The 72,089-nt window shown below is 37.0% G+C and overlaps 3 protein-coding genes across 6 annotated transcripts; 2 read left to right on the plus strand and 1 right to left on the minus strand.

Annotated features, from left to right (window-relative positions):
* The first annotated feature begins 9,598 nt into the window (after window positions 1–9,598).
* ASG1 (nuclear factor 1 A-type protein (DUF1005)) lies at window positions 9,599–15,285 on the plus strand. 2 transcript variants are annotated; one of them, XM_089140228.1, is made up of 4 exons: window positions 9,599–9,688; window positions 11,870–12,539; window positions 13,226–13,919; window positions 14,843–15,285. In XM_089140228.1, exons 2-3 carry the CDS (start codon window positions 11,929–11,931, stop codon window positions 13,905–13,907), a joined length of 1,293 nt encoding a protein of 430 aa, XP_088996354.1. In that variant the 5' UTR covers window positions 9,599–9,688; window positions 11,870–11,928; the 3' UTR covers window positions 13,908–13,919; window positions 14,843–15,285. The 2 variants fall into 2 exon arrangements, with proteins under 2 accessions (XP_088996354.1, XP_088996355.1); XM_089140229.1 differs by lacking the exon at window positions 9,599–9,688 and adding an exon at window positions 10,576–10,661.
* On the minus strand, window positions 10,097–10,853 carry LOC148999512 (late embryogenesis abundant protein). Its single transcript, XM_089140230.1, has one exon. The coding sequence runs from the start codon at window positions 10,694–10,696 to the stop codon at window positions 10,097–10,099; it is 600 nt and encodes a 199-aa protein (XP_088996356.1). The 5' UTR covers window positions 10,697–10,853.
* A 16,899-nt stretch (window positions 15,286–32,184) lies between the features above and the next one.
* LOC148999513 (coiled-coil protein) lies at window positions 32,185–52,187 on the plus strand. 3 transcript variants are annotated; one of them, XM_089139871.1, is made up of 5 exons: window positions 32,185–32,908; window positions 39,049–39,127; window positions 39,220–39,578; window positions 50,051–50,230; window positions 51,276–52,187. In XM_089139871.1, exons 3-5 carry the CDS (start codon window positions 39,327–39,329, stop codon window positions 51,936–51,938), a joined length of 1,095 nt encoding a protein of 364 aa, XP_088995997.1. In that variant the 5' UTR covers window positions 32,185–32,908; window positions 39,049–39,127; window positions 39,220–39,326; the 3' UTR covers window positions 51,939–52,187. The 3 variants fall into 3 exon arrangements, with proteins under 3 accessions (XP_088995997.1, XP_088995998.1, XP_088995996.1); XM_089139870.1 differs by lacking the exon at window positions 32,185–32,908 and adding an exon at window positions 33,954–34,040; XM_089139872.1 differs by lacking the exons at window positions 32,185–32,908; window positions 39,049–39,127; window positions 39,220–39,578 and adding an exon at window positions 33,703–34,040.
* Window positions 52,188–72,089: the final 19,902 nt, after the last annotated feature.

The following is a 72,089-nucleotide window of genomic DNA, read 5'->3' on the forward strand; positions in this document are numbered from 1 at the left end:
GCAAAATGAATGAAAACCTAACAAATCCTATATTAGGTCTTCTTCGAAATCAATCCTGAACATTCATGGGTAAGCTAGAGTGAATGGGGATTCACTCTAGAGTAAAGAGAGTAGAAGGATTAGGTTGATAAAGTAACTAGAAGCCTTCAACTAGGTCTAGACAGTAGGAAAAATCAATCATAGAAGAGAATTAAAAAGAAGAAGATGAATACTAACCTTTAAGAAAGCAAATCGTCAATTGAAAACTATTTCGGATGACTTCCACACTGTCCTTCACCTTCTCGAAGAGTTATCTGACAAGCTCTTACGTTATATGACGACTTTGGATCATAATGAAACATTTTCAAAATGAAAACACCTTAAATAAGGCTTCAAGAACTAAAATTCCAACTCCCTTTTTTCACGGAACCAGGCTAATCGCCTGGGGCAATCAGGCCAATCGACCAACCCCTAAACACTTTTGTTCCAAGAGCAAAATCAAGACCTTGAAAGTCGTTGCTCTCCCCTAGTTCCCATTCTGTACTACAAAAAGGTCTTACCTGATTTTTGGGACCTTCCATACATGTCATCACAAAATACTTGACACATCTACCAAATCTGCCAATGTCTGAGTTAGATCTCCTTCCAAACTCTAATCGAATTCCCAACTCAGCATCATCTCCATCTACTTCCATTGGTTTGGATTCCAATCCAATGGTCTCTACTTGGATGGCCCACAGTTGCCTTCTTCCCACACTCCGGGTTTTTGGACCTACAATATGGAGTTTCGAGTTAGGATCTTAGGGGATTTCACACAATCACACACACATCCATCATTTGAATGAAATGAATATCAACAAAACTTAAATATAAATGAATGGTAACATAGACATAAACACCAATTTACCTATCATTTGTGCAAATAAAGTCTCACGCAATTCATAATAGAGTATTTGACATTTGAACTAATGGAAAGAAAATCAAGTTAACTACAACAACAAACAACAACAAAAAAGCCTTGTCCCAACTAAATGGGGTCTGCTACATGGATTCTTGTCTTCCAATCAGTAACCTTATGGAAATTAAAAACTCAAATAATAAGTAGTAACCTAGAAACTGCAAGCTCATTCCTTAGGCTCCACCGGATAGTCCTGAAACAAATCTTCAAACCAAAAACCCTTTTAAATTCCGACTTGTGCTATGATTGATAGACTTGAAAATGGGTTCTTGTTTTGTGAGAATGTTGATTTTATTTTCCCTTCTATGAAATCCGTCTCTTTTCTGGGTTGGTATTTAGTTGATATGCAGAAGAAATACTTCTCGATAAATATAATCATACTTAATCAACATTCTCATGCTTGATAAATATTTACTTAATTTAAACAAACTTTGCACATTCAATTGGACATTCATACTTAATCCTTCTAATTGTCTCTTATAAGTAGTAGAGTGACTATTTGATCTTTGAATTCATGCTCAATTTTGAAGATAGTCTAAACCAACTACCGAACTACCTAGTGGTAATATGATGATTCAAACAATAATTAATGTTAAACTATATAACGAGTTGTAAAACGGGTTATAACAAGTTGCGGTTTGGGTTCGGGTTGGTGCGGGCTCTACCACCCTCAGCCCAAACACAGCCCATTAAGGTTCGGTTTGGGCCGGTTCGGGCTATAATGGGCTGGGTCGGTTCGATTTTAACGGTTTGGGCTGCAAATTGACACTCCTTTCCACAATTAGGTACTCTTTCTCTTTCTCAATTTATTTATTGTTTGTCTTTTTTTCTTTTTCTTTTTTGTTATTCTTTATTTGATTTTATATTATTTGTTTCTTTATTTCTTCTGCAATTTTTGTTATTTGATTTTATATTGTAAATAAAATGTCTAAAGTTAATAAGATAACTAACTACCATTGGTTTGCATCTCTTACCTAAAATAAATTTGGTTTGAATCTAACTTTTTAGGGTTGAACTTACTTTTGTCAAATATGTGTGGGCCCCACAAAATATATGTGGGCCTATTCCTTAATATAATAAAATAATTGGTGGGACCTTCAATGGGTCTTATAAGGGCCCACACAATATGTGTGGCGAAAAAGCATTGGTGCTTCCCAATCTAGACTTCCATTCTTCGCCCCCCCCCCCCCGAATATTAAATCCTGGGTCCACCCCTGATGATTTCCAAGCTAGGCATATTTATCATTGATGACATTTTATAATTTACTATTGACTTAATCTATAAGAGATCGATATAGAAGAAATCCTCTTACAAATTCCAACAAAAAAAAAAAAAAAAAACTAACACAAACCATTAAAATATACTCTTGGGGACCATGTTCTGTTCAAACTCGGAAAGATATATTTAATGGGGTAGCAACTCAAAAGCAATGAATAACAAGAAGGCGTAGGATGTCCGGTGGGGATTGGCATGAATAATATAGTCAGAATAATAGCAAATGGAGCACTGAAGGATGGAGATGAAACACAGGCTACATTACTAGCAATTTGGAAGGGATTTCAAAACACTAAACAGTCACATCTTCGGATCCAAGAAATCTGGTGCAATCAACCAAGGGTAATCCAATTACTATCCGAACCAAAACAACATGCTTGGCCGATACAATACACTCCTCTTTTGGCCAAAATTCTACTTCAGACAGATCATTCAGCATTTTGTAACTTTAAATCCCTTACCCTAATGCAAACTTTTAATACTAAAGCTACTAAAGCCTTAAAGTCTAACTGTTATAACAATTTAGATAACTCCTACCAGGAGCGTAACTGTAACATTTTGATATCTTACTAGTAATGCAATTTTTTTTTTATGATAATCAAATAATAATAATAATAATAATAAAATAAAATAATATTTGTATACCCAAAAAAAAGTAGCATCTTCTCCTTTTTTTCTCCTTTTTTTTGGGTCTAAACAACTTCATAGTGTAGGTAATGATGTTTAAGATGTATATCCTCTTGCATTGAGAATATTATTTCTTTTTAATGTAGGTGTGCGCCATCTTAATTGGGACCCAACCACCCTATTCTATGATTTTATAACAGAGAATCATAGTTATGTAACCTGCCATTAATACTTTAATGAATAGTCTGGTTTCAATCCAGTGGTTGAGTACTATAACTCCCAAGTGTCGCAATGTCAAACCTCTTGTATATATTTGAATTATTTGAGGCACATATTTGGTGAGGTTAATAGGTTTTTGCTTTTATGCAATGTAAAAATTAATGTGGTGGTTTATTTTAAAATATGTGGATTTTAAAATTTATTATCCAGTTAAATTCTATAAATATGTATCTTATGTCTTGTTATGGAGTTATTGTGAAATTTGAGATTTCCGTCTTAAGGTGTTGAATGAGAATTTATATAATATTGTTTTTAATAATTGGTTCAGAGATCTCTGTTGTAATTCTTTTCCTACAAAGAAAAGTGTTGCTTCTTCACCATTACACATGACACGTTGCATTAGTATATGAGTATTAATATACGACTATTGGTGTTGATAACCAAGATCCTTGATTGCTTCTTTTATGTAATCAGAAGATAAACTTAAAATAAAAACTAGAGCAAATTGCACTAGCACCCCAAAATGGAGGCCTTAAAACACTGACACCTTACTTTATGTTTAAAAAGCACAGAGACCCCAAAATTGGATTTTCATTGAATATATTTGTCTAATTTCTCACTGAAAATGTTTCAGACACTATTTATTATAGGGATATTTTTGAAAATAAATAATAATTTAATTGTTTTCAGCGATAAAATTGATAAATATATCCAATGAAAATCAAATTTTGGGGGTCTCTGTGTTTTTAAACTTAAAGTGGAGTGTCAATGCTTTGAGGCCTCTATTTTGGGGTGCCAGTGCAATTTGCTCTAAAAACTATGCGCTATGTAACTATCCAATGTCTTTCAAGTGTGGTAACATGAAATACACTATAAGCACATGAAGAGTAGATTCTAAGTGACCAACCTAAGAGGGGAGGGTTGAAGATGGATTACCTATCCATCGGGAGAATAATGTGTTCCCCTAAGGGTTTTTAACTACATAATAGTGATGGATCCCACTTGTTAATTTCAAAGAAATAATAATAATAATAATAATAATAATAATAATAATAATAATAATAATAATAATAATAATAATAATAATAATAATAATAATAAGTGAAAACTTTAGTGGATTCTAATGGATTCTATCCTTTATTATGGGGTTAAAATTGTAAGAGGAACACGTACATTGTGTTCTCTCCTCACAAGAAGGTGATCGATCGTCATAGCATGAGGCAATGCCCGCTGAATTCACAAATTGATGGAAAATGTTCTGGAAACTCCCAATTCATCCTAAACTTAAACCTTCTTTTGGTGTCTACTGAATGTAGGGTTATCAGTTAAAGCTACACTTTCACAATGGACGGAAATGCACGACCTTTGTGAATTGTGCGGCGATAAGACAAAGACTCTCTGGCATATTTTCATCTCATGTGAATGGACCAAGAGAATCTGGGTAGCAGGACTGCTTGGACTACGAATGGAACATCTAACCCAAAGATCCATACTTCATCTATGCAATGACTTCCTAACTGGTTTCCAACAAGACTTGCATAAAAACTTTGGTTTTTCTCCGCTTTTGTGACTATATGCTACTTCATATGGAGAGAGAGAAACAATGCAATAATGGAAAAATTAAACCCAACCCCCTAAGCATAATGAAAAATATAAATTAGTGGCTCCTTGAAATGAATGTATCACCCGATAAGGAGAGTCACCTAGAAAACATAACACATACCCACCTAACTAATTGTACAATATCATATACTAACTCCCTTATTTTGCTTTGTGCAAGGGTATATAACAAACCATTAGATATAGCAGGATGGAGCATGAGACTTATGGAACAAGGCAAAAATTTTTATTGCAAAACCAAGATACTTGAAAAAGAGCAACTCCTTGGAAGCACTAGTAAGGGCAATAAAGGAAGGCATGAAGCACACAACTGGAATCCAGGAAGTGTGTGTGAATGAGGAGGAGGCAACTCCCTTATTCTACACCCCACAAAAAACAATGGCCTATCAACATTGTGCATCATTTGGTGGACATTAAGTCCAAACTAGTTAATGTAGTGTTTTGTAACTATAAGTCCCCAACCCTCCTTAACTCACTAAACAGTTTGGCTAGTAGCACTTAGTACCTATGATTTGAACAGTAAAAGTGAAATGAGCCTCATACAAACGGAGGAACTATGTCTTTTAATTAATCATAATGAAATAGTTTTTTTCTCTCATAAAAAAATAAAAATAAAAAAAGAAAAAGAAGGTGATTGATCGAGACACCAAAATAGTGAAATACCATGGATAATAGTGAATTATATAAAGACATAATTAATTGTATAAAACAATCTAAGTCTCTATGAGCCAAACAACCAACTAGCATATTTACAATTCATTTGTGTCAGTAAGCTAGAAATCATAGTCAAAGCATTTACATTACCAAAAAAAAATAGTCAAAGCATTTAAGTGGTCTCAAAACCGAAACCTTGACCATTTAATAAGTGTTTGGATTACATGGTTATATATAAGACCACTTTATCTAATCAGTTTAAGTTACATGATTTACCCCAAAAAAAGGAAAAAGAAAAATTACACTAAATGAATCACAAAGAAAAAAATTTACTTATTAAATATGGGTAATTTTCATTTGGACCCCTGAGGTTTGACCTATGTCATTTTTAGTCCAAATAAATGGACGCTTTGCATCTGCCTCCCCTGAGGTATCGAATAAGGTCAATTAAGGACAAATTGTGATTTTTATGACCAAAATACCCTCATATTAATTTGCATCACGTCTTCATAATTAAAAAGAATGAATTATTTGCATCTTATAAATTTATGAATTATTAAATCTTTGAATATAAAAATTTAACGATTTAAATTTGTTAATTTTCTTCTCAATTCCTACTTCTTCTTCATCCTGGACCCTTCATCTTCTTTGATCCATAGCCACAGATCTTTAAACCCTAAATGTTTCAATTTCAACCATGAACTTTACTCGCCTCCCCACCACTACAGCCACCGGCACCGTCACCTCCAAAGCCCAGGAAGCAGAATCAGAGTAAACACTGTTTTAAGCTAAGGTCTGATTCTAGAAATGCTAATGTACTTCAACCACGCCAAGAAAGGTTCACAGAGCTGAAAGCACAGGTTTGTGCGCAGTTGAAATACCTAAAGATCGAAGGAGACTGAAAGAAAGTGATTTCTTCGTGACTCTCATAGCGCCTTTAGAAAGAAAAAGGGATCACGAGTAATAAAGATTGAAGCAGAGTGCAGAGAGCTTACACACTTAATTTGAAGGCAATTTTTTCTCTTTTGCTTAACGAAGCTAAGTAGTTTAAGTGAACAGAAGAAGCATCACAGCGAACTCTCCATGAGCTCTCTGAAACTTGGCGTATGTGAAGTCTGAACTCTCCAAAGTGGAGGTGAAGAAGCTAGGGAGAAGCAGACGAAACTCCAAAATGGAAAAGCACAAAAGGCAAAGCGGTCTTTAATAAGTGCAGAGTAGAGTGACGTCTGAAGCTTAAAACAAGCTTGGTAGTTGGGTCAGCGGCGCCGGCAATGGCGGTGGTGTATATAACTGTTTCTGCTTCCTAGGCTTTGGAGGTGCCGGTGACGGCGAGTAAAGTTCATGGTTGAATTTGAAACATTTAGGGTTTAAAAATCTGTGGGTATGGAAACAGAGAGAAATAGAGATCAAAGAAGATGAAGGGTCAAGATGAAGAAAACGTAGGAATTGAAAAGAAAATTAACAAATTTTAAATATTTAAATTTTTATATTCAAAGATTTAATAATTCATAAATTTATAAGATGCAAATAACTCATTTTTTTTTAATTATGAAGACATGATGCAAATTAATATGAGGGTATTTTGGTCATAAAAATCACAATTTGTCCTTAATTGACCTTATTTGATACTTTAGGGGAGGCAGCTGCAAAGTGTCCATTTATTTGGACTAAAAATGACATAGGTCAAACCTCAGGGGGTCCAGATGAAAATTACCCATTAAATATTTATTGCTTTTCTTGGGTACCGACTACTAACTTCAGCCAAAATGATTTGGTTCGATTTGATTTTGAAACCAGGCTGCAAACTCATACAAACAAAGAAAACTGATCCGGTCAAAATTCAAAGATCCTGTATAAGGGTACTAGAATAGGTTCAACTTTAATGTTGCATATTTACATATAAGGATCGGATTCGGATCGAATAGTGATAATACCATATCCGCATCCTATTATATTGGAACGGATTCAGATAATATCATATTAGTTTTTGGACGGATTCAGTTGGATTTAGATGATAATCGAATAATTACTTTTTTAAGTAAATTTTTCTAAATGGACAGAAATATAGATTGAATACAAGTTTTCAACCATTGACCGAAATGTCGCCGGGTTGCCATGTCGGTGCCCGGCGACATAGGCGACACAGCGATTACAAGCAACATTTCGGTCGATTTTTTTGAAAAAAAATCGATGAGATCTGCAGCGGTGTGGGAGAGACCAAGATAGATCAAAGAAAAGAGAGCAGGAGAGAGTCATGAGAGAGATGCCATGGTTTCCGTCGACTTCCTTTCTGCAGAAAAAAGAGAAAGGAAAGAAATAGAAGAGATCGCTGGTCGTAGAGTCCGCCATGATTTCCGTTTCTGCAGATAAAGAGAAAGGAAAGAAATAGAAGAGATCGCTGGTCACAGAGTCCACCATGGTTTCCGTTTCTGCAAAGAAAGAGAAAGGAAAGAAATCGAAAGATTGCAGGTCGGAGAGATATTTTAATATTTTTAAATGAGAGAGAGAGTATTTAATGCGAGATTTTCAAATTTTGAATTTTAAATTTATTCGACATTTTGAGAATTTATCGCGATATACTAACTTTTTGCCGATATATCACGATATTCGTCAATATTTTGACGATTTCTCATCGATTTTTAGAAAAAATCGTATCGCTAGGGGGTTTCATGTCACCCCCTAGCGACACCTCGATTTATCGCCGTGTGTCTAGCGATATTTCGCCAACACACGGTACTATGTTTTCAACTACATATTTACCTCTTTACCATTTTATTTGTGAGGACTAGATTTGAAATTTAAGAATTTAACAACTTTAGTAACTATTTTAGTAGAAAATCTAGAAAAATAGTTATATATCACAGGTAAAAAATTTATAAAAATAAGAAAAATAATCTAAATAAATAACTTAATCGGATAATTTTATCAGACAAATAATAATCGGTAAGAAAGGGGTATATCATATCTGCATCCTATTAGTAATCAAACGAATTCGGATACCCCTAAACGGATGCAAATTCCAAATTTAGAAGCGGATTTCAGTTATTCATTTACACCCCTATTTGCATATGGTAATGATTGAATCGATCGAGTGGTTGAGGCTGAGATTTTGACCACTCATTTTGTAAAATATCTCAATCTATGTCAATGCAAGGTTGGTAGAGTGGTAAGATCCATACTTCTCAGTGGAGGGATCATGGGTTCAATCTTTCGGACGACAAAGCTTCCCCTAAAGATATAATCAATGTGTAAGACAAGCTGGCCCAAATAACCCCAAGTCAGTAACTTAATTTTTCTTTCGTTTTTGGTTGAAATCATGCAGTAACAAACTGCCTAAGTGGCAAGCAAGTCAAAAGCACAAGTCAGATTGGAAGGAAATCGCCCCCCCAAAAAAAAAAGAATAATAAGGAAAAGAAGACTTTCTCCGGGTTCTGGTTTTGATTTTAGGAAAAGGGAAAAAAATAGAATTTGGATTGAACACCCACGCCTCTCTAACAGCATAACATGGAAGCCTATTTCAATATGTTGGCAAGGTGCGTTGGATTGAAAGGGTTATGAAGTCATCAATTTGTCAGGTAGCAATCCCCATTGGAGTTCCATTACGGATTTACAGCTGTATTCAATTTCAGCAACTGTCCCTGTTCTTCCCTTCCCTTCTCTTTTCTTTATTATTATTGTTTCCAAATTTTGTTTCAATTCAGTTATTTTAAAATCACGAAACAAATAAGAAAAAAGCCAATCTTTAATTCAATTTTATCTTCTTCGTCATCGTTCTGCGTTCTATCGCATTCAAAGCTCTTTTCATCGACTCCCTCCAACGCTACACCCATTACCAACGCTACACCCATTACCATTACCCACCCATAACCCATTTGTGTTTTTGCTTCTCTTTATCGGATTTCTTTAATTTCTTCGCTTTTTCTTTTTTTCTGGGGTGGGTTCTTTCGAGCTTTTCCGGTGACCGGAGCTTAGTCGAAACACGAATTCTAGGGGTTTTCATGGTCAACCCATTGAGAGATCCCATCAATGGTTCTTGTTTCTGCAAGTATAGTTAATTTCAGGGAATGTTGTCGTTCTTTAACTTTGTCTGAAGGATTTCTGGCCCAGATTTTAAGGACCCATTAGCTGATTCGCAGGGAAAAGAAAGACTGTTTTTTATTTTGGGTTTCCTCTTATATTTTATCAAGATACTTTCTATTCGGTTTCGGAATCCAAAGAGGCGTTTCTTTTTCTTTCATTTTTGGGTTGTGGGTGGGGGATTTTCAGCTCCGTTCGTAAGGATTTCATCTCTTTCTCTGCTAATTCGCGCGGGTGGTTGGTGGTGGTGTTGGTTAGAGAGAAAGCTTCATATAAAGGTCCGCTCTCTGCTACTTGTCATTTCTAACTCTTTCATGTTATGATTTTCCACCCTTCTCTTTAGCCGATACTAGATTGAAAATTGGCTAAGAAATGAATGAATTCGGTTTCAGATATGCATACTCAGCTCTTATTTTCATAGAATCAAAGTTTCAAAGGTAACAAATATGTAGCAGGAGAAATAAAAGAGTTATCTTTCATTCTGCACTGTTTCTTTTCTTCTTATTACAGTTATTGTGCTCAGTAAGTTCGAATGATGATTCCCTAAACCCAAGCCTTAAATCGAATGGAAGCAAGTACATTGAAATGAACTAACCCAAAAAAGAAAAGAAAGGAAAAATGGAAAAATGTAAACTAAACTGACTTACATTTGTAGATAACAGAGAACATTTGCTAGAAAGATCTAATCAGTGTGACTTGGTGGTGCATTCCGAGGGTATGCTGCTTCGATTTTGAACGAAAAACTGGAGTTGGCAGTCTAAGTGGCTCCAGAACTTAACAGATCCAAGTATGCCTACCTTCCATTGGGTCCTGATACTCCCTTTCAAGTCGAAGCTTATCTTATTCTGCTGGATGGCTAGGGCTACTTCTTCTTCGCCTTGTGGGTCTAGTGGGATTGGTTCCGAGTCAACAACAAATTTAAAATCTGTAGACTGGTTCTTGGGTACATCAAAAGGGTCGATCTTTAAGTTGGCTATATCGATTCCATGGAAAGAGAGGAAGAGGTCGAAATCTGAGAAGGTAGCATGGGCTCTGGCGTTGTCGTTCTCTGCTCTGACGACGAGGGTCATCTGAATTTGCACTATCTCTGCCTGGGAGCTAGCAAGCTCATCAAGATTGGTATAGATAATGCTGATGAAGGGAATTCTTGGTCCGATGATCATGTAGCCGATGAATACAACTAATCCTGTAACTATCACTGCAATGGCAAAGATGGCACAAATGATGCCAAAACACCATACGAAGACACCGGTACGTTTTCCACTTAGCAGCCTTGGCTTTGCCATTGACAACAAATGGAGTGAGTACTGCAGAAGAAAACATTCTAGAATCGCTTGGGTTTCTCAAGTTTATGATGCTCTCTCTCTGTCTGATTTGGTACTTGGGAGCTTGGCGAGAGAGCTACCTTGGGTTCTTAATTCGAAATGGTAGGGAAGGTTTAGGTATCTTCCTTGCCTGATCTCAAAGAATACCTAAAAGTTAAAATTGTATTCTTTTTAACATTAAAGTTGTCCATCTTAGGAACGTAGTACTTTTTCCTTGGGTGGTAAAGAGAAATACCAAACTTAGCACTAATAAATATTAGTTATCTTTTTCCTTACAATTCAAAAATCTTTTCATAATCTGGAGTTGCCTTCCTTTCACCCCCTCATTATTAGTGGGCAATGGGTTCCTTCCAAGTTAAGGACTTGACTGCTTCAGAGATGGGTCTACTACCCCCACCACCTACTCCAGCTTGCTAATGTCTAGGAGTAAGCTGCTTGTATTCTGCTGTTTCCTAAGTTAAGAATGCAGAGACAATGAATCATCAAACAAAAGCAAAACGCTGCAATTTGTCTATGGAAAGTGCAATCAACTATAGGGGGAAAAGTAAAAAAGAAAAAGAATTTTTATCTTATTTTTATTTTGATAGATTTTCTCCTTTTGCATGCACAAGTTGGTTAAAGCTAAAGGTATCATGATTCATCTCTTGCAGCATTTGAGAGTTTCACACGTATACTTGGTTTTGTTTGATAGATTTTCTCTTTTTGCATACACAAATTGATTAAAGCTAAGGTATCATGATTCATTTTTTGCAGCCTTTGAGAGATTCCTACATCCAGTTTTATTATTCTGCAACTGGGCTTTACTGTTTCTTTCTACTTCTTTTGAAGCAACTCTTTCTTCATAATGCAGAGTATTCTTTATCCCTAATTAAAAATAAGCTTGAACAATTTGCTCACCTTCTCTCTCATCAAATGGGTATTTCCTTAAATGTACAGTGGCACCTGCTCTTAGTTTTTCTTCTCTAAAAGCGAAAACCATACATGAGATGAATTTTGTAGGCTGACCAAGTGAAAATACTCCTGTTTCAAAAAAAAATAAAAAAAATAGTGTGATATCAGTTGTATGCTCACTAGTGATGCACATCCAACTTACATAGAAGTTTACCTGATTATCAATTTGCTATTCTTTATCAGGGTCCTCAAGAAAATAAAGAGTCCAATTTTTGTACAATGTCGAAGGAGTTCTGACCTGAATGGACCCGCAGGTTTTTGTGAGGTTATCCATTGGATCATTGGGCTTGAGAATCCCAGTAGCAGCTTCGAAGAGAGCACGAGATAAAATCTGTGCATCATCTTCACCAGCTCTCTGTGAGATACGTCTTCGTGGCTTCCCTGTTCAAACGGCATCTGTTCCATTAATATCCTCCCCTGAAGCTACTCCAGAACTTAATAGCATTGCAACAAGCATCTATCTAGAAGAAACTGATGTTAAAGCATTGTTGGCCCCTAGCTGTTTCCATCCCTCTCATGCATATCTAGAGATTGCAATTTTCGTTGCTTCTCAGGGCTTCAACTGTGGTGTCGGCAGCAAGAAGCAGCCAATTGGGACTTTCAAGTTGCAGGTTGGTGCTGAATGGGGGGAAGGGAAGCCAGTGGTACTTCACAGTGGATGGATTGGCATTGGTAAAAGCAAGCAGGAAGGTAGTAAATCTAAAGCCGAGCTGCATCTAAGAGTAAAGTTGGATCCTGACCCAAGATATGTTTTCCAGTTTGAAGATGAGACGACATTAAGTCCTCAAATAGTCCAGTTGCAAGGCTCCATCAAACAGCCCATTTTCAGTTGCAAATTCAGTCGTGACCGACGGTAAGAGATGGTTTCCTTTTTGAACATTAAATGTTCATCAGCATATCAATGACACCTAATTTGCTTTGATAATATTGAGGGGTGTTCCATAACTGAAAAACTTACAGTGAGAGATTAACATATAAGGTTTGATAGTTTTAAACCACCCACTGAAGAAAACAAAGTTTAGTAGGGGATCCCCCCCCCCCCATCTGATAAGTCAATGTGTAGCTCAGTCTGTTGATGTTGTCTTTGTTATGCTGTCCAAATAATCCATCTATGGATTAATCTAGGACTTCTGACTAATCTGGACTGTATGCTAAAATCCAAAGCCAAGTAGTTAACGAGTGTCTTGGCTAATAACTCTTGGTGTATGGGGTATGAATCTCGCTTCAACTTCTAGCTCTAACATTGGATCTTTAAGAAGTTAAGATTACTTTGTTAGAATGGTTCAGTGCAGCATCTGATGCTGACCATAAAGTTTAGTGTAATTAGGAGCCTTATCAAGTTTGTGACAAAGGAACCCAATTTTTCAGTCTCTATCTCGTACTTATTAGTATTACTGCTATGCTAGTCATTGTTCAATTAGCATTTCATATTATTCTTGTGTTAGTATTCGGCTAGTTATTGTTTAGTTTTTGTATAACAAAGGTATCCCATGCTTTGGATATTGTTATGACTCTTTATGCATCTTGACAAACTTGCAGAGGATCACAGCGGGACCAAATGTGCAATTACCGGTCAAACTCAACTAATGGGTTTGACCTGGAGGCTGAGAGGAGGGAGAGGAAGGGCTGGAAGATAATGATTCATGATCTGTCTGGTTCAGCAGTTGCTGCCGCTTTCATGGTAACCCCGTTTGTCCCCTCTATGGGCTGTGATCGTGTAGCACGATCCAACCCTGGAGCCTGGCTCATTGTACGTCCAGATGCCTGTGGGCTTGAGAGTTGGCAACCTTGGGGCAAACTTGAGGCCTGGCGTGAACGTTGCGGCATCAAAGATTTAATCTGTTGTAGATTCCACCTCCTTTCTGAAGGCCAAGAGGGGGGAGATCTCCTTTTCTCAGAGGTGATGATCAGTGCTGACAAAGGTGGGGTATTCTTCATCGACACTGATAAGCAGACACAATCAGGGACACCTGTGCCAAGCCCACAGAGCAGTGGTGACTTTGCATCTCTGAGTCCCATTGTTGGGGGCTTTGTGATGAATTGTAGAGTGCAAGGGGAAGGTAAGAGTAGCAAGCCATTAGTTCATCTTGCAATGCGGCATGTGACCTGTGTGGAGGATGCAGCCATCTTTATGGCACTTGCTGCAGCTGTAGACCTGAGCATTGAGGCTTGCAGGCCATTCCGAAGTAAGGGCAGGTCGAGGTCACACCATTCCTTTTAACAAATATTGAAGGTGATTAATTTCTACCAACAAACTCTTGCCTTTCAATTATTTTAACTTCCACCTTATTACTTTTTTTTTTTCTCACACCTTTGCTTTATATTTCTTTGGCCTTGCCTTCTACCTTGGGTTTTGGTAATAGAATCTCCTGGTTTCCATTTGAACTTTTAGCAAATCACTTCATGGCTCACCTATTACGTTGTTTGGTTTGATAGTTAGGTAGTGCATGGAACAGTCACAGAAAGACTCCCAGAAGTCTAGTTTATTTGACACCCTAATTAGTACTTTTCCCTTCTTCAAAGATAAATCTACTTAGCTGGATAGAAAACACAAATAACCACCCCATGGGTCTTAGTCTTTTTAACTCAATCGAAATGCAACTGAATTAAAATGCCAGTGATGAAATTTTCTCTTCGGAGACTGCTCGGTGGGCAAGGGCAATAAGATTCATAAACACAGTTCTCTAGTAGAGGAAGTTGAAAATGATTCAAGGGGTGCATTTGTTTCAATTAGGCTGTTTTACAACTTAGAAATTAGAATCCCATTACAAGCCAATGTCATCCCTGGCTATTTGTTTGAAAGAGCAAAAGCTATTTTACTCGGTGCTAGTCTGTTTTTTTGAATCAATGAATTTGATCTATACAGATGTGGCTTCCTCTTCCTTTCTCTATCTCTCTCTCTCTTCCTGTTTCCTGCCTTTTTTTCTCATCTGGATCTGTAACTGGAAAATTTATTGAAAGTTGCCACTATGCATATTTACTCTTTTGTGGATTTTCAGGAATTCAGCCTTGTATTGACATGAATTCCCTTAGCATAATAGATGGTTTGACAGAGAACCCCCTACGTGTTGTTTTCGGCCAATTGGCCTTGTTGATGTATAACAGAATTTCCTGCACATATTAGCTCACAAAATGGGTCATGACTTATATTTGCAGCCAAGATCTGAGATGGTGAAGATGATGTGACAAAGACGCAAACAGAGAAAGCAAGTGAATTTTCTTTTCATGCTGTAGTGACTTGTGTGTACTTCTACCAAAAACCCAAAAAATGAAAAAATTAGAAAAAAAGAAAAAAGAAAGGGCTTGTGTGTTCCTCCTGTGTTGTTGTTGCAAGGGACACTGGATATATTTTCATAAAATGGTGGGGCATAGGTTGTAATATTGGAGACTTTTTTGTTGGTTAACCAAAGAGCATGTCATGTGAAACATACAATAAAGCAAACCAACTCGCTATACTTTTCTCATCATCAGGTGTACAAATTGTCAACAACCCTTAATGTTACTGTTCTTCTCACCAGATTTGTGGCTTAAAACTTGGCTTTTTCATATGTATATTGTCACAGGCAATTTTCAGTGTGTCATTGGATTTGTCTTCTTTCTCTCTCTCTCTCTCTCCCCCTCTCCCTTTTTCTTCCCCTTGAACTCCTCTCTTCCCTTTTTGTGTTGTGTTGTTTCAGTGATGTAGTTATAAAAAAACCCTTGCACAGTGTTGATCTTTCGGCATTCGCAGCTCAGTGTTGTGCAGTACTGAAGCTAAACGCCCTCCCTCGTCTTTGGCTGCGGACTCTAGGAATATGGTGAATTATTGGCGACCTTGTACTTTACTTTCCCATCAAAGAAAACACTTGTAAGAGTGAGATTTTTGAGATTCTTTTTTTTCTGCCTGTGAAAAACTGGTCCCTTTTTCTGTTCTTGTTAGGACTCTTAACAAGATTTTTCTAGCTTTAGGGCCTGTTTAGTTACATGAGTCTGAAAATTTCAAATATCTAGAGATTTCAAATCTATAGAATCATAATTTATAAAATTAAATGTTTGTTTGTGGAATAAAATATGTGAATTCATCCTAAAAAACTATTTGATCGACGTGATTTTTGTAAATGTGCAAATGTATAGCTTTTATGAAATCTCTAGATTTCACTCCTTACCCATAAATTTACAGATTCGGTATAATTTTCAGATTCATGTAACCAGACAGGCCCTTAGGTATTGTTTGGCCCTTAGGTATTGTTTGTAGGCCGTAGAAAAAAAGTGGGAAAAAGTAAATTTTGTCATAAAATTTTAAAACATATTTTGTTTAGTTTAGGTTTTTTTTATCAATTCTTATTTTTTATTGTCTTTTCAAAAGAAATAAGTTTAAAAATTCATTAGTAGTAAAAAATAAAAATGGTTTGATATGTGAAAATAAAAAATTATTAAAAAGTGATATGAATATAATAAAAGTAAAATTAGATAACATTTTTTATTTTTTTAATTATTCTTTTGGGTTGGAAAAATAAATAAATAAGGAAGAAAAAAATTAAAAAAAAAGATATTTTAAATGTAGGTTTTATTTAGTTGTTTTTTACAAAATAAATTACATTTAAAAAAATACAAGAATCAGAAAACAAACGGCGCCTGAGGGTGCGGCCGAGTGGCATTTTCGCAAATTTATGTGTTATGTCGGGACTGACGGGGCTTTTTGAGGCTGGTGACCGCCTTGAAAGTTGAAAACAGGAAGAAGTCAAGAACGGAGTTGGTAACAGCTGTAGAGCAGAGCACGAGAGTGGATGTGGGTCCCATTCCTGTCTCGTGGTTGAGGAAGGACATGCCGAATGACGTAAAGCTTATGATAGGATCCAGTGAGATTGACCCACGCTGGAAGCTCTGTTACCGACTTACCTCAATGGATGAGATCTCTCTGAAGTAAAATCGCTTGTCGTTTACGAAGAAGATAAAAATCATCACGTGAGACTGGTTCATATTTACTGCGGACGCCACGAGACTCAGACACTCAGCTAATCTGCGCCTTCGATAAGAGCGACGCCGACAATGTCCACGTGAGTGACTCAGTCATGGAAACCTACTACTCTTCCTTAGTCGTTAAGGCAAAACAAACAACTAGGCAAAAGAAAATATCAACAAAAACAAAAACAATCAATCAGCAACAGCAAAGTAAAAAAGTGGAATTCCCAAAGAGGGACGACAAAATCAGGCACAGATAAAATTGATAGATACGGCACATGCAAGTTTTACTGTTTATAAGATTCTGTGAATCTAACAAATAAAATAAAAAGGATTTTTGCTTATTTTTTTCTTTTAAGAAAATTTCCATTCCAAATAAAAAGCAGGGATAGAACTCCAACCGGCTAGAGGCCCATAGTAGAATACGTACCACTCAGTTTTTCTTGTCAAAGTATGGGCTTTCTGGGCTAGGGAATGAGCAATTTCATTAGCTTCCTTAGAGAAAAACAAGAAAGAGTAAGATTCAAAATTCTTGTACAGTACCAAAATATCATTCATAATGGAGGCAATTTTCATATAGCCTTCCATGTCGATGAGGAACCATGCTCCAATTCTAATGTTTCAAGGTGATTTGGCTTCATCTGCTATGTATAGTGTAGGAAGAGAGTTCTCCAAGGTTGTGATGTTTGATGCTTAGACATGCATATGTTTGGAGGGGGAGGGGAGAGGAGAAGTTTTAGATGAAAAGAATGCCCCACCCCTTAAAAGGTTGAAAACTTCCACCTTCTAAGACCTAATTAATGTGTATCATGTTCTATATTTAGCATCTAAGTGTTTAAATTTCAAGGCAATGTATGTCTCTAGGAGATCTAATCAAGTGGCAAATCGTCTAGCAAGGATGGCACTCACTTTGAGGGAGGGTAGAGATTGGCCTGTATCCACTGTGTGGCTATTAGAGCTCTGCTCGGCCTCACGTTTTTCCTCCGTTCAATAGAATGTTATTTACCAAAAATAATAATAATAATAATGAGTTTCATGTCATTGGCCCTTGCATGTAGGGCTGCAACTGGGCCGGGCTGGGCCGGGCTTTTGCAATCCCAAGCCCAGCCCTATATGGTATAATTTGAGCCCATTCCCGCCCTGGCCCTAGTTCAGGGCCAATAATTATTGTCCCTGGCCCTAAGCCTTACAGGGCCAAGCCAAGCCCATTCCTTCCCTAATTGGCCCTAATTGGGCCGGGTCGGGATGGGTTGGCCCTGATTGGCCCTGATTAGCCCTGATTGGCCCTAATTGGCCCTGTCCCTATCCCTGGCCCTAATTGGCCCTGTCCCTGGCCCTGATTGGCCCTGGCCCTGATTGGCCCCACGATTGCCCCCCTGTCTGGCCCCGGGCCCTAATTGGCCTTGTCCCTAGCTTTAATTGACCATATCTTTGGTCGTAAATATCAAATGTAAGACAGGTAGTAATTAAAATACATATTAAAGTAATTAAATACTTAAATTCCAAACTCAATTATGGAAAATAAAATATTAAAGATGTCAACAAATAATCCAAAACTTAGATTCAATATGTATTTAACTATTTATACCCATTTAGATTTTAGAGAAATAGAGAAATCCAAATTTCTAGGGTATTTTAATTCTCTCTCTCTCTCTCTCTCTCTCTCTCTCTTATTCTGTTTTTTCCTTTGGTTTTTCTCCAGCAGCAAAGAGTTAAAATTATTCATGAAATAGAATAAGTAGAGAGAAGAATTGTAATTAAATTTAGGCATATTTGAAAGTCAAGTCAATTACAGAGAATGTCACACAAACTCTTTTTGTAAACTTAGAAACATCAGAGATTCATAATTCAAAAGGAATCTGATAAATGAAAATTTTATCTTCAAAGTCAAGAATTTAAGCCGTAAGTAAGTATGTTTTCATTCACAACTGTTTAATAAATTGATATATTTATTCAATACAAAAAAAATCATATTCAAAACCTTGTTAACAAGTAAATCGACAATAATTTAGTATTCAACAAAAAAAAAAGTATTTTTTTCATAGTTAAAGAAAATGATGTTTTAGTTACAAACATAGCTATATGTTTTTAATAATTCTTTTTGAAATATCACAGTAGATTTGTTAGATATTCATGATGAGAAGTTAGGGTATAGATTTGTTAGATATTAATTCTTTATGTAATAGTTTTTATTATTTATAATATATTATCTCGCCTTAGTCAAAAAACAAAATCCATATTTTATTGAACTAAAAATGACTTTGTTGGAAAAATAAAAATTACCTTAAAAATAATATAAAAAGTGAATTTATAATCTAATATGATCAAAGTGACTAAATATCAAAATCAAGACTCATATCAATGTTAGTATGAAGATCAGGGTAAAAATCTAGTATTGTAGTACATGATCATCGTCAAATTAATATTAAGATTAGAGCCAAAATTAGGGTCAGGATCAGGGCCAAAATCAAATAGATGTTTATTACATTGGTAATGAGGTTATAGATTATTTTTATTAATTTTCTACAAAACATGATCATGTTTTTAAAATTTGACACGTGTCAAGTATCCACCTATATGTATTACAATTAATTCCTCTCAATGTGGGTGGAGGGTCCAGAATCTTTAGACTCAAATCAGGGCCAGAATCAGGGCCAAGATCAGGGCCAAAATCAGGGCTAGGATCAGGGCCTGGGTCAGGGCCAAAATCAAGGCCCGGGTCAAGGTCAAGATCGGGGCCAAAATCGGGGCTAAGATCGGGGCTAAGATCGGGGCCAAAATCGGGGCCTAGGTCGGGGCCAAAATCGGGGCACAGGTCGGGGTCAAGATCGGGGCCAAAATCGGGGCTAAGATCATTGCCAAAATCGGGGCTTGGGTCGGGGCTAAAAATCGGGGACGGGCCGGGATGGGGCTGGGCGGGCCGAGAGTAATCCCAGCCCGCCCTTGGCCCTGGTTCAGGGCCAGAATATTTTGGCCCTAACCCGCCCTTAGGGCCAAAATCTTTAGCCCAAGCCCTATTCAGGCTCAGGGCGGGCTTAGGGCGGGTCAGGGCCACCAGGGCCAAACTTGCACCCTACTTGCATGTAGGAGTCGTGCTCCCATCGCATAGAACATGAAACCCATAACTTAGTAAGGTTAGAAGAAAGTGTTGGAATATGGCTCTTTGAGCATGAGTGAATGAAAATTAGTCATTAAGGAGATTTTGTGGAAATAAGTGCATGGAATAATTATGGACAATTGAGTATTTCAAATCCCAAGGATAGTTCATGCATAATATGTTAATGAATATTGGGGCTTTTGATTTCCCAAGCATTGTTCATGAATGGAGGGTTATGGGACTTTCATTTCCCAATGAACTTTTCATTTTCCTAGCTTGGTTATAAATGACCAAAGCTCTTTATTTCCCAAACTTGATTCATTAAGAATCGAAACTCTTCGTTTCCAAGTTTGATGGTAAATCACAAAGACTTTTTGTGAAATCCCCGGATTTCTAACCCTTTAACCCATGGTTTCAAGACCTCAAATCCGAAACTCGAGATGGCAACAACTATGGGCCATTCGAGTCGAACTCGAAGGTTCTAAAGTTGACCCAATGTTGGTGGATGGCCCTAGCGATGACTCGACACCTCTCCTAGAATTTAAAAGGAGAGAGAATGTTAGTCATGAAGGAATTAAAAGGTGATGTTGGCACGTCTGTAGACTGACGATGGAGAGTCCGATCGACGATGTAAATATACCTAAACGAAAATAATCAAAAGACCTTTCATTCAAATAAAAAATCACTGGAATCGGAACATGGACTGGTTGAGTGGCCGATTGGGTGACTCAACCGCCCGCCCCTCCCTAGTGACGGGACATAATAAGGATTTCGAGTTTTAAAACCTTATTGTATGTTTCAACTCACCTCTAAACGCATTTTCTAATGCTAGAGTGGGGCTGAGGCATGGGGAAGAGGAGAAACCAAGGAGAAGAATAGATTCCATCCAACCAAAGGTGCTTTGTGACTCGGATCGTCGTGAGAACATTGAAAAAAGTGAGAATCCTGAAACCCTCTTCTTTAAACATAGTTTTGTAGGGTTTTCTTCACTTTGAATGTGGGATTTTGGTAGCTGAAGCTTATTTGGTATTTTGAATGCTCTTAAATAGTTGTTTTAATGCTTCCCTCTAGTATGTGAGTTGTTTGTGCGAATTATTGCAAAATATTTCGCGTTTTGACTCTCTAAGACTCCCACAGACGATTTAGAGAGCCAAATTTGGGCCTATTTGATTTAGAACCAATTGAGTCAAATTGATGGTACCCTTAGGACCCTATTGCTTCCAATTAAACTTTCTCAAAGTTTCGTTTTGATTTAACTTTGAATCGGTGGCGAAATAGTGACTTTTTGCAACACTAGGTTGAGAACAGCAAGTTTGAACCTAGTTGTCAAATTGGATTTTTGTGGAATGATTTTGGGATACCTTATGAAACCCAATTTACTTTTTATTTTTTTATTTTTTATTAATTCTCTTACATTATTAGGTTTATTTTAATATAAACACCGACTTGTGAGAGTGAAATTTGGGACTTTGGAGAACGGAATCGAATTGAAAGGTGATGAATATACTTAACCTTATATTGCATGTTTGATGATGTTAATTAATTTTCAGTATTGATATCTTGTCTTGCTTTAGTATTTATTATCTTGTGATTATGTGTGTGACTTTGCGAGGATGAAAGGTAAGAAAGTATGTTTGCTACTATTTTTCAGTATAATTTGGATGATGATATGAGAATGTGTGTGGGATTGGTTTTGAGACTTAGTTTCTCTTATGTCTATTTACCAACTAGGGTTGTAGGTTTGCCCGTTACCCTAGTGAACTTACATGAATGCTAGGTGTCTAGAAGTGTTTGGTTAGATAACCTCATGAGTACTACTACCCTTTCGGTAGAGGTATTGAAATTGGTTAACTCGTGATATCAGCGGATGGATCCTGTGAGGTCATGAGATGGTAGGGTTGCATATAATAGATAAGAGCTCATGGATGCTTAAAACCGGTAACCAACCCGTGAGAGGACATGAAGAGCATTTGTCCATCATATGTGGCTAAACATAGGGTTGAGAAATGGAATCCAACATATGCCTCCTGTTGAGGATCTCATTTCTAAGTGAAAAAGGATACTAAACCAAGTTTGTTGGTGCCATAGGGGTAGTATATGGACCATATGTAGTACGAGACCATATGACTTCAGCCTAGAGTAATGTTGGGCCTAAAGTAATCCTTGACTTGCGCTAGTTCTCGTGCCAAACAGTGATGTGAGAGAGTGGTGACTTATACTCCAGCCACAGTTTGATGTGACTTGACCCAACAACCGTTGAGAACCCAAAAGACGTGCATCAGAGCTGAAAGGGAAGAGTGACCGAGACCGCCCAGAGGAGACTGGTGTACGACTTAATGTGTGTCTACCATAGAGACTTCATGATAAATTAGGAACATAATATCATAATCATTCATATATCATATCATTATCATTAATTACATTATCTATATTAATGTTATATGTGTGGTATGACACTTTTTGTTTTCCCGAGCTTGTTAATGAGACATTAATGGTAATATGGTATGTTCATTGTACCAACAAAAGACCTCCACTATAAATTGGGATCCCCCCCCCTTGATGAAGATAAGTTTGTTGGGTTTTATTTTTTCTCTTTTGATTTAAGGGTCATGCTAAGAGTGCTTTGAGAGTCTTCTTAATATTTTGTGAGTCTTGTCAATGTTTTGAGAATTTTGTCGATTTGATTTTTACAGTGTTAAAAGGAAGGCACATATCAAGTTCGCCGTGGCGGTCTATTTTGTGCTATGTATACAGTTGTTCATTGTTGTATCTTGGGAAACAAACATCCATTAGATCCTCAAGCATACATCGGAGGGGATGAATCTATTTTAAGGGAAGCGTCTGACGTACCCCAAAGATTCTTCCTCTTTAATGTATTGCTTTCGGTTCAAGTCCCATTTAAAGTGTATTTCAATTTCCATGTTAAATAACTTTGACATATTCTTTTGATTGTCATCATCCGATTTCTCCTGATTTACTATGAGTTGGGCCAACAATCTTAAAACAGATTTGCATTTCAAATTTGTTAAGTTGAAATATGGGAAATGACATGAATGTGAAGGCTCCTACAACCTCAACTCAATCATAGGCAGTTTTGATTCCTATGAATCACAAAGAGAAACCTGAAAAGTTTGGAGGACTAAACTTTAAAACTTGGCCAAAAAAATGTTATTTTATTTAACAACTTTGAATCTTGCGAGATTCTTAAAAGAGGATCCTCCCACTGTTGGAGAGGATGGGTTAAATGCACAAACTGTTGACTCACGGAAACAATCTGATTTCCTATGTCGGAACTATGTTATGAACGGCTTGACTGATGCACTTTATAGCATGTATAGCACAAAGAGTTCTGCCAAGGAACTTTGGGAGTCCTTAGACCATTAATACAAATCAAGGATGCTTGTGCGAAAAAGTTCCTTGTGGATCAATTCTTAAATTTGAAGAGGATAGACTCAAAGACTGTGAGTAGTCAAGTTCAAGAAGTCCAAATGATCATCCATGAAATTCATGCTGAGGGAATGACCATGAGTGAGTCTTACCAAGTAGCTGCAATCATTGAGAAGCTACCCCGTGCGTGGAAAGACTTCAAGAACTATTTAAAGCACAAAAGGAAAGAGATGAATGTTGAAAACCTAATTGTTACACTTCGCATAGAAGAAGACAATAAAGGCTCGGAGAGGCAATTCTCCAACCTTGTTGCTGCCAAGGCCAATGTGGTGTAGCGTGGTGAAAGCTCCAAGAACAAGAAAGGCAAACACAAGTCGGGTTTCAATATGGAACCTAAAGGTGGAATCTCTAAGAATTCAATATTCCAAGGAAAATGTTTTAATTATGACAAGATGGGTCACAAATCGGAAAATTATAGATTGCCAAAGAGGAACAAGAAGAAAGAGTCCAACTAGGTTGACAATGCCACATATGAATTGTCTAATATGAGTCTCTCTGCAGTGATATCTGAAGTCAACTTGATAGACTCAAATCCAAAGGAATGGTGGTTGGACATTGGAGCCACACGCCATGTTTGCTATAATAGTTCTGCTTTCTCTAATTTCACACTAGTGAATAATGGAGAAAAGTTGTTTGTGGGCAACTCTGCAACTTTTAAAATCAAGGGTCAAGGAACTATATTCCTAAAGATGACATTAGGCAAGGAAGTGAAGTTGCGAAATGTCCTTTATGTGCCTGACATCCAGAAAAATTTGATCTCTGGAACACTTTTGAGTCAACATGGATTCAAAATGGTTTTTGAATCTGAAAAGTTTGTTTGACCAAACAAGGTGTTTATGTTGGGAAACGGTATGTAAAAGATGGGTGCTAAAAATAAATGTAATGTCTATCAAGCCAAAACCCATCAATGATAAAGGAAAGTCTTCCTCTTATATAATACTAGGTCATATTAATTTTGATACTCTACGTAGATTAATTAGCATGGACCACATGCCCTCATTTAACATTGATCCCAATCATAAATGTAAAACTTGTATAGAGGCAAAACTAACTAGATCATTGTTCCAAACGATTAAAAGGAATATTGAACCACTTGATTTAATTCATAGTGATATATGATTTGAAATTTGTTCAAACACAAGGTGGTAACAAATATTTTATCACCTTCATTGATGATAGCATGGAATATTGCTATGTGTATTTGCTTAAGAGCAAAGATGAAGCTAAGGGTGTTAATCGGTACGGTACCAACTTTGAATATAAAAACTAGAACCATACTGTACTAAATTTACATGGTACTATATAGTTTTGGTATTTGTAAAAAGGGTTCAGTACAATTTCGGTATTAAATCAGTACAGGAAAGCGGTTTAAACACGGTATCTGGTGCAGTAGAATTTTGGTACAAATAAACCCATGCCACTTTTGTTATTAGTTCATTAAGATCCTTATGAAATTGTGATCAAACAATCGATAGAATGTGATATTAACATAGACAAAGCAAGTAAATCTAAGAAGAGGAGTGAAGGACGAAACGAAAAACTGAAACAAGGAATTAGGGATAGGGTAAAGGTAAAGTGTTTTAATTATAAAATTACATTTATATCCCTTAATTTGGTACGGTACCAATTTAGTACGATTTCGGTACATACCGATGATACAAGTACTTGAAACTGGAACCATACCGAAGAAATTCGGCACAGTATGGTGGTGCAGTGCGGTGTGATTTTAGACAGTGTGGTTCGATACGGTTAAACGGTTTCGGTACACAATTAACACCCTTAGATGAGGCTATACATAAGTTTGTTTTATACAAGTTGAAAATCAACTTAATAAGAAGATTAATATGGTGAGAAGTGACCATGGTAGTGAATTTTGTGCACTACATGGTATTATTCATGAAGTCACATCTCCTTATACTCAATCAAATGGAGTGGTTGAATGCAAAAATCGTACATTGAAAGAAATGATGAATATAATTTTGATAAGTTATGGATTGCCACAAAACTTGTGGGGGGAAGCCATTTTAACGACTATCTTTTGAATAAGGTTCCTCATAAGAAAGAGGATAAAACACCTTATGAATTGTGAAAGGAATAAAGCCTTCCTACAACTCCTTGAAAGTGTGGGGGTGTCTTGCCAATGTATTGGCTCCAACACCTAAAAGAATGAAATAGATCCTAAAACGGTTGATTGCATTTTCATTGGCTATGCTTGAATAGAAATGCTTATCGATTTCTTGTGTAAGAGTCTAAAAACCCCGAGATTCACAAAAATACGATAGTGGAATCAAGGAATGCTTCCTTCTTTGAACATGTATTTCCTTGTAACTCCAAGGAAGATGATCCTAGTTTGTCCAAACAAACAATTGAGGATGATGAAAGTAATGATCCAGTTTAAGATCTTTAGTATGAATTAGAAGAGATAGAGGTAGAGCCTAGGAGAAGCAAAAGGGCAAGAATATAAAGATCTTTTGGCCCAGATTTTTTGACTTACTATATAAAGATCTTTTGGGCCATATTTTTTGACATACTTGTTAGAAGCTAAACGTTAAACATATAAAGAAGCTATGAGCTCAATTGAGGGTCCTTTATGGAAAGAAGCCATAAAGAGTGAGATCGGTTCCCTCGAGTTGTTCCATGTATATTTCCTCAAGGTCTCCATTGAGAAAAACAATATTTACGTCCATTTGTTGGACTTCTAGACCTCACAAAGCCGCAATTGCTAATATCATCCAAGAAAGTATATAAGTTGGTGAAGTCTTTGTATGGACTTACAATCACCAAAACAGTGGCACGAAAAATTTGACAATGTCATGATGTCAAATGGTTTCAAAATCAATGAGTGTGACAAGTGTGTCTATGTTAAGAACATGGATAACGGATATGTCATTCTTTGTCTATATGTCGATGACATATTAATTGCTGTAGCAATGAACAAATGATAAAATCTACCAAAAACATGTTGAATTCAAGATTTGATATGAAATATATGGGATTGGTTGATGTGATTTTTTGGAATTAAGATTCATCGAACATTGATGTCTCATATTGAGTCAGTCACACTATGTGGACAAGATGCTTGAAAATTTTAATAAGGGCGATTCTAGTGTGTCTAGAACTCCCATTGATTTGAATCAATATCTGTCCAAGAATCGAGGAGACATTATATCTCAAGTAGAATACGCTAGAATTATAACCAGTCTGATGTGCTTAATGAGTTGTACATGTCTTGATATTGCCTATGTTGTGAGTAGCCTAAGTAGATTCATGAGTAACCATGGAGATGATCATTTGGAAAGCTATTGTTAGGGTACTTAGATACTTTAGGCATACTCGTAATTATGGATTGCACCATACTAGAGAACTTGCAATATTATAAGGATACTTAGATGCAAGCTAGATATCTGATATACAAGATTCTAATGCTACTAGCGGGTATGTATTCACTTTAGGAGGAGCAACAATCTCATGAAAATCCTCAAAACAAATAGTAGTAACCAGATCCATGATGGAATCTGAGTTTGTAGCCCTCGATAAATGTGGCATAAAGGCCGAATGACTAAGGAACTTCTTGGAGGATATTTGAGAATAGCCAAAGCTTGTGCTTGTTGTATGTATACATTATGATAGCCAAACAACTATTGGGAGGGTACAAAATGTGATGTATAATGGTAAGTCAAGACACATGCGTTGTCGACATAATACTGTTAGACACTTGATCTTTGGAGTCATAACAATTGATTATGTAAGGTCAAAAGAAAATCTTGCGGATTCACTAACCAAAGGGTTGAATAAAGATCAAGTTGAACAATCATCGAAGGGAATGAGACTCAAGCCCATGAATGTATAGATTGACTACAAGAAAACCCAACCTAATTGACTAGAGATCCCAAGATTTAAGTTCAATAGGACAACTAAACTATAATTACCGAATGAAATCACTGTGGAGGTTATCCTCTACCCATTCCTATGGTGAAAATAGTGATACTCGTAAGGAATAGGTTAAGCTTATGCTTTTAATGATTCTTATGTTTTAGACAATGTTGGATCCAAGCAGAGTAGGGCGAGCTACTCTTAAATAAGAAATCACCTATGTGAGAGAGAAGACGGGCTGCTTCAAAGGAGAATTGTGAAGGCTCAATTTGCTAGAAACTCTCGTAGAATCAGGACTATGTCCACAGCCGAAACAAACATAACTATGAGAACTAAAATTGTGTCAAGGGAATGCCTATGTGGGGTATATCATCATTTACACAAACAACAAACCGTTCAAGGAAATCACGTCTATTGATCAGCCAGTAAAGTAAATATACTTTCACAAGGGAAGGTTTAAAGGCAAAACCTACCTATCATGGGTAGGCATTAACCGTAGAATTCTATCACAATGTCGGGTCTTTGTTTTATTTTAATTATTTGTTGTCTATTTTCATTCATGTGGGGGATTGTTGGAATATGCTCTTTGAGCATGAATGAATGAAAATCATTCATTAAGGAGATTTTGTGGAAATAAGTGCATAGAATAATTATGGACAATTGGGTGTTTCAAATCCTAATAATAGTTCGTGTATAATATGATAATGAACATTTGGGCTTTTGATTTCCCAAGCATTGGTCATGAATGGAGGGTTATAGGACTTTCATTTCCCAAGGAACTTTTTATTTACGTAGCTTGGTTATAAATGACCAAAGCTCTTCGTTTCCCAAACTTGATTCATTAAGAACCGAAACTTTTCATTTCCAAGTTTAGTTGTAAATGACAAGGACTTTTCGTTTTTCCAAGCTTGTTAATGAGACATTGATGGTAATATGGTATGTTCATTGTACCAACCAAAGACCTCCACTATAAATTGGGATCCCCCCTTCATGAAGATAAGTCTTTTGAGTTTTTTTTTTTCTTTCTCTCTTTTGATTTAAAGGTTGTGCTAAGAGTGCTTTGAGAGTCTTCTTAATATTTTGTGAGTATTGTCAATGTTTTGAGAATTTTGTCGATTTGGTTTTACGGTGATAGAAGGAAGACACATATCAAGTTCGCTGTAGCAGTCTATTTATGCTCTGTATACCGTTGTTTGTCATTGTATTCAAGGAGACAGACGTCTATTAGATCCTCAAGCACACATCGGAGGGGACAAATCTATTTTAAGGAAAGCATTTGACGTGCCTTGATGGTTCTTCTTCTTTATTCTATTGCTTCCAATTCAGGTTCCATTTTGGTGTATTTCAATTTCCATGTTAAATAGCTTTGATATATTCTTTTGATTGTTATCATCCAATTTCTCTTGATTTACTATCAATTTGGCCAATAGAATGTGATGCCCCGCATCTTCTTATATTATTATTTTATTATTGTATGTGAATGTGTCAGTCTTTAAGATTATTAAAGGATCCGATGATTGGTTTGATGGTTTAATCAAATGATTCGAGCTTAGTTAAAGAAGAGCTTAAATAAGGCTAGATGCCAATTGACATTTGGTCGAGGTCAGACATTGCTTGTGGGTCCCACAACAGTGGAATTAGACTGAACTGAAAACGAGGAAATGATCGGAATAATTTTCTGAACCTGGAGATACTGATATTAGCACCTCAGAGTAGACCATGTATAAGATATTACAGCAGGCCCACAAACCCATAATGAAGCCCATCTAATTAGTTAAATATACATATATGTATATATTATACTATAGATAAATATGTTATGTATAAAGTAAATCATATATATATATATATATATATATATTGTATTATATATAATATAAATCACATTATTACACCCCACGTATGATATAAAGAGGAGAGAGAGAGGGAGGAGGTGACACCTTTCCCCTCATCTCCCACCTCCTCACATGGAAGACTATTGTCTTCTAATGCATGCCTATGAAATTTATAAAAGCAAGAGGAAGTGACACATAAGGGTATCTTCATTCCATCTCACCACTTTATGTAAATAACCTTGATAAAGTGAAAATGGGACTCAAAACTAAAGGGGTGTTTCTGCGTAAACAAAGAAGAGAAAGAGGAGAGAGAAGAGAAGATTTCAGATTTCAGAAACGTGTAGAAGAGGAGTTAAGGTGAGAGAGAGCATAAGAAAGAGAAAGAGAAGAGAAAGAGAAGAAGAAGCCAAGAGGTTAAGAGAGAGGGAGTGAAAGGGACAAGGGGAGAGAGAGTGTGGAGTTGAAAAACTATTGTTTGTTACTTATGCGTGAAAGAGAATACTGAAGCAATTAAGCACTAGAACAGAAAGAGAGAAAAACCAGAGAGAGAGAGAGAGAGAGAGTTGTACCCATACGGAATTTGTAGAAACATTAGGAAAAAAGGAGTGGAGGAGAGAAGAAGAGAGAGAAAAGAAAGGAGAGAGGACATAGAAAATAATAATAAAAAAAGAGAAATTCCTTATTGGCTCCCGCATATTCGAAACAACCGTTAATGGTTCGGGATATAGGAGGAAGAGTGGATTTTAACGGAATCAGGATCAAGACTCCACATATGGAACATAATCAGGTAAGTGACATTGATCAACCTATGTATGTTAAGTGGGTGATTCCCTTTAGTAGACATGTAACATTCACATGATGACATGAAATCTATTTTATTTATTCGTTGATGCAAATTATGGAAAGTGCATGATATATGTCTTTATGTATTGAACAAAAATGCATGGGATTGGATGACAACTTAATGACTTGATTGAACTGCTTGAATTAGAATGCTGATAGTATTCTTGAACTGTTAATCATGAATTTGAAATGATGCTCATACTTGTTAAATGTAGAATTTGCATGCTCTCATATTTAAATGATTGAATTGCATGAACTGTGTTCAGATGAGACTGAATGATGATTGAAATGAAAAAGATAAATTGAGATAGACAGAGCATGGTAACGCAATGTTGAATTGAATATGAAAAGAGTAAAAGAAAATAAATGAAAATGTAATGGTTTCTGTAAGTCTTGGTGCTTAATGTACCCAAATGGGAGGGCATGAAGCAAAACTAAAAAGTGAAAAGAATGAGTTTGTGCCGATGGCAAACCACGAGGTGTACAAGGCCTTGTGCCTAGAAGCCACTTCGGTGGTGAAGAGAAATGTATATCCTCTGGATTTGCCTAGGCTCAAGACTATAATGTCAGATAACATAAATGAAAATAAATAAAAGGAAAATTGAAATGCATAATGTTATATGACTTTGATGTGATAATTGATGCATAATGAATTGCTTGACTTACTTACATAGTTGTCTATATTGCTTACTAGGTCACAAAGCTCACTATTAAAAATGTTGACAGATCCTCAGATATGTGATAAAGGCAAGGGTGCTGCCACCTGATAATACCTTTAAAATTGAAGATGGGAACATTTTTCTTTTGTTGCAACTGATGTTTGGTTTAGTTGAACTGTGAATGTATATAATCCTTTGAGACAACATGTACTTAACTAGATACTGTTGAAATGTTAAATGTAAACATAACAAGACTTTAGACTTTATATATATGTTTATGAGTCAGACTGTCAGGAGGTTGTTTGTCTTGCAATGAAAGTGTTTTGTTTTATTGGTTATAAATAGGTTGATAAAGGAAGGAACTGTCATGTGCCCTAGTTGAATGTTTGTAATGTGGGCCCCACCAAGCCCGTGAAAAATGGGGTCGTGACAAGTCTAAGTTCACTATGTCAAGACACAATGGGGGAAGAAATGATTTCCCTATCCCCCATGAATGAAGTCACTCAATATGCTTCAATGTGGAGTTTGGGTATGGACCCCTTTGAAGAGGGATCAATTGCTAGCTGTCCCTGGGGCTTAGCTCCAACATCCCACTTTCACTTGGGATCAATACCCCATGGTTCCTCCCAAGGATAGCTGATAGAGAGTCTCCCTATGTGTGTGCTCTCATTGGCTCATGTGCCTACACAAAACATTCCTTAGAATGGCCTTTCTCTCTTGGTACTCCTTGAATAGTTGTTACAAGCTTAGTAAGTTCTACAATGGTAATAATTCAGGCACGAATCTGATGAGAACTAATGGCTATATGGTGATAATACTATTACAAAATATCCAGTAAAGTATAATACATATAGCAATGATTCCTATATGTTCAATATAAGTTTGTGGTTGCTCTATAAACAATAATACATACTTTTTTTGGTCACCAACAAGAAGATTGAAAATTATGAAGTACTCAGGAGAAAAACTCCTGGTTGAAATCACATCAAGATTGGCAATGAAAAAGGGTGGATCCAGCCATCAAGTCTTGGACATACCTAACTTATGAGAGCCAGAAGCCAAGAAATCTGCAAGGAGGTTCCTTAGACCTTCTAATAAACATAAACTTCATTGAAAAGAAAAAAGAGGAGATGACGATGATCTCTTCCATCATTGTTGCAGTGTGCCAATCAAGAGAAATGGTAGTAGAGTTTAAGCCTTTAACAAGCTCCAAACAATTTGAAAAACACACATAGCCTTGTAAGATTCAACCCACGAGCCAAGAGGAGACTATCGCGCATTGCCTCGGCTTCCATAATCGTAACTGAAGCAGCAACCAATGCCATACATTTTGTTGTGATGAAGTTTGAAAATGCATCCCAAACAATACAAGCCCGAGAACCCTTATGACCTTTGGGATCCCAATAATACATACCTATATGATAGCTATATTCACACCCTAATAAATAATATAATAATATTACCTAAAAATAACATTTACAAGACTAAGGCTCTTTTTCGTATCAATTATTATTCTCAATTATGAGAAATTTTCATTATTTTAAATTGTTTGACATCTATTATCAGTTTCGTTTTTATTTAAAATAATAGAAAAACCACCAAAATTCATAACAGACTTTTTGTCTATTATTAATTATGAGTGAGATTTCTTTCTCCTCATTTATGTGGAGGTTTACTTGAAATTATGAAGTTAAGATGAAGGTAAAATAGTCAATACACATTCTTTTTTTGAAAACCATGTTTTTTCTTCTCCTTCTCACCCTCAAACCCTAACCTTACTTTACTGAGAACCAACTGCTCCCTTTAGAAGCTCTGGCATTGAGTCGCTCTCTAGACCCATCAGTGAAACTTGTGCAACAGGGGAAGTTGAAGAGTGCAATTATCTTCCATGATGGCTGTTTGGCCCAGTGTCCAACCCCAGAAAATGCTTTGCTCACCTTCCTCTGGCTTCCAATGGGATTTTCTCTCTCTTTGCTTTGTGTTTACATCAATCTTCCACTCCCAGAACGAATCGTAAAGTACACTTATGCCTTATTGGGCATCAAATTGGTAATCAAAGCCACATCACTGCCACCGCCGAGTAGAGGAGCCAAAGGGTCACTGTTCATCTGCGACCATTGCATGGGTTTGGACCTAATCATCATAGCAATCACTCTGAGATGCAATATCTCTTGTGTCACTTACAATGTGGGTCAAATCTAGCGACTCCAGTCACCGATTCGAACGGTTGCTTTGACTCTAGATAGAGCTACAGACGCTACACACATCTCGGTTTTGTTGGAGAAGGAGACTTGGTGGTTTGAAATTCAAATTCATTTCTCAGATGGATAGCCTCTCGGCTACTGGACCATGCAAGGAATGAAGTTCTGGTACCCTTATTTCTTCTTCATGAACCCAAGGCTTGTCTATGAGGTCAAGTTTCTTGATAAGCTTCCTCAGGAGATGATTTGCAAAGGTGGAGGCGAATCATCCATTGAAGTGGTCAACCCTGTTCAAAAGCTGCTTGGAGGAGTTTTGGATTTTCAGCGTACAATTTTTCATTTTGATTTACCATATTTATTTTTTATTTCATAATTTATTATTGATAAAAGTTACCAAAATCATTTTTTATTCGTGACCTATAATGAATTCTTCTATTAATTTCTTTTAATTTCTTTTTTGGGAAGTTTTTTTAAAAAAAAAAAAAAAGAAGAAAAAAAACCCCAAAGCCAATGGAAGTTTTTTTTTTCCAGAAAGCTATTTTGAAATTTGCCCTCGGCTACCAGGTGGAGGGTGGACATTGAATATTGGAGGATAAAAATGGATTGGCAAAGATATTAGCAGCGATTTTAATGGCTGAAAATTTCGTCCAAATAGAAAAGTCAAACTCAATTTATAGAACTTGATTCTCTCCCTTACTGCAACTTTTCTGGTTTAATTGCTCCCTGCCCAGTTGGCGCCAAAATTCATTCGTAATTAGCGGTAACGACGAATTAAGTATTCGAGAGGGGCTACTTGCAGCTGCGGCTGAAGGAGTTGATTATATTATTGTGGAGAGTGATTGCCAGGAGGTTGTTCGTTGGCTGCATAATCCTTGTCTTACCCCTGTCAGTTTGAAACCTATTGTGGAGGATGTTACACACTTATCTTCTTACTTTTTGTCTTGTTCTTTCTCTTTTAGTCCCAGGGAGTGTAATCTTGTGGCACACTCTTTGGCAAGGAAGGCTGCTGCCTTTACAGGGAGGATCAGCTGGCCTCTTTCCACCTCTTGGCTATCGGACATTTGTAATTCTGATGCCTTGCTTTCCTGTGTTGTTGAATGATAGTTTCTTTACCAAAAAAAAAAAAAAAAAAACGACGAATTTGTACAATAATATCCGTTGAAATTGATAATATAGGAGTGTGGATAGAGTTTTGCCTTTCAGTTTCGGATATACATGAACGAAGAGAAAGAGTTAAAACGCAATCAAATCATTTGTACAATTGTCCTACTCCATCTTCCTTATTTCCTGCAACTCAGTAACGTGTCTCTGCTCATGGCTATCAACGTGTCACCTTCACTTTCTCGGTTTCCGCCGCCGATTCTTGAAAAGCCCATTTCCTTCTCTGTGCGTCTGCCATTAACAGTCATTCACTGTTCGTCTCCACTCTCCATTGACGGAAAGCAGAATGAGAAGAAGGTAATAATATGTTCTTTCTCTATCCTCTATCTTGATTGCATGATCTGTTGTTATCTGCTCTGTAGCCTCTTTAAGGTTTCTAAGTTGTGGGTTTTTTCTCCTCAATTTCATTTTTTTCTTCCAGTTATTGGTGTGGGAAGATTTTGCATTTAGGGTTTCAGACAAATTAGATCCGGACCGTTGATTACAAATGACAAGGTTCTGTTTTGATTGTTTATTATGAAGGTGTTTCATATGCCTAGTTTTGCCATGCATGTGATAATCATTTGCATAGTTTTTTTTTTTTTTTTTTTTCCTCTGTTACGAATTCGTTTTTGATAGAACGTCTCTGGAAGCAAGTAGGATCCTGAAGAGGCTTGGATCATGGGTTTGCATATTTTGGATGTCAGTATCGCTTATTTCCCGTTACCAAGTTATCTGTAGCATCTTTTCACTTCATTATGTCTATGACGAACACTATAACTGATATGTCACAAGGTGTGCAGAGAGAACAGCTGGAAGTTACCTTGTTCTATATTCTTAATGATCAATTTGTGGAATTTTCTGTTGGTCAATTTTAACCGGATGCCCAGTTTTCAGTTTTTTCCCTTCCTTTCTTCAGCTAAAAATAAATCTCATTTAGTCGATTCTTTTATTTATTATATCATTGAGTCATAGAAAAGTTGGTGATTGTTTTATTGATGTGTTTTCTAAATATTTGAGTTATTTGATAGGACATGAATCAGTATGGAAACACAAGAAGGGTTGGTTGAAGTAATGGCAGTATTTGAAATTTTGGTTGCTTGGCGAAACTTGGCGCATTATTTGTATATTATATCCTTTCCTTTATTATATTGGTTTTTTTCATGGTAGGTAACTAGTAGTATTAGATTGCTGGAACATGGCATCCATGTTGCATAAGTGCATCATTATAAACTTATGAGTTTTTTACAAGTCATCCACTATAGTGGGTGTGAAACTTCGGGTTTCCCACTATAGTGGCAAATATTACATGTCACCCACTTTCAATATTACAAGTTACCCACAATTAGCTTTTTGACCTAGATTTTGGTAAGTCATAAATCAAATGACCCTAATGCCCTTGGGCACCAAAATAGCCTACTTAATATCCTCCCATACCCAACCCTTAGTGGGTGAAGGGATTCATTTTCTTCCTACACCTTGTCGGAAACTACCCACCACTGCCGGAAACCAACACACCCCCTTCCCCGGCCGGCGACCACTGCCCTCACCTTCTCTCCTTCCCTTGCTGTAAATCACCCATGTTCCTCTCGTAAAAGATAAATTGCACCACTTTCTTGTTTTCACAGTTCGCACCCCCAACAAAACCAAACACAACATTCAAACTCTCACACCCTCCTCTCTGAAAGCTCCACTTGTAGAAGAATTTTTTTTCTCACCCCCCTTTTGTCACTCGAAAAAAGAAAAGCAAAGAAGAAGACCGAGACACGATTTAGGTTCTTATAAGTGAGTGGCGCCATTGATTTTTCCAAAATCTTAAATTTCTGGTCACCATGGTCGACGTCAAATGGAGAATGACCATTAATCTTTAAAATTTTGTTGGGTTTCTTTCTGGATCCATTAGTCTCGTCTTTGATTCAGATCTAGATATGTTGGGTTTCTTTTGGATCTAAGAGGTAGTTTGCGTTTAGAAATCGTTCTCTGATCGATTAGGATTTCTAATTAGGTTTCCTTTGTTCTTAATTTTTGAATCTAGTTGTGGTTTATCACGACACAGATGACCTGAGGGAAGGTGGAGAGTTTGGAATCCTAAGAAGCGAAGAAGATTGATGGTTCAAATTTATTGCAATTCAACAACCGTGTATATTATTTATGATACACCACCTTCCCCTCTCGGCTTTTGCCCGCAACCCTTTAAATCCCAAACTTTTTCAACATAGTTTAGAGGACTAATTCAGAACTTGCCTATTGGTACTTATTTTCCAATGAGAGAATCTGATCACTGTAATCCAAACCAATTTCATTCGCCATTTACGCACTTGCAAGTAGGGAAAGCAAAAGTCTGAAAAATCCAAAAAGATCATAGCAGTCAAATCAATTAACAAAGCCCAATTTGAACTAGAATTTTGCCGATTTGTGCTTACATCAATTGTGCTTACATCAATGATCTTCTTCTCTAGATCCACAAGTGGTTTCTCAAAATCCAAAGTCTCTAACTTGGGTCTCTCCTTCAAAGGCTTGAAATGTGAAAGATGAGTTAGAACACCACCTTTGACATTAGGGTCAGATCAGCTGGCCATGGGTAGTCGTGCTTCTTCGCCTTCCTCATCTTTGCATCAAAATACCTACGCACAAGCCCAAATTGTGACCTACCCAAGATTTCAAAGGAATACCATTGACACCATTTCTCAAACTTTGAAGAAGATTTGGACGCCATCATGTCCATTTCTCGCCCTCCCTTTTTCTATTCTTGGGAAACTCTTTCTGAAGAACCAATGCCCCCCCCCCAAGGTCTTTAATTTTCATGAAATCGATTCATGATTGAGAATATAGATGTCTTACTTTTTAAATACTGGAAATTAAGCCTGGATGTTTTCCGAGAAGGGGGAAAGATGGTGGGTGATTTCCGGTAAGGGGTGATGTGGTGGTTTCCAACAAAGGTGGGCAGTTTCCGGCGAGATGTAGGAAGACGATGGGTGTAGCAAGAGTCCCTTCACCCACTAAAGGTTGGGTATGGGAGGTAATTATGTTGGTTGAGTTTTACTAGTAGTCCAATTCTATTAGAGTCTTTATTCATGTAAATTTCTATTTCTTATTACCCAAGTAAGGGTACTTATGTAATAGTGTACTTTCCACTTAATTATAAATAGAGGGCTTGAGATCACATTGATCAATAAGCCATTTTACCAAAATTGTGTTTCTCAACATGGCATTAGAACCTAAGTTCAACTAGGAAGAGAAAACCTACCTCCACCGCTGCTGCAACTGCTCCGTCGCCAAACCATCCGTTGCATCCGCATCATCTTCAGCAATTGCTTTGGCTTTCTCTTCCTATCGCCATCGAACCCATCTTTTGATTTTTTTCCATTCCTTCTTCTTCTGAAACCGTAGAATTTCTTTATTTCTTCTTTTTTCTGAAACCATCACATAATTTTTTTCTCTTTCTTTCTTCTGCAACCATAGCAGAATTTTCTTCTTCTTCTGTAACCATCGCAGAGTTTCTTTTCTTTCTTCTTTTTTTGAAACCATCACAGAATTTTTTTCTTTCTCTCTTTTGAAACCATCGCAGAAATTTTCTTCGTCTTCTGTAACCATCGCAAAACCATCGTAAACCCATCTCAAATCCATCCCAAGACTCATCGAAAACACATCGCCCATCTCACGACCCATCTCTGCTCTTCCCTTCCTTCCGCCATCTTTATTTTTTTTATTCTGGTTTCGCCTTCTTTTCTTCTTCTGAAACGAGACCCCAAAAATTGTTATAAACCTGTTTCAACTATCCCTTGAACCAATGTACCAAATACCCCTATTGAAGCTGAAGCTAAACTTAAAGAAAAGAGGGAGAACCAGTGGACAAAGGAAGATACCAAAGGCTAGTAGGGAAGCTTATTTACTTCTCCCACACCAGGCCTAACATCGCTTATGCTGTGGGGATAGTGAGTCAATTCATGCATGATCTATATTTTATCTCATATGAAGGCTGTTACCAGAATACTATAATATTTGAAGGGAACTCCTGGAAAAGGAATACTTTTGTCACCCACTGATAATCTAAGAGTAGAAGCATACACTGATGCTAACTGGGCGGGATCTCCAGATATAAAGTCAGTTTCAGGTTTCTGTACCTTTGTTGGAGGTAATCTAGTTACTTGGAGAAGTAAGAAACAGAATGTGGTAGCGTTATCCAGTACCAAAGCTGAATATAGAGCTATGGTTCGTGAAATTTGTGAGCTACTATGGTTGAAAGGCTTGCTATAAGATATTGGAGTCCAAGTTCCAAACCCTATGATGTTATATTGTGACAACAATGCTGCTATTAGTATTGCTAATAATCCAATACAACATGATCAAACTAAACACATTGAAATTTACAAGTTTTTTGTCAAAGGAAAGTTGGAACAAGGGCTTATCTGCATACCTTTTGTGAGGTTTGGAGACAAAGTAGTAGATGTTTTCACTAAGGGTTTGAAAGAAGGAGATTTTCTTCTTATTGTAGGCAAGTTGGGCATGACTAATATCTATACCTCAACTTGAGGGGGAGTGTTGGTTGAGTTCTACGAGGAGTCCAATTCTATTAGAGTTTTTATTCATGTAAATTTCTATTTCTTGTTACCCAAGTAAGGGTGTTTATGTAATGGTGTATTTGCCACTATAGTGAGGAACCCCGAGTTTTACCCCCACTAAATTATCATTGCTACGTCACGTAGTAATATATTGTATGCATAGGTGCCCCCTCCAGCACCTTGGTTTGCTAGTCACTGTGGCAGCTATAGAATATTCAATATTTGAAAAAGAATACTTTGACTTGGTTGTAGAATCTTTGTTCGAACCAGTACTAAAGATGGAATACTTTCTCAAGTGATAGGCCTCTTTCTGGGGAACAAATTTCCTTTGTTCTCATTTGAAATTAGAAACCTTGCTTGGAGTTTCTAATTTTAAGACTTTCTTCACTTGCCTAAATGGTTAGATTGTATGTTGTTGGATCACTCAATTTTGATAATATCACATGTATATAGATGTATAAACCTGGTGCACACGCAGAGTGCAGTGTGTTGGGGGGGGGGGGGGGATGGGGGGCAGAAGGGAGCAATTTTCCTAAGCAGTCTTACCCCGGCAAATTTTGCTGAGAGGTTGTTTTGATGCCTTTGCCTTAGGCTACAACTGTGGTATACCGTCCATTGCACTAAGGCCCGCCCCTCAAAACAAGAGCATATTTACTGATGTGTGTGTCATAATGTATCAAATTTATTTTGTAAACATCTTCAAGAATTGAAAGTCGTGCTTGGTGTGTTGGTTAGATGCTCACTCACTGCATGCTTTTTAATAGGTTGAAATCTTGGAAACAGGAGTAAAGCTGCATATATTTGACCCTTCCCAGACCTTGCTATTAGCGGTTCCTGGACTGGGTATGGCCTTCTTTTATATCTCCAACAGTTGCTCCTCTTGTTAAGTATTCATTGGATTTTCTTAGATGAATTGTCAATTGTTCTGTGTGCAGTAGGAAGATTCAACAGTATGTTTCTGACCTTTATGGAGGAACTATAGATAATTCCATAAGCACTGAAAGTTAGATTGGAGCAGGTAAGCTAACAATATTGGCAGATAATGGCGGAGAGGGGGCTGATTCTTGAATTAGTGACAAACATGTTGCTCCTGGTTACAATGCCATTTTCATTGTTCAAAAGTATATGTTTGTTTGGCGTGAGAGCAACTTTTCTAGCTGCCAACACTTGGATACTTCTGGCAAAGGCTGTTATCTGCTTCCAAGTGGGTATATGCTGTAAAGTTATATTTTGGACACTTGGACTTGTATCTCTTCCCTTCCGAATGCTGAATGCCTTGTACAGGGAAAGGCTGGTAAGTTCATCTGTTCATTAATGTTTCTTGGTCCATTTAAATAACTATAAGGTTTCTATTTGAAGTTCACTATTGGAATGGCCAGAGTTGGTTGTTACCAATGCAACAGACCCATTCTGTGTTGAGGAAAGGCTGAACTGCTAGTAGCTATTCCTGTATTAAGAGTTTCCTTTTCCTTTATTTATTTATTTTATTTTTTTAAATATTGGTGAATGTTCCAGTTGAAACCAAGGGTAGTGGCTCTAGTTTTCTAGGCTTGAAGGTGGTTCTAGGATTGAATTTGATTCATTTAGAGGTATATAGTATTGAATTGACTATAAGGAGAATTGGTTTTCCCACCTTCTAGTGTGTATTTTAAGATATCAGCCTTTTGGAGTGCACTTTTTGTTTGCAATATTTTCTTATGCCATCCTAATGTTTATTACCTAAAGCATGGAAATATATTGACAACCTATACAAGATAGACAGTAGTCTTACTAAAGAAATATAGGACTCATTTTTTTTTTCCTTCTGTTTTCTATGTGCTCCTCCAAGACAGTGAAGTGAGTGTTAGTGTCAGTTCTAATAGTCACGGAGAATAATTCACATTATTTGTCATTAATGTTGCTCCATTTTGAGTCATAAGGATATTTCTTTTGGAGTTCTAAGGTAGTTATTAGTTATGGAATTCTTATATTAGGAATTTTGTTTTTCTTGTGCAAAAAATCTCATTAAGGACCTAACTGCCTACAGTTCATCACAATCAAGGGTAGAGATTATTCTGAAGTTGTATTAGATATTAATCCCTTATGGATGCCTCTGTAGGGGGGGGGGGGAAGGATGCCTTCTCCCTTATTATATATGGGTGGGAAAAAAACTCTAGATGGTTTGAAGGATGTGCACAACCAAGGTGTGCTGTGATGAAGATGGTTCCATGGGATCATGCCTATTTGAACAGTGCTCTCATTTGGCTTATGGGGGTCATGCCTATTTGAACAGTGCTCTTGTTTGGCTTATCTGTTATCTCAAAATGATATGCTGCGCTGCAAAGTTATGGGATACATGTGAGGCCGTGCATGTCAAAGAAATGCAAAGAAATACATTGGGCGAGGCCGATGGAAGGGTGGACAAATCTGATTATAGATGGCAGTTCACTGGGTAACCAAGGGTTGGCAGGTGCAGGTGGTATTCTTCAAGATGAGAATGCAGATAATGATGCAGTTTAGGAGGCGTCTGGGGACAGATAAAATTACTATGCTGAAGTTGAAGCTCTGGTCCATGATTCGGAACTGGTGACCTCAATGCGACTGAAGAAAGTTTGGATGGAAAGTGATCCTGCGAATTTGGTGTTTATTGCTCAGTGGGATATGTTGCTGTGTTATGTTCAACAAAGATGGAAAACTCTAAAGCCCTACCTTGATATGATGACTTGGAAGATTTCGCATTGCTTTAGAGAATCAAACCAGAAAGCTGATTTATTAGCAATGTCAGCAACAAAACAACAAATTTCTCAGGATGTGGATGTGTGGCCAAGGAAAATTGTGCAGGAAATGTTGTATGATGCACCTGGGAAATCTCACTTTAGATATGTCTAAAATTTCTGTTGGTGTAAGTAGTACAGAGTCTTTAACCCTACTGATGGCATCGCCATAGTTTAAGAGAGAGGATTCAGAGTCTGAATCTTGTAATTGTTCCTTTTCTGCCTTTTTCTGATTACATCTTTTAGCGGGAAAAAAATCCCTCATTGATGTCTATGTCCTTGCTTGGGAGATCCATAAGGTGCTGTTAGTAGTCTAATGGGATGAAATCGGCCTTTGGGTAGTTATGTTATAGTTTGGGCCTTGATTTATTTATTTTTAGGTTCCATTTTTATGAGTCTAACTTACAAGCCCATAAAGTGGGATAAAGTTAATCACAGATTTTGATACTTAGCTATATTTCCACTTCTAGTTTACTTTATGATTATTTTATAATGACTATGAGTCCTTTTATGAGTCAATTCAGGAACTTAGAAGTTTTTATGCACGTAAATGCATTCTGCATCAATTGGAGATGATTTGCCTACGGAATGAGTTTCTTTTTTCTCTCTCTTTCCATAGAGTTTTGATGGTGTTGAGAAGTGCATAGGGGATTGGTACACCAGTGATGATTTTTCTTCTTCTTTGCGTGTCTTTTTTTCTCTCTTCTTCATCCCATGAACAATTGGAGATCTCTCAATTTATCTATGCCTGATGATCTTTATCTAATGTAGTACTGTATTTGATTGATCAAAACAGTAGCCAAATAGGATCTTTCATAGAGAATAAATTTCAAATTTAATAGACTTAGGATGAAACAAAATTCAGATATGAAAGAAGGCTGAAAACTAGAGTGGTATTACAAGGATAATAGCATAACAATATGGGCTGAATAGATCCTCAAAGCACGGGCAGAATGATAAACTATATTGGGAATTAGGCTGAGGTGTAGATCGCTAGAGTACACTTGTCAATGATGAAGAAATTGAAGGAACAATGTGAGGGAATTGAGAGAACAATTAGAACACAAAGTAACACCTAAGCTTCACACTGCAAGGTGGATTGACTGGATTGACCACCAACTTACCGTGATCAAACACAAGGATTCTTCATAGAGAAGGAATGCTAACAAAGCAATTTGATTTCAAAATGATGAGTTGAGTGTCTCACCCTCTTAAATAATTCTCTTTACATTCTAAAAAGACACAAATATTAATTGTAACATCCAATCACTAGCTAACTTCTACCTATTAATAATTCAACTACTACCTAACTCTTGACAAAAGAAAACTCCTTTGACAGTGAGTTCTTTTCTAGTTTCAAAGCACAACGCCTTTTATTGACTTTCAAGAACTAGACTTGGGCTTAGGTCTAGACCATGGAAATCAAAATATGTGAGTTGACTTTAACCCACGAAAACAGTCCTAGCCTATGAAAGCCATGGGCTGATTTGGGTGATAGCTTTAGGCCTTTGATGGGCCTAAACCAATGGGCTTCTTTTTTCTTGAATATGTCTTCAATTCTGCATCATTATCCTTCCCATGTCAGCTTGGAGTACAGTCAGTTAACTGGTTTGATTGCCTCCCAGTTTGAAGTCTTTTCTTGGTAGTCTCAACCCCATTGGCTATGCTTGGCGTCTTATGTTTTCTTCTCTTATTTTCCTTCCTTTGTTTTTCTTTTTCTCAAGAAGACTGATTGTGTCTATTGTTTTTTCCATTCCACTTATGTAGTTTATTTCCTCAAAAGTGCAATTCCTCCTATATCTTATATCTGATCACATATTTGATCACCGAGCCTGCTTGGATCTCAAATGGCTAATCGGGATTTTCAAATTGCACCACGTATTGTATTTTGTTCTGGTAATAGTTGTTGTTGGAAACTTGGAATGCAATCCAAAGGTGCCAATGGATTCCACAGCCTGTAGTTCCCAAAACAAGGATTGGTTCCTAAGTAATCTATCCTGATCTTTATTTCCTTGAAGTTAAGACTCATGGGGACTCATTACAGTTATGTCTCTTCCATGTTCATACTTTGTCCTACTCATTTGATCCTGTTCATTATTTTCTAGCTCTACTACTTTGCTGAAACATTGTTTATCTTTTAGAATTCTTAAGCTTTTAATTATGTGTTTCATTTTAAACTGGTGTTTTGCTATCTGTATAACCCTAAACAATTTTCTTTTCCTTACCACCAACCTTTTGTAATTCAGTCCTGAAGTTTTGAATCCCTGGGATGTCCTACATCACACTTGGTCCCTGCCTTATCAAAATGGTTAAGGAACCTTCTGACTTCCCCGAAACTGCTGGTGTTGGACAATAAAGAAAAAAAAAAACTGTCAATTAGTGTTCCATGTTTATGATGTAAATTGGCTTGGGAGTTTAATCCGAAAAGATGTTCACTCCAGTAAACGCTATATAACTAGTTCACTCTTTTTTTTCTTAATAACTATAATGCGTACGATATACTCATTTTTCTATTCTGTATGTACTTTTGCTTCTCTGAATAGACTTATTCTATAAATGCTTTTCCTACTCTGAAAGACATCTGTCTGGATAATCTTATGCTGTCCCCTTTCTTTTTGGACCAAAGGTCTGTAGTCCTCATCAGTTGGAGGTTAACGATGGACACCATGTTTTCAGATAGTGAAGACAACAAAAATGGAATGGCAACTGTGACAATTATAACCTGTCTAATAGGAGCCATGGAGTCAAACTATTCCTTTTTTCTCCTGAACAAATCTTGTAATTCTGTTTAACCTTATTCTTTTCTCTTGAAGTCTAAAATATTAAGTCATGTAGTTTTCTGTAGGTTATTTAGTTTGTGCTATGGTCTATTTTATGCAGATAAAAAATGTCTAATGCAGTACACATCTGTCTAATGTCACCACTTTCATTTTCAATGACTTAATTCTCTTTTTCCCTGCAATTTTATAACCTATCAGATTATCCTTTATTCCACCTTCAAAAGGATCAAGTGATGCAGATCCAGCCCCTAATTGGGGCTCTTAAGACTTGCTGACCCATCCTTAGAAGGCCAGTGGAAGCCCCTAGGCTTGCTGCCTAGGAGCACCTCAAGTCATCTTTGTTTTTACATAGTTTTTTCCCCCAGTGTCAGTAATTTCAGTAGCAGTTTAGTAATTCTACCCAACATTTAAGTCAGAGGCAGCAAGGTCATTTAGGCTATTTGTCTTTTATTTAAAATCTGGTTTATTTTCCAGTTGTAGTACATTAGCTAGTGGTCTAGTTTATGTCAGTTTCTAGGTCCTAATTTCACTGGGATTTCCTGTGTGAGGCTTTGAATAGGCCCCATCAATTAGAATAGACTCTAGTTGATCAATAGATAGCGCTTTTATGTGTTTGGTGCTGCAGCAACTAGTGGTTTATGTCAGTTTTGTTTAGAGGAGGTCCAAGAGTTGAATATTCCGTCTAGGTTCTTGATGGAGTCAACCCAAATCATTACTATGGTTGAACAGATAGCTTTCTAAAAGCCATTCCGTTCATCCAAGCATCTACAGATAAACCCCATCTACTTATTAGCAGCCTATCCATCCCCCTGTCTCTTATCACCTCTTTCTGTTCTCCTTGAAGTGCTGGACTTCCCAAGACACCCACATTCAAGGTCAGATCTGCACCAATCTAGCTGTGAAATCTGTCCCTCACTTTTGGTACATCATCCCCCCAACTTAGTGACCTTAGATCCCTAGATTGACCCCTTTCTAACCATCCAATTCCAAGATATAAATATTCTTGGTTTTCGTACTCCCTAAAAGCCTAAAAACTAGAACTCTCATAACTCCCAGTTTACCCATCCAAACTCCTCCAGACTTAAGAGGATCATATCTCTATATTATTATCTACATTCTTGCCAAGTTTCAGCCCATTCTAACGCTTGTGGAGCCTGGTTCCGCATCTCTAAAATAATTGACCTATATTTCTAAGATCAGTAAATCCTTTACTGATCTCATTTGAGTTGGTTGTCTTAAAGATCTAGGAAGAACTGGTCCTCATATAATTGAGGCTACATCAACGAAGGTTTCTCTTTCCTTTTCCCTTCTTTTAATTGGTTTTAACCAACTTGTGTTAGTTAACTGACTTGGATGATTCAGGCAGACAACTGAACAGTTGAAGTGGGGTTCTCTAGGTTTTAATTCATTTTGGGGAGATCTGTTAATGTTGTGCATCGTAGATCAGTTATTCTGAAGGCTTAAATTTCTTGGGTACCCTGGGAGACTTGGTTCTGAAAGAATGTTCCACATTGTTTTCAGACTGATTTCTCAATTTTCTTTGTCATTTAGCTGATCTTAAATGGCATCTACTGATGTAGAACTTGGACAGATTAGAACCAGCTAAGGAATGAACCAGTTAGGACCAATTCGAACCAGCATTCAAGCCAGCCAGTTGGTCCAACTAGAAGAAGGTCCCCTTGCTCCACAATTTTGATCAGTCATCTTGGACTGCTGCAATAGGGCAAAGCATGAAGGAGGCCAAAACACTATTTATGTTACTGTTCATGTGAACAATGTCACAGCCTATTATTTGGTGTGATGGGAATATTCATAGAGGATCTTGGGCCCAAGACAAAGATTACAGGAAGACTTTATTCTTGGAAGATCTAAAAGTTCAGTTTAGTTTCTATTTTACTTATTGCATGTGGCTGAATCATAAAGTTTAGTAGTTTCTAATTTTAATTAGTTTCTATTTTTTCATAAGATTCTATTGTCACTAGTTACTACGTTATTAGTTTTTATTTTCAGTTTACTTAATTCCTTTTGTAAAGCTTCTGGAAAGCTATAAATATACCCTTTAGATTGGAACAAAAATCATACTTTTGTAGAAATCAAATTTGCGCGAAGGTCCCAGAACACAAGCACACCGACGGGAAAGTAAATCCCAAATTCTATGGAAGGAAACGATGGCAGATGAAGAGTCCATTGTATTCGAGTTACTTTAGGATTAGATTGAAGAGTCATATTACAAGAGTTACTTTGAAGAGTCCTATTCGAATTGGGATGATTAGAAAATCGGAGGAACGAATTGCATAAATAGGGGAAGGAAGAGTAGAAGAGACATGTTTGAGCATGAGAAAGTTTAGGAGAGCATTGCTCTTGGGAGCTAGGAATCACCCGGTAGAAGTATTGTTTCTATTCAACTATTCAAAGTCCCTTTTCTTCTGAGTTATCCACCTGTTAAGTAGCCTCATTCGGTACCAACAAATGGTATCGAGCACACGACCCGGGGAAGTGAGATGACATGCGATCTTTCCAGCGAAGAACGAGCGGAGGAATGGTGATGAAGTAAAGCCTTCCGGCAACACGATCAGCAAGAACACGGCTGGAGAGCACCAACACCGGAAGATGATGCGTAGATTGGGCGAGACGGCGAACCGGATGGGCGAACTCACGGAGGCCTAGAATGGAGTTCGGAGATGAGAGCGAAAGAAACCACCGGCTGGACAACCACGGATGGTGGTGAGACAAACGAGCCGAAGTTGATTTGAAAGACACGTGAAAAATCCAAGCGATCGAATGAGAGTCGGGCGAGCCACCGGAAACGCGGGCCGAGGACCGCCAATCGAAGAAGAAGAGCCGCGCCGACGAAACCCGCGGCAGCAGGGGCGCAAATCATCGCGGAAAGGAAGAAGAAGACGATGGAGAAGGGGGGGTGGTCGATTCACCCAAACCGCCATGGGTTGGTCCAATCCCAGAGCCAAAGATTGTGTTAGGGCCTCAACGGTATGTCGCCAAACTAAGGCCAAACAAACCCAACACAAAGCGGGCCGCAGACCCCCAAAGAAACCCCCGGGTCAAGCCCACCCAAAACCCCCGAGAAGAGATCAGATCACCGAGGACAAGGTGAAACGTGGAGGAGATTGATAGGTCCCTAGTAACACAAGCACACCGACGGGGAAAGAAATCCCAAACATGGAAGGAAACGAGGCGATGAAGAGTCCAGTATGGGACAGGATTAGATTGAAGAGTCAAACACAGGTTACGAAGAGTCACGAAGGGAGATGAATAACGGAGGAACGAAGCAAAATAGGGGGAAGGAAGAGAGAAGAGACAGTGAGCAGAGAAAGTTAGTGAGAGCATGCTCTGGGAGTCGAGGAATCACCACTGCGGAGAATGTATTGTTCTTATTCAACTTTATTCAAGTCCTTTTTCTCTTGAGTTATTCCACCTTGTTAAGTAGCCTCATTCAGGTACCTAACCCAGGCCATGTTACCATTGCTTATGGAGGAATCCATGTTCAACAGCTGAGATAGCTGTGAGTGAGAGACACAGGGTTGAGATAGCCCATTCCCTTGGACCCCATCTTTCTATTCTATCTTCAGTTGATTTCAGAGGCTGCTGCCGTTATTACCCATTGTTGAAGGATGTTATTGTTCCTGTGATCTAGTCTTGTTACTGCAACTTGTGAAGATCATACTCAACATCCTTGGTCTGGATTGATTTAGATTTGAAGTGTTTTCTACTGCTGTTTGCACCCACACTTGATCCCAATCTAGCCCATTCTATTCGCCTTGCTTCACATCCATTACCTTCTATTTCTGGACTTTACTAGGCGTAAACCTGAGTTTCCCTACTGGAGTATTTGGAGCCTGAACGACATATTGAGACTCTTACTGTTGCACTTACAGTCTTACATTATTTACATTTATGTACAGTTTTATACTAGATTACTTGATTATCATTGGTTGTCCTCTCACAGTGATTTTGAAATTATTTGAATATTTTAGTCTTCTGGCAATCTCATTTTTTGTTGTACATGATGTGGATTCTGCCCTTTGTTGCCAGCATGTAACAAAGTGACAAGTCTTGTTGATTAATAATTAGAAAAAAATTTGGAGTAGGATTAGCTATAATTGATCTTCTAGGGGCTCCATCATTTATGCCTTTCTTAATGGGGGACAAAATAGAGGAGGAAAGATAAAGAAGATAGGGAAAGAAGGGGAAGCTTGGGAAGAATTCGACTCAAAGTAGGGGAGGAGTGATGAGAAGAATCATGTGAAGACGAGGAAAGAGGAGAAAAAAAAAAGGGGGGGGGGGGGAGGAGTTCAACTGCTCATAGAAAACTTACTAATTCATATCTTCAGTATTCCTCCTTTTCTCAAGCTGAATACAAGTATTTAAATAATAAAAGAAACATATTTTAGTAGAACTCAGTCTCTTAACGAATTAAATTAACTAAAATTTGTTCCTATGTAACCTATCCAAACTAAAATTCTATTTGCATAATCATCCCAATAAAGAAATAACAAAATCCTACTTTATCTTTAAAACTCCCATACAGAACGGCATCTCCTGTTTATCTCCTTGCAACCTGGAGTTGGGCCCACTGAATATGAAAAATTATCTCCTAGTAATACTGTTTATGTTACTGTTCAGTAGCATGAACAGTAACAACTATTTGTGTTGCATTGATTTCTCCTTCTCAAAGGGGGGAAAATAAAGGATAAAAGAAAAATCTGTGCTCGAGTTCCATAAAAAGAAAAATATGCTTTACTTGATTTGCATCAACAAAAATAGGTTTTGATATGTTGCAGCATTGTTGAGCCACAATCATTGAGAAAAGAAATTAGGGGGAAAAAGAGGAAGGAAGAAAGGGAAATAACACATATGGGATAAAAAGATTGCAGAAAGGGGAAGAAAAACAGGGGAAATAGATTTAGAGAGGGATTGAGAGAGAAGAAGAATCATAAGAAGATGAGAAAAAGAGAAAGGGGGGGGGGGGGGGCAATGCACATACAAATTTAATAATTTAATCTTCGTTGTTCCTCCTTTTTCCAAGTTAAATGCAAGGATTTAAATAATAAAAGGAACATATTTCAGTATGTATAGGACCTTTAATGATTTAAATCAACTAAAATTATTCATACATGACATATCAAAACTAAAATTCTGCTTGTATAATTATCCCATATTACAAAGTGCTACATCATCTTAAACTTCCAGGGGAAAAAAAGGAACAACATCTCCTATCTTTTAAACTTCCAAATATGAAAAATCATCTTCTAGTGTTACTGTTCAGTAACATGGACAGTAACTACCGATTGTGCTGCATCTTTTCTCTTTGACTTGTTTGGTAGTAATAGTAGTGCTCTTTTACCCTCCATTATTGCATTTCTTTCCAAATGGTAGCATTTCTTTCCAAATGGTGATAAGGGCCCAATGTTAGTCAGCGGAAGGCTCTTTGAATGAGGAGGCCTTTCTTTGAAGATCTGAGGTTCCACCTTGTGCGGTTCTACCACATGAAAGTTTCATGTTGGCAAATCTTCTGCTGGTTTCTTGGCACATGTTTACATGGCTATTTTTAAAAAACTGTTTAAAAACATATAAGGTCCATAAGTTTGTGTGCCTGTATGCGATATCATTTTGATAAACTGAAAGACTTGGGAATGGAGTTAACTATGATTGATGTTCTTGGTTTTCTAAACCCTATATAGTTTTTTTGGACTTAATTTCTTGTTGTGCCCCTTTTCACTCAGATATATCATTGTTTTCCCATGGAAACCATGGGCTCAACTGATGTTCGCAAGCGAGGGGTTTTATTATACGTCTTATTGAGGAACCCTTCCTGTGACAATTGATGGTTGACCTCTTGGCAGAAGGGCAATGTGGCAACTCTCTGAAGATGGGGCGTATTTTTGATTGGTTACATATTTCAGAGCCAATTCCATTTTATACATTCTGAAATGTATTGGCTTTCTACCTATTATTTTCCCAGCTGTTTTTCAGAACTTCAAATTGTTAGTGGTTTCTCAGAAATTTAGCATGAGCCAAACTCCGTTAGGGCTTTTAACTTAGGATTAGGTCCTGCCTTCCCACAAGTATTGGCCCATTTTATGCTGCATGTCAGATATTAGGGCCGTACAGGGAACAATCTTCATATATCTCAGCAGTTGGTAATGTTTGTCCCTATGTTCTTGATGTTGCATTTACCTAATGTGTCGTCTGCTATCTTTGCTGGTTAAATGCAGCTAGAAGCGCATTTGCATGAGCTGCAAATTCAATTCGATAATCTTGTGTGGGATAGGATGGAAACTGAAGAGCTTTTGCAACTAGCCCTTAAAGACAATAGAGTTTTGGAAGCTATATTAGAAGAACTTGAAGAGGAGCATGAAAAAGCCGCTGCCAAGATTGAACTGTTAGAAAATGAGGTAATCTTTTTTTTTTCTTGTTTTTCTATGAAGGTAAAAGCCTATTAGGGGCTGGGTTTTGTCCTTTCTGGCTGCCTTGGTACTTGAGCAAACATATGATGATTCATCCAACTTCTGAATTTCTCGAGTGCAGGCCTGTTTATATGCAGGCTCAATGCATCCAATAACACGTTTCTTTGTCTGGAATTTCATGATATGATGTTACACACTTCTTACACTTAATTAAATTCGTGCATTATTTGACACTTCTTTATACCATAGGCTCACAGCTATAGCAGCTAGCCACTGGATAACTGTTGAATGATTTAATCTGGAGCTAGGTTCTTACTAATCATGGGTGGTGGCATTTTACTTTTCTACCTAAACTCGGTATAATTTTTCATCTTTCTATTCAATCAGATCTTCTCCCAATAGCTCTCCCAAAGGATAAATTGCCTACTGAGCTAGGTGGACAAAGTTTATACTCGTTCTCAGAAGGTGAAAAAACAGGGTGAACCTGGTGCCAACACAAGCAGAGCCCGGGGAGCCAATTTTCCTACATAGTCTTATGCAACTTCTGTGTTGGGAGGCTGTTCTGATGTCTTGACCTCAGGTCTACAACTATGGTCCACCAACCATTGCACCAAGCCCACCCCTAGATGGTTAAAAAAAAAAGTCATTCAAAAAATATGTTATAGTACATGAGGGGAGTTTATATTTGATGTTTTGGGACTGTTGTCGTATTGATTGATGTTAACATTGACATTGAGAGGTTGAGGGTGAGGAAGACCACTCCAGTTGGGAGGCAGCCGCTCTAATTCACCATTTGGTTTATTTTTTCTCTTCTGATGATCATCAACTTCCTATATTTAATTAGTCAGGGCTTTGGACTCCATGAATGGCTGTTAATTATTTGTGTCCAAAAGTATGTATGGAACCTTCACAAACATTCATATTTAGAAGCACTTGTGACACTTTCTTATTAGGAACACCTGTTTTCAATTATCCCATGCATCTATAGTGTCTCATGTGGGTAAAATACCCTGACTTTTTTTTGTTCTTACAGCTACAGGATCTGAAGAATGAGAACTTTCAATGGAATGATGTACAAAAGAAGGGTGTTTGGGACTCGAAAACTCTAGATGTACCAGTTGGTGGCCTCGATATCCTGGGTGTAGAAGATAATGGTATTCCTGTTGAAACCAAGTATGGGGTCCAATCACAAAGACCTGGTAATGGTAGTGGTGTGATCTTCCAAGACGAGATGATGCATAGAGATGTATGGGAAGATGAGATCAAGGGCAAAACCCAGACGATGGGACCAAAACCAACTGGCTATGTCAACCCATTTTCCCCGAGGGTTGTCCCAGCATCTCTGATGGTGGATGAGGTACTTGACCAGCGAAAGGAGGTTGCCCGATCACAGAGCATCTTCAGTGCAATCCTTTCACTTTTGGTTGGTATGATAATATGGCATGCTCGAGACCCCTGCATGCCTCTTGTGGTAGCGCTCTTCATGGTCGTCGGTATTTCTTTGAAGAGTGTTGTGCAGTTCTTCTCCACAGTAAATAACAGGCCTGCATCTGATGCAGTGGCTCTCTTGAGCTTCAACTGTTTCATTCTTGGCACACTAACCTATCCAACCTTGCCAAGAGCTGCCAATATATTGGTCCCACTTGTGGTAAAACTAATAAATCGTGCAGTTGTTGGGGGTTCTCCTGAATTCTAACCTGCTTATATGCAAAAGTTCCACTCAAAAGGATTGTCTTGGGTGCCAGAAAAGTTCCACATTACAGTTGATGTTAGAAGTGTCCAGTGGGAGTTCATGGTTATCTATGTTGTAGACCTCCTTGCCAGCTTTGTTTCAAAGTGGAGTCTCTTCCTTGTTTTATGCGACTGATACCTTATGTGAGTTTGATGCTTATCAATGTCAAGCTAGAAGTGATGGTGGTATAAAGATTGCTTATTCTAGTAGATCTGATAAGTGAATTGAATGCAAATTTTTTGGAATTTCTTTTGACAATTTTACCAATTTTACTGGGCTTTCGACATATTTTTTCTCTTTCTTCTAAAATTCTTTTAAGAGTGTGATTTCCTTATATTTTGTCCTTATTGATTTTCCTTTTTATTTATTGTAACAGAATATTTAAAAAATATATTTATATATATCTTAAAGTAAAATATTTATAAAAATAAAAAAATAAATCTATAGATTAACATAATTGGTTAATCAATTGGTTGAAAAAGATTAACATTAACCGATTTGGATATCTCAATGAATTATCATCAATCAAGCTTTGTCCCAGTTGTATGTATTCTTGCTTTTTTAATTAGTTTAGATGTCATGCTAGATATAAGACTTAGTTTATGAATATCTTTTTTCATCACTTTTTTTAAGGTTATCTTAGGTCTATACTTAATTCTTCTAATTCCTTCAATATGGATTAGAAGAGTTTCGTACAAGAGATTTTTGCAAGCATCCATTGAACATGGTTGTGTTACTTCAAATGACTTTTTCGAAGCTTCTCACATATGGAAACTATTCTTAAACTAGCCTTAATATGATTATTTTTTTATTTTATCCTTCTTAGTTTTGCCAATCATCCATCTTAGCATTTTTATAGTTAGGTGAACAATGTTCTATTTTTTAAATGTAACTAGTAGGTTTTATAATGGAAGGTATGTATGGATTATTTAATATACCACTTGGGAGAAGAAGTAAATCTATGATTTTTTCACTTGGGAGTAGTTGGTCAAAATTATATGCTCATGCTAGTTTAAATACTCATTCTTGACCTTGATCGGTATACTAGTTTGTCTTTGATTTCAAACATAAGAAGATTTTTTTTCTCTTCTTGGTTAGTTGTGTCAAATGTTCAAGTTTGATTCGACTACAATTAAGGTTTGAATTTTGAGTGTAGATTTTGTTCAAGTTTTACATGTTGTTTGGTCTTTGGGGTAATTAGATTTTTCTGTTGTGTGTTATTTTGTTTATTGAACACCAATAGAATAGAAAGTTTATTTACTTAAGCCGAGTCAGGACGAACTGTCCAGTTATTTTGTTTATTGAACACCGATAAAAAAAAGACTTTAGGAGCGAAATTCATTTGAAGAAAGGAGCAAAACCCCAAGTATATCTTTTCATTTTCCAAAAGTAGACAACGACTCAAAAAGCAATTCCGTCTGAAGGACTTTAGAGAAAGTTGTATGGAAAATAGAACATCAAATTTTTAATTGCCGACAAACATCATATGAATACACAAGAGAGAATCTAACTGCAATCATCTCATCATGCTATGATAATTGATAATATTATAATCCCGTCCTGGTTATATTTAGGACACAAAAGATATTCAAAATGACTTTATTTTGTAGCAAGACTAATCAAGGCTTCTTTTGGGATTACTATTGGCTTTTGTGGACTAGGCCTTCGGTGGGACTACGCCAATGGAATTAGTGCTTGTGTTGGTAGTAAGGGTATCAATTGCATACTGAAACCGTTTAACCATACCAAATCGAACCGTCTAAAACCGCACTGTACCACATTGTTCAAAATTCAATACGGTATGTACCGAAATCAAATTTCTTTGGTACGGTTCCGATTTCAAATACTCATACTGTCGGTATGTACCGAAATCGTACCAAATTGGTACCGTACCAAATTAAAGAATATAAATATAAATTTATAATGAAAACACTTTCCCTTTACCCTATCCATAATTCCCTATTTTAGTTTTTCATTTCATTCTTTACTCCTCTTCTTAGATTTACTTGCTTTGTCTCTATAAATATCAAATTCTATCGATTGTTTGGTCGCTATTTCATTAGGATCTTAATGAACTAATAACAAAAATGGCATGGATTTGTTCATACCAAAAGTGTACTACACTAGATATTGTGTTTAAACCGTTTTTCTATACCGATTTAATACTGAAATTGTACTGAACCGTTTTTATAAATACCGAAATTGTACCATGTAAATTCAATACGGTACGGTTTTGGTTTTCAGTATTTAAAGTTGGTACCGTACCGATTGACACCCTTAGTTGGTAGTTTACAGAAGTAATACTTGCATAGATCAAACTCGAAAGTCTGAATATTGCATTGGGGGGGGGGGTGCAATGGTTACAAGTGCCAAATCCCCCTTTTTGCTACCAAAAAACCAATACAATGTGAACTACCTGCGAAAGCATTGGCCCCTGTCAACATAAGGATGTTAATTATGTAACAAAACCGTTTAATCATAACAAACCCCACCGTCTAAAACCGCACCGTTAAAAATTTGGTATGGTATGTACCAAAATTAAATTTTGAAATTCGGTACGGTACGGTATCAATTTCAGGTGTTCATACCGTCGGTATTGTAAAGGATAAGTCTCTGAATTCAAATTCAAATCCACCATAACTATAACTCAAACTCTACTCTCCTTTACAGGTATACACCAAAATCGTACCGAATTGGTATACCAACGGTATGTACTCGAATAATCCCGGTAACCATACCGAACTTAGGGGTTTATACGTAATTTCATAATAAAAATTACCTTTACGTTTGCGCCTTTGTAGTTTTCATATTTCCCATTTTCCCTTTCCCTTTTTCAATTTCAGATTCTGCGGCAATTACATTCGATTTTTGGCTCTTTGGTTTCGTCCTTCACGACTTCAGTTCACAGGCTTGAGGCTTTTGTGTTTTGCCTTTTAGTTTTAGGTCTTCAGTTGTTCAACTGCCATCAGAGTCTTCTAGTTAAGGAATAAGGAGGAAGTGTTCTCACTGTTCTATTGCAGAGTCTCTGTATACAAAAGATGTGAGGCGACTAGATGTCTAGATGAGTTTGAGAAATCAGAAATGTCTCACCGCTTATAGTAAAAAACCAAGACAGGTATTCACTCCTCTCTAGTCTCCTCTAAATTCTAATCCTCTTCCTCTTCAACTCTACGACAGCGAGAGGCAGAGGTAACATATGTTTGCTTCTATATCCCCTTTTAAATAATCCTGTGTAACATATGTTGTTTTTATCATTGAAATTGGTTAGTCTAAAACATAGAAGAAGAATGGTTCTAGTTTTATGTATTTCATACACATCTTTCTTGGCTGGTTGTCTTTACTATGTAGCTTGAATCAAATGCACATGAGTAACACTCAGATAGAGGAACCCTTCAACAAACAAAAATGCATTAGATTTTTTTACGGTAGAAATTGTTGTATAGTCTTAGTCCCATATCTAGTAGAAGTGAGAGTTGTTATCCCACATCGAAAAGAAGTGGGAGTTTATTGAGAGTTTTAGTCTCAATTCAAGTAGATATGGGAGAAGGAGGATGGGGAGAGGCTATAAAAGGATGCCTCCCCCTCCACATGTAATTCATCCCAAAATCTTTCCTCTTGTATATTTCTTTATCTATAGTGGAGTTTTCCCTCCACATGGCGAAAGGTCATGTGCCATGTTGCTCTCGAATCCAAGATCCTAGCATCAGTGAGCTCCAATCTATCCTTGGATACCGTTGCTGCTTCGCTGTAAAGAATCTCTCCTTCAGCAACGCACCCTTGAGATGTTTTTGCCTTATCTACACCATTTTTTAATCGACAGTGGTATCAGAGTAAGGTTTTGTTTTCATCATATGGAGGTGCTGCAAAAATTTTTTGAAGTCGCTATTCACGTATTTGTTTTCTTTTTTGGTATCCTAGAAAGGTATAGTGGGTGATTAAGTGTATGTTTAGAAAAATTTTGTCTAAGGAGTCTGGTATTTAAGCAGACCAGTTGTGTCCCTCCAATCTTTCCTAGAAATTTTCCTGGTGTACTTTGGTTCAACAATATACCAGTTGGAGGTAACCTGAGGAGATACTTTTCACGTGAAATAGTGGGAGTTATTCTGTAGTAAAAAACAGTTCGTGATAGAAGCAATGGCAGCAAGGATCGACATCGGCAAGTTTGACTGCACAAAATTCTCATTATGGAAAATGAAGATGAAGGCATTATTGATAAAAGATAACTGCCTGGAAGCCATCAATGTTCGGCCGGCGAGTTCACCAGATAACAAAAAGTGGAACAGAATAGATGCGATGGCCCTTTCCAATTTGCATCTAACATTATCTGATGATATTTTAGCGGGCATAGAAGAGAAGAAAACTGTTAAGGAGGTTTGGGATCACCTCATCAAATTGTATGAAGCCAAATCACTTTACAACAAAATCTTCTTGAAGAGAAAGTTGTATACCTTACGGATGGCAGAATCTACATCAGTTTCAGAGCACTTACATACTCTGATTTCATTATGTTCTCAACTTTCAACGTTGGGACATAATATTTCACCACAGGAACGTGCTGAAATTCTACTCCAAAGTCTTCCAGATTCATATGACCCAGTCATCATCAATTTAACCAGTAATATCCTCTATGATTATCTGGTATTTGATGATGTCGCTGCTACAATTCTTGAAGAAGAAAATAGACGAAAAGGTAGGGAAGATAGACAGGCAAGCTCACAACAAGCAGAAGCTTTGTCTATGACTCGAGGAAGGTCAACGGAACGTGATTCCAGTGGGAGTCACAATCAAGGGAGGTCAAAATCCAAGGGTAAGAAGAATTTCAAGTGCTATAACTGTGGCAGAAGGGGACACCTAAAAAATGAGTGTCGATTCAAAAAGGGTGTAGATAAGGCAGAAACATCTCAAGGGTGCGTTGCTGAAGGAGAGATTCTTTACAGCGAAGCAACAACGTATCCAAGGATAGATTGGAGCTCATTGATGCTTGGATCTTGGATTCAGGAGCAACATGCCACATGACCCCTCGTAGAGATTGGTTTCACACTGATGAACCTATCTTTACAGGGTCTGTGTACATGGGAAATGGTCATGCCTTGGAGATTGCTGGAGTTGGCACCATCAAGTTGAAGATGTACGATGGTATGATACGCACTATTCAAAATGTGGAGCATGTGAATGGCTTAAAGAAGAATCTATTGTTTTTAGGACAATTAGATGAAATTGGGTGCAAGACACGCATCCAAAATGGAATGATGAGGATCGTCAAAGGAACGCTAGTTGTAATGAAGGATGAAAGGGGCACTGTAAATTTGTACAAATTAATGGGAGAAACATGTCTGGAGGTAGAAGCATCAGTTGCATCAACCGGTACTGCAGAAGAGATGACAAAAGTGTGGCATAAAAAATTGGGCCACATGTTAGAGCAAGGGTTGATGGTTCTCGCCAAACGGAAATTACTCTCGAGCCTCACAAAGGTTTCATTACCCTTTGGTGAGCACTGTGACACAAGTAAGCAGCATAGATTGAAGTTCAATGCATCTGCTTCCAAGAGTAAAAATATTCTGGAATTAGTTCATTATGATGTTTGGCAAGCACCTATTAAATCTCTGGGAGGAGCAAGGAACTTTGTATCTTTTATTGATGATTATTCCAGAAGATGTTGGGTACTTCCTATCAAGAAGAAGTCAAATGTGTTTTTAGTTTTCAAAACATTTAAAGCGCAAATTGAACGAGAAACTAAGAAGAAAATCAAGTGCCTCAGGACGGACAATGACGGAGAATATAGAGGGGATGACTTCGTTGAGTTTTGTAAACAAGAAGGCATCAAGAGACAATTCACGGTGGCTTACACTCCTCAACAGAATGGAGTAGCGGAATGGATGAATAGAACTCTACTAGAAAGAACGAGAGCCATGCTAAGAAATGCAAGTATGGCTAAGTCCTTTTGGGTAGAAGCCGTAAACGCTGCCTGCTATGTGATTAATCGATCACCATCAAGATCGATTGATCTGAAGACATCGATGGAGATGTGGACTGGCAAGCCAGTTGATTATTCACACCTGCACACATTTGGGAGTCTTGTGTATGTGATGTATCATCCCCAAGAAAATTTTTATTGGATCCAAAATCTAGAAAATGCAGATTCTTGGGATATGCTGATGGAGTCAAGGGGTATTGACTATGGGATCCCACTGCCCACAAGGTCGTCATCAGCAGAGATGTCATTTTTGCAGAAGATAGGCTACAGAACGAGGATGTGAGTAGCATTTCAATAGAAATTCCGGAGAGTACAACAGTTCAGGAGGAAGAGAAGTCCAATCCAGAAAATTTTTCTGGAGCAGAATTAGAAAATGATGAACAAGGACCAGTTAAGTCTACAACTGTAGAAGTTCGACGGTCAACTCGTGAAAGACATACACCAACCTGGCAGTCTGATTAATATTATGGAGAGCAATGTTGCATACTGTCTTCTAATAGAAGATGGGGAGCCATCAACATTTAAAGAAGCGATTGATAGCTCAGAAGCGTCACTTTGGATGACAGCTATACAGGAAGAACTAGAAGTTCTTCATAAGAATAAGACGTGGGAGCTTGTACTTTTACCGCATGGAAGGAAGTCCATTGGTAACAAATGGGTTTACAAGATCAAACGAAACAGTGATGATCAAGTAGAGCGGTATTGTGCAAGATTGGTGATCAAAGAATATGCTCAGAAAGAAGGTGTCGATTTTGCATAAATCTTTTGTCCAGTGGTTCAACTTACTACTGTTTTGGATGGTTTTGGCATTTTGTGCTACGTTTGATCTACATTTTGGCATGCATTTCTTCATGGAGATCTTGAAGAAGAAATCTATATGCTCCAACCAAAAGGTTTTGAAGAACCAGAAAAGAAGAACTTGGTTTGCAGGTTGAACAAAATCTCTCTACGGCTTAAAACAGGCACCAAGATGTTGGTATAAGAGATTTGATTCCTTCATATTGAGCCTTGGTTACAACAGACTTGCTTCAAACCTTTGTGCGTATTGCAAGAGGTTTGGTGGTGATGACTTCATTATTTTGCTGTTGTATGTTGATGATATGTTGGTAATAGGCCTCAACAAAAATCATATTGTAGAATTAAAGGCTCAGTTGGCTAGGAAATTTGAAATGAAGGACTTAGGACCCGCAAACAAGATTTTAGGGATGCAAATTCACCGAGACAGAAATAACAGGAACATTTGACTATCTCAAAAGAGTTACTTAAAGAAAATCTGGCACTGCTTCAATATGCAAGACTGTAAGCCAGTTTCTACCCTGCTTCCTGTTAATTTCGAGTTATCATCAAGTATGTGTCCTAGTAATGAAGCAGAGAGGATGGAGATGTCTCGAGTACCGTATGCATCAGCAGTGGGGACTCTGATGTTCGCTATGATATGTACAAGACCAGACATTGCACATGCAGTGGGAGTGGTTAGTCGTCACATGGCGAATCTAGGACGAGAACATTGGATTACTGTGAAGAGGATCCTAAGATATATTAAAGGAACCTCGGATGCTACTCTATGTTATGGAGGATTTGAATTACTATCAAAGGATAGGTTGATTCTGATTTTGTAGGTGATCTTGATAAAAGGAGATCCACTACTGGCTATGTGTTTACAATTGCAGGAGGAGCTGTGAACTGGGTATCTAAACTACAGACAGTTGTAGCACTGTCTACAACAGAAGCTGAGTATATGGCAGCTATACAAGCTTGTAAAGAAGCAATCTGGATAAGAAGATTCATGGAAGAACTTGGGCACAAACACGAGAAGATTCTCTTGTATTGTGACAGTCAGAGTGCTTTGCACATTGTAAGGAATTCAGCTTTTCATTCCAGGACAAAATACATAGAAGTACAATATCATTTTGTTCGTGAAGTGGTGGAAGACGGAAGGGTGGATATGCAGAAAATCCACACGAAAGAGAACCTAGCAGATGCATTGACAAAGCAAATCAACACTGACAAGTTCATTTGGTACAGATCCTTGTATGGCTTGACAGAGACGTAGACAACATGATGGTGGCAAGATAGAAAATGGTATGGAGATTAGATTGAGTTCTCAATCTAATCTCCAAGTGGGAGATTATTGTATAGTCTTAGTCCCACATCTAGTAGAAGTTAGAGTTGTTATCCCACATCGAAAAGAAGTGGGAGTTTATTGAGAGTTTTAGTCCCAGTTCGAATAGATATGGGAGAAGGAGGATGGGGAGAGGCTATAAAAGGATGCCTCCCTTCCACATGTAATTCATCCCAAAATCTTCCCTCTTGTATATTTCTTTATCTATAGTGGAGTTTTCTCTCTTGCCCGTGGTTTTTTCCCTTAAGGGTTTTCCATGTAAATTATTGTGTTCTTCTTTTCTCTTATTTGCTGATTGTTCTATTTGGTGGGTTTTTCATAACCCGACAGAAATGAATCTGGTAAAAGTCAGCAGCTCCTTTCGAGGGAAGAATCTAACAGAAATAGCCTTTTAGGACCTGTTTCATCTTTACTTGCATTATGTTCTTATGTGGAGGTGATCACTTGTAGAAATAGCTTTTTTAGGACTTGTTTCATCTCTTCATAGTGAAAATCTTGGCACAACCAAAGCAAAGCTGGTTTTGAATTTTTGCTCCTTATACAATAGATGGCTTTTTTTTTTTTTTTTTTTGGGGGGGGGGGGGGGGGGGGGGGGGAATATACAATAGATTGTACTGCTACAAGTGCCTTGTAGGGAGAGTATGTGAGCATGCCAAAAGATGGAAGAATCTTCTTCTTCTATTGTGACCGATGAAATCTCTTGTAATATTGTCAAGGTATATTATTATGCACTTCTTTGAATTTTTGTTATTGTATGATATAATTGATATTTATTAGTTTTTATATTATATAATGTCTTCTATATAAATTTTACAGAAAATTCTTATATGTAATGCTGTGGAAAGAATTTCAAATGGGAAGTTTGAATTGGAGCTATATCTTGATGAACCACGTAAAGAATGGGCTGATTTCAAATGCTGACTTTGACATTCCTGCATATTGGAAGGGAATTTTGAAAAGCATTACCCTGATTTGGCTCGAATGGCCCATGATATATTAACAATTCATGTGTCAACAGTTGCATCTGAGTTAACATTCAATGCAAGGAGTAGGGTAATTGATATGTATCAAAGTAAGTTGCCCCCTAGTAATGTTGAGGCCTTGGTATGCCTTCGAAATTGGATGTATGATGTGAATTTTGGAAGTAATACTTTTTTTCTTCTTATAATCACAATGCATATCTCATTAGATATTATTTTTTAAAAATATAATTTATTATTCTTACTATTACTTTTATCATTTTGTGTAGTTGAATCAGATTCAGATCAAGTTATCAAAAAATTATCTAAAGTATTGCGAAATATTTTTACAATGTATATCTAGCTTCTGATGAATCGTCCACAATTCCTAGTGACACAATGTAAGTTTTTATCTTATAATTTTTCTTTATTTAATCATCGTCCATTTCTTTACTTGTTACATTTTCTTGCCCTCTTGCTTATTTGGTGCCTTGTTTGTCTCAGAAATGTATAAGATGCATTGACAACTAGCAAGGTCCTTGGTTTACCATTAAGATTTGCAATACGATTTGGGTCTTCTAGTTGGAACTTGTTGGACTGAAGAGAATAGTTGGAGTTTATTGTTAGTGATGAGAGAAATAACATTTTTTCAGTATGCTTATTTGTCTTGGATGGGTATTTTAAGTGATAATTATATTGTACTTAACTAGAGATTCAAGCAGCAAGAGATAAACATGCATGTATCAATCAGCTTGATGCGAGGGTTAGAGCTACATTTATCTAATCAAATGGGCAAACCATAGATTAGACTTTAGAGCATGTATTAATGGACAAACCATGGATTAGTATAGAGAATGCCTAGTTTGTCACCAAGGAGAACCAGACCATCAGCCATTAAATTAATATTAGGTTTTATCGATGGTTTGATCGCAATTTCATTAGGATCTTAATGAACAACTAACAGGAGTGGAATGTGTTCATTACTTTGTTTTTACCAAAATTGTACCTCACTAGAAACCATGTTTAAATCGTTTTCCCACAACAATTTTGTACTAAAACCGTACAGGACCGTTTTGCAAAAACCGAAACCACACTGTACAGTATAAATTCGGTATGATACAGTTCTAGATTTTTATATTCAAAGTTAGTACCGTACCAATTGACACCCTTAAGTCAGCATAGCTCCATTGGAGGCCTAGTATGCTCTAGAGAAGTTGGTAATGATCACATGTCCAGCCCAAAGAGCAAACAACTGCCCAATATGAAAAACATAGCAGATTTGAACCTAAGACATATGAGGTTACAAAACCGTTTGAGAATGAGCTTGAGACTACTAGACCACCACTCCCGGTGGTATTAATCTTCCTTTACAATACAGAAGAAACTATGCACTAGGGTATACTTTCATTTTGTTTTTTCATGGAACCTGAAATTTGTATGATTTATAATTCTTTTTCTTTAGAGCACATGACGTGGCATGGACAAATTAGCTTGATATCATTTAAGCCAGTCAACAATAACAACTCTTTCTCAACTAAATCGGACCCATACATAGATTATAATTTGTTACTTTCTTCTTCTTCTTCTATTTAAAGGAAAAAGCTAGCTAAAGCAAATTGTCGTTTTCACCACTGCAAAGATTTAAATAGGAAAAAGTAATACGCATTAGGGAAAGAAACTTTTAATTAAGAAACAAACTATCTACAAACTCAATTAGGAAACCTTTTACATCAATTCGAATAATTAGAATCCAACTATGCAAATTATCTGAGTTTTATTATCCAGCTCAAACGACTACAAGCTAATTGACCAGTTACATCATTTCATTATTTCATCTCTCTAGTTCCACGACCAGATTGATCCCTTCTTTGACTGCTCTAAGTTCAGCTTCAAGGACTGAACACTCACCCAGGCATTTTGCAAATCCTCCCTTGTAAGCACACTCGTGGTCTTAAAAGAACCCTCTAATTTGAGTAAAACCACTGTTTCTGCTCACTGTTGCATCTACATTACTTTCGAACCCTCCACTGGTCTTGTGACTCCACCCAACTTTATTTGTTGCAATGGCTGGCCTCACCACTGTGTTGAGATAAGCAGACCAAGCTTCTAATACGACTGTCTAGCAGTACTCAACTATCACAGTAATGCTATGGTAGTGCCTCACATAGTCAAATAAAGTAATGTTGATCATACTCTCTTCGTCAAAAGAACAAGTCCTCAAGTCATCATCCTCATTTTCTATGTAGATGATATAGTTGTGATGGGTAATGATGGTAGAGAAATAAAGAAATTGTTATTTGAAATAGGCCTACTAGGTTGTATGCTGTTAATATTTTGAGTCGATTCATGCATGACCCACATCAAATCATACGTCTATCGTCTTCCTATTTCTTCATTATCCAAAATATGCTCTTGGCAAGAGGTGTTCTCCTATCCATACATGATCATGATCATCTTCGAGTTGAAGCTTATACTGATGCAAATTAAGAAGTTTCACATGATCAAAAATCCACCTTAGGGTACTATACCTTCGTTGGTGGGAACTTGGTCACTTGGCAAAAGCAAGAAGCAGAACATTGTTGCAATATTTAGTGCTGAAGCAAAATTTCAAGCTGTGGCTCGAGGGGTTTGTGAGTTATTATGGTTAAATCGTCAACTTGGATATCTTGGTGCACCAACGCCTCTTCCCATAATGCCCTATTGCGACAACAAGGCTGCCATAAGCATTACCATAATCCAATATAATGTGACAGAACAAAGCATGTGGAGATTGACAAGCAAATTATAAAAGAGAAATAGGAAGACACCATCTGTTTGCCATTTGTGAAGTTTGAAGAGCAAGTAATTGATGTCTTCATCAAAGGTTCACTTGGACTCGGGTGTTTCATCCTATATTGACCAAATTGGGCATATGTGATATCTATGCCCCCAATTTGAGGGAGAGTGTTGTGAGATGGAGTCCTATTAGAATAAGACTCTCTTCTACTAATGCTTGTAAGGTTTTTTCAATTATTTCTTATTTCTTCCCTAATATGTTTTGTAGTCCTATTCCCTTTCTAAGTTGTTTCTAGCTTATGATTTGTAAATATGTAGATACCCTATTAGGTTTCATGAATGCTATAATATTTGGAGTGAAGTATTCTCTCAGTTTACAATAGATTCATATCACCATGTGGACCCTCTCATAATTGTATTTTTATGAATTTGGTGGTATGCTTACAAAAATCCCAATGTCATCCTCCCTAGAAGGTCCTAGTATTACCTTTTATAATTAGAACCTCAAATCTAGATCATGATCCCGAAACTGTCACACCCCACCCAGCCGGATCCGTACTCACCCGAATACCCATGGGTGTGATAACTCTATAGGATCTAGGTTCAAAGTCAATTCATAACAATAATACAACATACCATAATCCAAGAGCAATAAAGGAAAATAAAGATTTAAATGTTTAACTATTAAATGTTATTATAGTCATCTATAATCATATCTCAAAGTTTAAAAGAAGTAATTGTTCAACAACAGAAGTCTAACTGTAATCGAGGAGAAATCAAGAATCTAAGTAACGCCCTTGCCTAATAGACTAATAAAGAACATAAATGATGCCCACTAAGGCGACTACTCCTTCCCATGACATCTCCACAACCTCAAAAGGGCTAGACTCCATAGGCATAGTCTGTACAAGAACATGTCTCATCATGTAACTCTATGTCCTCTCCCTCCTGTTCCTCGATGGACTTCGTTGGCGGCAAACCCTCCATGAAAAATGAGTCCTTATAAATTGCGAAAGATTCTAAAAAAAAAACATATAAAAGGGATCAGTTCCACTGAACTCAGTGAGGTTAACATAATCACACATCGCATAATAGTCACATGCATTTATCTACGATAGTCATACTTGAATAATGAATGATTAATGATAATGCAAGATGATCTTAGACATTAATGAATGTAGGCTCTATGGTCGACACACATTAAGTTACAACACTAGCGTCCTCTGGGCGGTCTTGTCACTCTCCCTTAACGACTAATTACCTCTTTTGGGTTCTCCATGGTTTTGGGTTCAAGTCACATCATACCTTGGCTAGGGATTAAGTCACCACTCTCTCACCATTACCATTGGGTTTGAGAACTCGTGTGTGTCAAAGATAATTTAGCTCAATGCAAAGTCCACTATGTCTCATGCTATATGTGGTTCGGATACATTCCCTCATGCCTAGTGCCATTTTGGTTTATGTATCCTTCGCACCTAGGGATGTTGTTCCTCACGAAAATCGCATATCGTGAACTAACACCCCATAACCCTATGATTGTGCACATATGCATACGCGGACGCTCTCATGGCTTTCCCACAGAAATCACACATCGTGCTGAAAGTACCACGAGCCCAACAATATACACATGTAACCTTCCCATTTGTATGGCGACAGTAGGCCTGAGCCTCCCCACAAAAATCACATATCATGCTAGATGACTACAGGACCCAACAACTACCAATCATGGGTCACCCGGCTTCAATACTCATGTTGAATGGGTAGTATCACTCAATGGGTTTCTAACAAATGCATCTAAACACCAATTTGACCATGTCCCTAATGATTCTAGGGAAATGCAATAGGCACCTGGGGTAATGGGTGGGCCCACAACCCCCAATGATATATATCACAATATAAGTAGTACCATGCCATCCAACATCACCACAGATCACATTCTCGGCATCATTTAAATAATTGAATAATAGCATAAATATAAAACACGAAGTTACCTTGTATCTATGCAAAGTCCCACAACAATTCATAAGAATGTAATATAGCACATTCAATTACAAGAAGTAGATTTAAAACGATTACATAATACACGAGAATGTATTCTCACAATATAGTAACAAATTATAAAATCAATTTAGATGTCTGATGTAGGATGATGTCTCCCTCACCTGTAAATGACAATAATAAACTCCAAAGTCCAAGGAATCCACAAATTGAAAGTGCAAATGACCCAAAATAACCCTAGGAAACATATAGATCAGGTTAGGTACCATTCGGGAATCAATTGGGCATCAAATGGGCCAAAACAGGGGGTGGTAGGATAGCCTACCAGGGCTTGTTGACCTCCCCTGGTCAACTGCCCACCCTAGGGTTGTGACCAAGATTGCTCAATTTCGAACTCTTCTCGAAATCCAATCATTTTTTTTTAGGGGGGGGTTAAAAACTTCAATGGAACACTAGTATTGTCCCAAAAATACCTTCCAATGATCCCAATTAATCCCAAGTCAAAAAGCCCCAATTAGGCTCTAAGAGAGTCACGCACCAGCATCTCAAAGAGGTTCAATCGGTCTTAAATGGGTGAAATGAGACCATCAACCACTCAATAAATACTAAGAGACATAAGGAGAACTTCAACAAACATTCAATACTTCCCAACTCCTACAACTACCACCATTAATGCAATATCTCATCATAAATACTCCAAGAGAAAGGTTGCAAGGAGGGTTTTTAGAGTCTTCTTACCTTGACACACAATTCTCCTTGTGATTCGCACTTCGACATTGCCAAATGAACAAAATTCTTCAAAACTCCAAGCTCTCCTTTTCTCCCATGTTCTCAACCTCCCTCTAGCATAAACATTGTGTTTATGAAGTGAGAGAACCATAAAATAGGGTTTTAAACACGAACATGAAATTGTCCCAAATTTGGGTATGGGCGGTGGATCAAACCGAGCAACTAGTCCCAATTGATCGGCCCTTTATCTCCTTCATGCGAAGGCCGATTTCAACGGGCTTCAGAGAGTAGAAAGCTCTAATCATTGCCCAATCAATGGTAATGTTTACCTTGACATTTGAGCCCTCTAGCACTGATTTTTGTGCATACCAAAATCTCATTTTTATACCTTCTAGACTGACTTTCTCTCTCCTCTTGAACTCCATTAAAGTGGTCGGGTCTTCTTATTGTTCATCCAACTCTATAGGTTTGATTTCCAAATTTCCAGGCTCAACTCTAGTGGTCCAAAGTTGTCTTACACTAGAACTTTGGGTTCATGGACCTGAAACGACAAGCTATCGAATTAGGATTTTAGGGGATTTTACATAAACATTGGCACAATTTCCTTGTCCTTCACCACCTAAACTTCCTCTTCCTGAGGCAGTGTTATCCCCATCAACATTGCCACTAGAGCTTTGACATTGAATGCCATCCTCTCTATTATCTACTAGCGCATCTCCTAAAGCCTCAGTAATAGTCGTTGCTCTTCGACTGAGTTCATACTATTCCGTGGGTTACCTTCTCCATCTTGGTTCGTCACTTTGAACATAGAGTGTTATTCTTTTTTATTCCATAGAAACCACGCTTAGAGCAAAGAAAATGTAGTGACTCATAGAGAGGATTTGATAAATCCTTCCTTTATGTCAAAACTTGGATAACATCAGCTTCATAAAATCAATCTCAACACAAACTCATGCAAACTTACCCCTCAACACCAATTTTGTTGTAGAATCCACCTTGTCTTCACAAATTAATGAGAAATCTTTTGTCAAAATATGCAATAAAGACCCTTGGGAAACACACCCACACCACAAGTTTCTTTTGTTAATATCTTCTTGTAATCGGCTTTCATTCCAAATTTTGCAATAGAATAGTCATTCACAATTTCAATTATCTCCAGAGCGCCATTAGGTTCTCACAGTGGCCACAACCTTCTTGACATGAATCTATGACCCACAGTCTTCCCAACAAGTTTGAATTTCAAGGACTGTCTCAAAGGTCACCTCAACCTCTCCTTTTCTTGTTTCAATAGAGTGAGTTGGGCAAAAATGTCGTCTTCAGCAGTTCTTGTTACCTTACCCTCCTCATCAGTTTCCATCCATCTAAACCATCATATAAAACTCTTCACTATCAAACCCATCCTCCTATTCCATCTCAGAATCCTAGTCTTTCCTCCACTCCTCTAAACCCCTAACCACATATCATCATATGATCTTCTTGGTGAAGAGTCTTGCAGTCCTTCCCCATTCCAAGACAAACTTCACTGCTTAATCTTCTTGTTGCATGCTGCATCTGCTCCATCTCATCCACGGACGCACCTGCTTGGGAGCCGTTACCAATCTCCATGAGCATTTGTTGATTCAAATTGACTGAGGAATTGCTAATTTCTACGATAGAACAATCCAAGCTAAGAAGTTCTTTTGTAGAAACATTGGACTTCACACCTTAATTGTCAACTAACTTGTATAAGCTCTTCTTTTCCTTCTCAATGAAATTTGCTTTTTACCCAAAACAAAATCTCATTATTGTTGGATTTTGAATGTCTCTCAACAACTAGCATAAAATGACAGACTAAATAAACAAATGTTGTTAATGGTGTTAGGCACAGTTGTAAAAAAATAAATAAATAAATAATGATGTTAGGCTTAAATAATGATGTTAGGCTTAGCGCGACGTTTGTAATAGAATAAGTTCTAAGAAGTATAAATATGATAGTTTATAGACTTAAGGAGTCTATATGTAACTCTTTCAAAAAAAAAAAAGTCCAAATTTTTCTATTTTTTCATGTACTAGTAAGATACCGCATGCAATGCACGTGGGGATTTGTTGGTTTTTTTAAATAATCATAATTGTGTCGATCACTTGGCTAGGTTGTCATCCACAAACAAGGTGATGGATGGAGTTCACAGAGTCTATCTGTCCGACATCTCTGCTTGACTTTTCGAAAACAGGTAATGCAAGGAAGTGTATGTTTGTATGTAATTTTGATTTTGATTTTTGTATGCACTATTTATATCTATTTTAAAACAAACATCTTTTTGCTAAAAAAATTATAAATAAACCTAATATTACGAAATATTTTGATCAAGAGAAATCAAGGTGATATGATATAATAAGAATAATTAGAGGCGAGAATAAACTTGACTTAAGGTTTTGATTGGTTTCTTAGACATTAATGTAACAATTCTACTTGGGTAATAACCCTAGATTAATTGTCAACTAGTTTGTATCATCTCTTCTTTTCCTTCTCAGTGAAATTTGCTTTTTAGCCAAAAGAAAATCATTAATGTTGGATTTTGAACATCTCCTAATAACTGGCATAAAATGATAGATCCAATAAAAAAACTATACATTTTTTATTTGTGGTTAATAGTGTTTGGCATATGGGACGTTTGTAATAGAGTAAATTTTAGGAAGTATAAATTTGATAGTTTCCAGACCCCAAGAATTGTATATATATAACTTTTCCTAATTTTCATATATTAGTAAAATACGATGTGCATTGTGCAATGCATGAATGTATTTGTTGGTTTTTCAATAATTATAGTTGTTTTGATCACTTGGTTGGGTTGTCATCCACGATAAGGTAATGGAGTTCATAGGGTGTATCCATCCGGCATCTCTATTTGACTTATTGAAACTATGTGATGCAGGGTAGGTAATTTTGTCTGCGCTATTTTATTCTATTTTAATGCAAGTAACATTTTATTAAAAAAATTATAAATGAAACCAATACTACAAAATATTTTGATCAAGGAAAATTAAGGTGATACAATATAATAAGAATATTTAGAGGTGAGAATAAACCTGATTTAAGGTTTTGATAGGTTTCTTAAACATTAATATAACAATTCTAATTGAGTAATAACCCTAAATTATATGCATATAATTTTTTTTTATGAGAGTTGTTTTAGTATATTTAATTCTAATGGAAAATTGAGACTTGGGTTCTACACATGTTTACTTAAAATTTATAAGAAAAAAAAAGTTATATATATATGAATACCAAGTGGCATTTAATTTAAATATTAATGGAAGTGATTAATTAAAGTTAATATTAATTATAAATGATTATTTTTTCATTCTTTCGATAGATAAATGACTTGGATTTATTTGTAGGGGTGTTTTATTATAAATTTTTTTTGATGAGGGTAATTTTAGTGTTTATCGGAATTTAGACGGGTGGATTTTAACCATGAATATTCAAGAGCATATAATTTGGGTTTTAGTGGAGAAGATTAAATAATGTTCCTTTTTTTTTTTTTGGATAAAAATTAATGAGAATATAGAACACAATTTTGGACGTAGTTAATCATATCCTTTTGGTAATTAATTTAGGATATTTTTAGGGATGAAAAATATAATCACCCTCTATGAGTTCGTGCTTTTATAATAGTAATATAATATAATATTATTAACTATATATACGCTTAAAGCTAGACTAATATATGTCACCATCTCTTTATTTTCCTTTGTCATTGTGCAAAGCGTGCACTTAAGCGTATATAATATAATGATTTAAGGTAGAAATATGGGTTTTCACATAGTGGAATATGATGCTAACTCCTTTTGCAAACCTTAACATTTGATAGATCAAACTTTCAAATAAAATTAGCTTCAATAAATATATTTATTTTTATATTCAATCTAGTTCTTAAATGCTAATCTAGAAGCAATAAAGCTATCATTAACATTTAAGAAGCCTATTATCCTTATCTTGGGACCAAAGAGCATGCCCATTGGTATCATGAGTGTAAATTTATTTTTTTCTGCCTATTTTTTGCCTATAATGGGTGCCATCAATCATTTCGTCCCCTTCACATATGGACGTAATGGTATACTCTTCTCATATCAAACTTTTATTTATTTAATTGTATTTCTTTTGTTTTCATTAAAAAAAAATTGAAAAATATGTTGGGTCATTAAACAAGTTTTTTTTTTTTCAAATAAATAAAAATTAAAAAAATAAAATTAATAATATGGTTTAACCACCATGATCAAGCTTTTTGATAGTATTATCATACATCAAGCTACATAATTATCTAATCCACCTGCTTCCTTTTTTTTTTGGTAATATAATCCACCTGCTTCCAACTTAAGCTAAAGTAGCTAAAAAAATTAAAATGTAACATAAAGTGGCTGATGTTTATAATTTTGCTAATCAATAGATAGAAATGGTTGTAAAGTATTTCACTAAAGGCCACCATTTATTAACTAGATAAAAAAGAAGGATGGAAAAATAAATATGTAAGACCCATATCTAGCGGAGTCCGGATCCTCATCCCGTCGGGGGAGCACAGACTGCTCCCCGACGGCTTCCCAACCACACAAACATGTGGGGCCCACAGATGAAATTTTGAAGCTTTTTTTTTAATTTTTTTCCAAAAGTGTTTTTCACCTGTGGACCCCACGTATTTGTGTGGTTGGGAAGCCATCGGGGAGCAGTTTGTGCTCCTCCGATGGGGTGAGGATCCGGACTCTATCTAGCGGGTGAAAGATTAGAAAAGAAAATGAGAGAATTTTATGAAAAAATTATAAATGTAGATCTTAATTTTATTGTATCCCTCACTTTTCCATAGTCTGACTAAATTTGTGAAACATTTAAAAGAGGTAGGATGGGGAAAATGTGGTTTTTTTTTTTTTTTTGATATGAGATTCATCCGGCTAGTTTATGCACACCACAATTACATCCTCAAGGGAGCTTTTTTTTCTTCTTCTTTTTGTGTACAAGGAGGCGATTACATCCTCAAGGGAGCTTTTTTTTCTTCTCCTTTTTTTGTACGAGGGGACTTTATTAAATCAGGGGATAGAGATATTAATATCCTCAGCAAAAGTCGAACCTACGACCTTTCCACTAAGAGATGTTGGTTTTACCACTAGAACAGCTCTGCGTTGGTAGAAAAATGATTTTTACTAGGTGGATTATGATGCTAACTCATTTTCCAAATCACAACATCAGATATACCTAACTTTTAAGAAAAATTAACTTCAATGAAGATATTTATTTTTATATTCATTATGGCTCCAAAACCTAATCGAAAAAGCTATTCTTAAGAGTTAAGATTTGAAAAGCCTATTATCTTATTTTGCGATTCAAAGAGCATGCATATGGGTGTCATCATTTCGTCCTCGTCCCCTTCATGTATAGATGTAATGGTACACTTCTATTACATCAAACTTTTATTTATTTAATTGTATTTCTTTTGTTTTCATTCAAGATTGAAAGATATGTTGTGTCATCAAACAAGTTCTTATTTTAAAAAAGTAATTTAAATATTAAAAGAACAAAATTAATAATA

The sequence above is a fragment of the Hakea prostrata genome, chromosome 11 (assembly GCF_041222555.1).
Source record: "Hakea prostrata isolate BN-2017 chromosome 11, UWA_Hpros_2, whole genome shotgun sequence".
NCBI classification, from domain to species: domain Eukaryota; kingdom Viridiplantae; phylum Streptophyta; class Magnoliopsida; order Proteales; family Proteaceae; genus Hakea; species Hakea prostrata.

Bases quoted from the DNA above. Each gene is read 5' to 3' on its own strand.
- ASG1 (XM_089140228.1), top strand. From the start codon at position 11,929: ATGGACCCGCAGGTTTTTGTGAGGTTATCCATTGGATCATTGGGCTTG. The intron at 12,540-13,225 runs GTAAGAGATGGT...ACAAACTTGCAG, and splicing joins AAATTCAGTCGTGACCGACG to AGGATCACAGCGGGACCAAA.
- LOC148999513 (XM_089139871.1), top strand. From the start codon at position 39,327: ATGGCGGAGAGGGGGCTGATTCTTGAATTAGTGACAAACATGTTGCTC. The intron at 39,579-50,050 runs GTAAGTTCATCT...GGTTAAATGCAG, and splicing joins CCTTGTACAGGGAAAGGCTG to CTAGAAGCGCATTTGCATGA. The intron at 50,231-51,275 runs GTAATCTTTTTT...TTGTTCTTACAG, and splicing joins TTGAACTGTTAGAAAATGAG to CTACAGGATCTGAAGAATGA.
- LOC148999512 (XM_089140230.1), bottom strand. From the start codon at position 10,696: ATGGCAAAGCCAAGGCTGCTAAGTGGAAAACGTACCGGTGTCTTCGTA.